We start from the raw sequence: 72,089 nt of genomic DNA, 5'->3' as shown, positions 1-72,089 counted from the left end.
GATGTACACTAAATTAGCCTGCATAGGGGATATGCAAATCAGATTTGATACATGGATGTATGTACATACTAGTGTTATGCCTGCTACGCAATAACCGCTGTAGAGATGTTATCTTGCGAGATATTAGCGATCTATCCTGCAATAAGTTGCTTGGCCCATACAAAGAACATGCAAGGACAATACTTAAGAAAACGCCTTGTGATTTCCACAGGTTTTGTTGCATAAATCCTTCTACGAGAAGGGTTACTACCAGCTAATATTTTCATAGTCTCCAAGTATCAGTTCTTAGTGGATCTGGTCTGAGCCCCCCGCCACTTTTTACACCAAAATTGTTGTCATCTTACGCAGAGCATTGCTATGGACAGCAGTTTGGCAACCCTGTTTTAAGCAGGTTGAACTTGGACGGTTTGAATAGAAATACTTTTTGTACGACGCATACTGCAAAACATATACATGTAGAAAATCTCCAGCTTGCAAAGGAATTGATTTATAATAAAATAGTTTGGACAGACCTTTCAAGCTTTACTTGTATATATATTTGCCTCAAATATTTGTCAACAGGATCTGATGGCCGGTGTGCCATTTTTATACATTGTTCTGCAAACACCTGTCAGATACAGTCTACCAGAATTCTTAGCGGGTTTATAGTCTTTCCATAAACACCAACACATCAGGCACCGGGCCAATGAGAATTAAAGAGAAAAAATACCCGTGATAGTACACTTAGATAAAACGACAGAGCTATCTCAGTTTTGCCTAGTAAAATAGAACTTCCTTGCACTCAACCTGCTCTAAACATATGGCAATGGTAAAGCAACTGAATGTACCCCAGTTGATTGCTTAAATGAAAGTTTTCACCTAAATCCACACTAATTGAGACGACGATCAATACATAGATTGCACTGTAGTCGTTTAAATACGTAAAACTTCTCAACTAGTCATTTACTTTTAATGGCGATAGAGTAACATTATCATCAGTACTAATAATAAGGAGATCTTTCATCTGTTGTAAATGTATAAATCTAGGGAGACATACGTATGCCAGCCGTTAATCAAACTAGATCAATAATTAATCTGCGGGTCAATAGTCGCTAGACCAATTCCCAAAACGACGTTTAACACAAACCACTAAAGAAATAAGAAAGTAAACAAAGTTCGAAATACGCAAAGTAAAGCAGTCAATAATAAAGTAGCAAGAATGTTCTAGGCGAATGAGTGAAATCAGTATTCAAATCATGTACCATGTTAGTATGTAAGTTCTCGATAATTCAAGACGATGAATATTAAGCCCCTTTGCCCACAGTGAAAAGACAGTGTAATGGCTTAAGTTTCCCTGGATACTACACAGTAATTCTCAGTTCGGGCTAATTCTGACGGCGCTATTTCACATGTGACCCTTTCCCCGATAATTCCGATACTTGGAGATCCCCCGACACCACCCAAAAAGGAGATTCCAGGACCACAATGCTAAGACACATTACCAAGGTAACCAGTGACTATAGCTGGTAAGCGTTCAAGCTAAAACTGACTATGTGTAATGAGAAGAAAACAGAAGTTATTGTTAATGGAAATCCAAGCAAACTCTTATTCTTACAATGAAATCCAAGTTATCATGTACAGGTTTACCAAGATCACCAACATTATGTCAACATACTGGATTTATGATAATAGATGGAAAACGGTCGCACATAGCGAAGCACCCATGTGGTGCAGTAAAAGTTTGATCCGAACAACATTGCCGCAAGATGTCGCAGAGTAACGGTATGTGTGCCGAAAGGGCACTACCGGGTGCGTGTTGGTGTGTACTCTCGAACTGGATCCGCGGGTTCATCCAAGGCGAACGTTCGGATGATCCCTCTTCTCCACGGCTAGATATTAACAACTCATCCTCCATGGTGGACAAACAGGATTATATAATTCATTTATTCTTGGTTGTATATCAATACTTCGTCGCTGGAGTCTTCGTGCATTCTGTCATGCCGGTAAACAATGCCCAGTTTTGCCTTTATTTACGGGTACCTGGTGATAAAAGGAAGAAAATATACGAGTGGAAAAACGCCAAAAACATGAGCGTGGGCTGGCCTGTGGATCCTCTCCTACTGTTACATGAACTGTTAAGCCGGATTTAGACACTGACTCGCGCCTTAAGTATTAATATACGCGTGGAAAGAGATCTCGGCGGTATATACAGAATCTTCAAGACTCGCGCCATGCATGGATAATCATTCAACGTTCATTCAGATTTGTTTACCTCCCCGTCAAATTCCTACAAGAGCTTGTCCCCGTTCATCAGGTTTTATGAGCAAATGAATTCATTCAACCATGTTTATCGTCGGATCTCTTGTTCTTGCCTAACGACCTTGCGTTTTGCTAAATCAAGTCCAGCGTATATTTTTATCACTCATATTGAATAATTAAAGGCTCGAAAGCTCTGTCATAGGCTTGAAGTTTCTGTCTGTTGTTTCCTGCCTGTCTATGATCATTGCAATCAGAGTAAACAAAGCATGAGGCCATAGCTCTTCGACAAACGCCGGGTGTGTTGGAATCCTCGCTGCTAAAGGCTCAGATATGGAGGAACACGTTGCAATTTGCTAATGCGTTCTCTTTTGTGTTCTTTTGTCTAATTCATGCGCAGTACAGTAAAGACCTATATATCCTCTACCTTCGCCTTGATTCTCTGGGACACAGAGTTGATTAAGGAAGCTAATCTACGGGAGTTAGCCTAAAATAACCAGCATTAACCTTTAGCCAGGGCAGGGGAGTTTCCAGCCGACGACCTATATTCTCGCTATTTACTTACGTTTCAGAGTTTCAGCCCCCGCGGATTGGACAAGAGTGAGTAGGCCAACCGTGGAACCTGTCCCGGCTAAAACCATCAGCGCTCAACATGCTCACCCCTGACTCGGGTTTAGTTTTTAAAGATTAAGGTATTTTCTCGAATGGCAGAGAAACGACGGTGAGAGAATAAGGCATAACCTTGTTCCACATATTTCCGCGTTTATTAGACCCAAAAGAAAATAGGGCAGGTCTGGCGAGCTGAAGACCGGAAGGGTTGTGAGCTAACCTCAACGCCTCTCCACTCCTACATCAAAACCATTAGCGTCATCCTAAAGCGGTCTCAGCCAACATTTATTTTTCAAGGCATTATGTCATTCAGCGCTTGCTGTATCGAAAGCATTATTCAAACGGCCTGTAAAGTGTCAGTCGGCGAATTTGTGGTCGAGGAATGCTAAGAACTTCTTCGTCCAGGTAATCTGCTCATAACAGCTACAGATAATATAATAGCACATAAATGATCAGAAGCAGCAAACTCCAAAAACGCCCATGACGTATTTTTTAAAGAAAACTTTATATATAAAGAAAACGTACTTTGTGTGAGTGACTAATTTCAAGTATCATAACATAGGTATATACATTTACAGTATATTTATATTATATATATTATTATACAGTATTATACAGTATATATTTATATTATATTTACAGTAATGCAATGTACACTAGATATAACGTTTCCTCCAAAAACGATATTCTGGCCTTCTTTACATGTTAACACACATTTAATGGTCAGCTTACACTTCTATTATTTGGATGCGTACAAGGCCATTTATTACACAATTCTGTTGTTTAATGTTTCTGATCTCAGGAGAAGGACATTTATGTGTAATCCTACAGATAACAGATAATAGTATTGTTGGTCTTTGTAGTTCGCTTAAAGATATTCAAAAGTACCTAGTAAAGATGACAGTAGACTTAATTGAACTAATTTGTATCTGTATTAAATCTATGCGTATTTTGATCGTATAGCATTAATATTTCACAGAGTTCATCTGCCGCATAAAATCAGGAAACAGATGAACGCTATAAGATTCGATTTATTGCCATACAAACATTGCGCGTTGAAAAGTGGCCCGTTATATTTTATCTCCGCAAGTGTCGAATGGCTTGGATAGTTTGGAATAAATTCACGCCGCGGTTCTCATATGCACGGAGTGACATGCTGGTCTAGCTACAGGGCCACCGTGGCGAAAGAATGATCCGAGCGACGACACAATGCAAGCCGTATGTATATTAGCGCCTGCAATCATTCCAGAACTCCACAATCAGGTTGATTTGGCCTTGACTTCTACAAACGCAGCATTCTGATTTTTATTAAAAAGCTAGAGAAATGAATCCCAAGTTTTCAGTATTCACTTTATGGGTACATTTATTTGCAAATTGCTCGCAATCCTTCCCTGAAATACATCTCGCTTGGTCAAGATTCCCCACATTATTAGCTGGAGGGAGCTCTGAAGGGAGACTGGACTGGAAATGTAGCACTATTGTAAGGTTTTGCACGCACCTAGTAGTTTTCTGGAACAAAGCATACCTTTTGCAGAATAAAACACCTGTAAAAATTTGTTTCGGGTGTATTAAACTTGTTTTATTTTTCATTCAAGGCCGTCAGGATTAAAGAGTGTAAAGGCAATCGAGTTCCGCACTTACACTTTACGCTCCTATACCGTAATCACTACCGAGGGAAGAATAAAGCTTTTTCCTTTAATATGGGGCTTAATCATAAACTTATCAACAGTGACAATGGATAATGCTGCTAACCTGCAGCTAGAACTATCCACTTTAAAATATGTATGTATGTGTGTATGTATGTATGTATGAATGAATGTATGTATGTATATAGGCATAAACATACTGATTATATGAGGATTCTTTAGCAACAAAACGACAAGCGTGTATTGACATATAAAAATCAATAAAATCAAAACAAAATAGGTTTAAAATGTTTGGAATAGAATTGTGTTAAGAAAGAAGAATCATCAAAACGAACGAAGAACGGAGTGAGGTTTAACGCTATGTTGGTAATATTTTAACCACGTCGTCGCGAAGAACAAAACATATGAGTGACCCACGCATGAAGGTGTCTATAAAGTACCGAATAGTATAGACTGTTGTGCGCTATTGCCACAGTTAACACCGGCCAAGCCTCTGTGCCTCCCGCCGTCCCGTGTTGCGCTGTGTGTATTGTTGGACACCTGGAACACAGCCGACTACGCCGTTACGTCACCTGTCTTCACTGATATTCACAGGCAGATCAATTACCTGTAGCATGTGTTACGTAATCAGGTGAGAATGTTAATGATCTGTTCTTGACACCTCTTCAGCCACATGTCCCACAACTCAGGTTTGTATTGAGATGCTGACAAAACATAACAAACACAAATTTTTATCCCCCCACACCGCACGCGAAAGCTGTTACCGGCACTTGTTGGTGAGACGTGACTGAGCAGCACGAATTTCGGGGGAGCGCGTGCTAACGGATTTAACGAACAATATTTGAGGTGAGATAAGAAACAAAAGTCTCTTCTCCAAAGCTGTTGATAGTCGCTGTATATTCAGTTAGATGCTATCGCTTAGCAAGGATCATCTCGCACTAAGCTGCAGCCAGATTCGCGAAACAAAAGCGATATATTTAAAGCGATTTCTTGTTGTTGGTTATGTCTTGCAAACCTTATCGATTTGAAAGCTTTGACACCTGAGCTCAGTTTCATCAGGGTTAACAGACAGATTGGCTCTGTGGTTAAGGTGGTGGCAATTTGTTTTGATTCTAACTTAGACGTATTTCTCCAACGTGACTTGGGTTGAATAAGGGCCAATCGACAGCTGGCAGACCAGATTGAAGAACCTCGGTGACAGATACGGTGGTTGTAGGAAAGGGATCGCCGCCAGATTTGAGCAGACGTGTTAATTCTTCCCGTCTTTATCTCCCTCCGCTTTAATCCGCAGATTTCTATTTCAGCAGAAAAATTATCTTCTCATTTACGGCTACTCTTATACATAAATCCCCACAAAAGTAGCACGTGTTTCGACAGTTACAAGATGAGATCCGTAACGGACGAAATTCCCGAAGATCTCCCGGTCATTCTTCATGTGGCGTAAAGCCACGGTTAATCCGTGACCTATATATTCAGATATGAAAACGAATCTTGGCACTGTCATTCGTGTCAAAAAATACATCAGGTTTTTGTTTTGGAATTTCATAAGTAAAAAAAAAAATAATGCACATTTCACCCAACTGATGAGCAGCCAAAATCGAGGCGTGGAAGGGCCAGATACGCCAAAAACAGGATCTGATGCCGCACTTTAGTAAAATAAACGGTTTGTGGCTAAAACCAATAAATGCAGGTCGATATATATACCAATACATGTATTTTGTTATTGACATGAGCTTTCAAGAGCGTCTTCTCCCAAAATCAGATATGTGTAGCTTACCTGTCAAGTCTGTTACCTAAGTTTTAAAGATTCCGTTTTTGCCGAGAAAAATAATTTAGAATGTGAAGAGGACTATATGTGTTATAATTTGATACACTGATTTGAAAACATCAAACTAATCAGCCATTTTTTGAAACCTATCTAAGCGACACAATTCGTCACTAAACATATAAAACAACTAATCTGATAGTATACACAGATTACACTGACAAAGTGCCCATGATACAATGCAAATTTGACACAAAACTATTAGTTCTTAACGTCACAGACTGCCCTTGCCTTTTTCGGTCGTTTCTTCAGGTTTCTTAATGTCATCATCAGTTATCCAAACATACAATTACTTACTTGCGTTGTCACCTGCCTTATTCTGTTGCTGTGGATAGCTACGTGTAGCTTACCTGTCAAGTAAGCTCAATAGCTTAATATTAAGCGGAGTTTGCCTAGCTATTTGATCAACTTTTATTTTATTAATTTCTTTTTTTGCATCGCGTGAAAATGACCAAACACTGAACTAACATTCTGGGATAACAAGGTCTATGGGAGTTCATTTCATGTGAGATCTGTTTGCATTTTTTGTGTGTGTTTGCATTTCTTTATATTTCAAGCATTCTTACACAGCACTTACACTAAGAAGTATTCTTTTGTTAGAATATTGATGAGTAAGCCATGAATGTACAAATATACAAAGGACACAAATTTTGTATTATTCATAAAGGTAATTTCTAAGTATTATTATTGATTTTATCTCTCTCTAAAAAACAAAAATACATATGCGAGAATATGTGGCAAACCCATATCTTTACTTTTAAAACCCTATGTAAGGTAGACTGACAAGAGGCCGAATTTCACCGGGTACGTGTGACCATGTGCCAGATATGACACTGTGGTCGCTACTCTGCAACCACTTTCACAAAGATGTCGCACTTGTATGATATCGCACAGATAGGACAATGGTAGGTTAACAGTGACGTACAAAATATCGTACAACAAATGTAAGATTAAAACTGTCGTACGCCGCTTTGTGAAAATGGTCCCTGGTCTTACTCTTTTGCTGTTGTCTTTTATATTATATCTGTCAATACAGAAACTGTATTTGGAGGAAGTGTCTCTATTGTTCGAGGGGCCTCCGTGGCTCAGTCGGTTAGCGCGCTAGCGCAGCGTAATGACCCAGGAGTCTCTCACCAATGCGGTCGCTGTCTGACAGCAACCTGCGGATGGTCGTGGGTTTCCCCCGGGCTGTGCCCGGTTTCCACCCACCATAATGCTGGCCGCCGTCGTATAAGTGAAATATTCTTGAATACGGCGTAAAACACCAATCAAATAAATAAATCTATTGTTCGAGATGAAGGGTAAGGGGGAATTTTTAGGTTAATTATATAGCGCTAGGATAAAATAACATAAAAAAATATAGCGAGATAATTTCTATTGCATATAATGAGTAGACGTGCATATGACCAGTATCAAGGTCGTTTAAGAATTAACAAGTGACCTTGAAATCACCTTGACAGAGAACACCGGTTGTAGTTTACTTAAAGCTAAATGTTGCATTTCAAGGTGTGACCACATGCTGGAACAAGTCATGAGAGGTGGGCAGGTTAATTTTTTCTATAGATAATGATTCTGTCAATAAAAACTCTTCTTTTCCAAATTCGTTATTATGATGAAATAGTTTTGTTGGGAAGATGCAGGTCATCTGTCGCTTGGCTATAAATGGAATATTGTCTACAACGTGGAGAATGTTGCATATAAGTGTTTCCTGGACAGTGGCCATTTCTCAAAGACTGACCGATCTTCATTACAAAGGCGAAGATATTTCGAGGTAAATATCCATGGAAAAGTGGCCGATCATTATCCATGTTGGACGGCCATTATCAGCAAATCCTGCTGTCCTCGACGTGCTGCAGTGAATCCCCCAAAACACGTGGTTAATCAGGAAAGTATTTTGTAGCAATTTGTGAAGCATTATTGAATGCTAACAAACTTTTGTTTTTATCATTCTTGACAACCGGAAAAAATGGCGGAGACAAATTCATCTTCTCGCCAAGGCTGTCATCTGTGCTATTTATGTCTGCTCTCTGTGTATGATCCTGGGCCGTGTCATATGCGTGGTATGAATTGTATAGCTCATTTTGGCTCTTGACGAAACCATGACCTTGTGCATTTACACATACTCTAACGTAATAGGAGGACTAGTGGCAATGAAACTTTCAATTCGAATTTACCAATCAGCCTGTGACATTGTTTAATCGCCGACGGAATCTTTATTTAAGGGTTGCATCACAGCAGAGCTTGGACTGTTTCTTGGCACCTGCTATGTAGACCAGCAGATAATAAGGCTTGTGGGAACATCTTTTGAACACATGAAGAGGTCAGTAGAACTAGCCTCAAGACCCAACTTTATCTTTATTTGCCGGCACGCACAATAAGATCTGACAAATGTTTGTTCTTCTATTTGCAATGCCGAACGGAACAAGAATTACACATTATAGAGTGCATTAAAGAACTTTTAAAACTGGAAAGATGCTAAAATAAGTTCCCCGAAATCAATGATCTGGGCAATTCATTTAAAGCACTGGAAATCAACTCATACAAATTTATTTATGTATTTATTTCATTTGTATTGAAAAGCATACTCAAGAATATTCCATTTATTTGAGGGCGGTCATGTTTACATGTACAGGAAATTGAAATGTCCGTTGTGCATCACAGCTTTTCGACAGATACAATTTGCTTTACAAACGTACTGGTATTTAAAATCTAAAATTTAATTTAACATGAAATAGGGAGACTTGGATTCGAGCCTATGATTCTAATGAGGCCAAAGTTTACGCCAATGAACTAATGATGGCTCCAAAATGACACAGTTCTGAAAGCTGAGATGAAGAAAACGTTAAGGTATAATAAGTGTTGACATGAAATAATTGACAAGAGGTCGCATTTCACCAGTTACCAGTTACCATTTTCTAACTATCACATTGTCATCGCCGCTCTGGTTTTACTCTCTATGCTGTAATCTTTACATCGTATTCTTGTATTAATCAGTCTTCCGCTTGTGGACATAAGACCTCGAGGTCTGTTCCCTTTGCATTATTTTTGTGTGACGTCAAATAAATTAAAGTTAATATCAACGTATTTTTTAAAATCCAATTCCTTTCAAGCCATGATGCTCGGGGCTTGTAAGCTTCTCTTTTTACGCATTTGCACGAGCAATTTTTAAAAAAACCTGAACGAGTTAAACTAACAAGAGGCCGGACATCACCGGCAGCTTGTGACCATTTGCTAAGAATCACACTATCGTCTCTGCTCTGGTTTATGCTCTCTCTATTCTCTCGTCCTTTATATTATATTTAACTTTCATTTACACAGTTTGACTTTTAATATACTCCATTCCAATAAGATATGGGCTATTTCTGACGGCACAAGTCAAAGAACGAATTTGGAATCAGCCGGGTTGAGTTGTGCGGAAGAGAATTATACAATTAAAACATCAAAATGTCTGAAAGTATTAACACGTCAAAAGAGAGTGTGTTATCATGTATTCAACTTTGATATCCAGTAACTGATTGGTTTGTTTAAGGAGTCTAGCATTCGTTAGCATCTGTTGACGAAAGCATGGATGGACTTGTCAGTTAAACCAGTGTATACTGATAACTCCCGCTCTAAGATCTTCTCAGATATCCCCCAATGCCTGAGATATCCTCCAAGCTCAAACTTGTACCTCCTTTTCCTTACTGCACTACTGTCCTACATGTCCATTCTCCTGGTCATTCCTGTGTCGTCTAATAGCTTCTTAATGAAGCCACCCTCCCCAGGATGTTTGGTGGATTTGAACTTCTCAACGAGATCTACGTTTCAACATATCAACCTTATGTAAATAACATGACGAAGCCGTTTCCAAAGAAGTTCTGCAATCATTGTAGTGAACTTGGAGTTTCATCAGATGTTATATTATTTCGAACGTGTCAAAATGACGTTATCATATTTGAAATGCTGTACAACGGAGCTACTGAGAAATGTTATGATTTCATACATATTTTGAATGATTATCGATGATTATAAGCTGGCGTGGTACACAATTTGGACACTGATTTCATTCATTCGCCTAGAACACTCTTTTTTTCTTTTCCTTTCCCGTATTTTTGTCCACGTTTAATGTATATTTTCTACTTATATGCCGAATTGAACATAGTTGTTGAAGACTGCTTTACACCAATAGTCTTGTGGATTACCAGCTGTATTACTTGTTGACATGTACCTATTCAAGTAAATACTACGTACGGAGCAGTGAGAGCTGAGCGAACGATAACGGTATAACTGCTAAGCAAGCTTTGTTTACTGTGAACAGAATTATAACGTTGCAATGTTTTAGAACAGAGTGAAAGAGCCAGTGTGGGCAATTTCCCATGTATCTTCTTGCGGATAAACAAGATGACGCAAAAAACCCAACTAACGACCCGACAAGTAAATGCTGTGTCTTATTTAGACTGCTTGTGATTACTCAATGTTCGTGACATCTGATAATAGTGTCAAACCTCGCAATTCTCATGTCTTCAATCCAAATGCTCATTTCTTATCACGCGGCGATCGTCTACATTCTCCCGTTTTAACTAAAGCCTTATTCACATTATTACAACGTGACCTCAACTTTTTTGTTCATTTGCTGCCTAGACAACTGTAAATTCGACAGAAGTGTGCTTTCAATTTTGTTCATTTGCTGCCTAGACAACTGTAAATTCGACAGAAGTGTGCTTTCAATTATGAGCCACGCGGGAATTACACCATGTGCAAGTTAAAAGTTTTGTGCACAAATTTCATCTGAAATCATTCAGTGAACGAGAATGAGGAAAAAATATATCCAATAACGATTTTTAACATATTGTTAATTATTTACACACGTTGTATAAAACCAAAATAGAAATATTTTTACCGATATGAACACAGTGCCTTTCAAATCAGATTGTGAAGTACAAGACAAAGAGCTTAATCATCTTTATGCAATAAAACCTGTGTTTGTGAGAAAGACAACAACATGTATCTATTCGTCGAAAACGACATTCGTATACCAACCGACCACCCATAAGGACGTTCCAGGTCAATAATCGCAAGGCCCATTCCCAAAACCATTCAACACAAATTACCAAAGAATTAAGGAAGTATATAAAGTACGAAAATAGGACGGAATCATACAAAGAGAAGCGGTCAACAGTTTTCAGTGATGTAGGAAAGACGCAAGCTATGTTCTTGGCGACTGAGTGAAATCAGTATTCAAATCGTGAACCATGCTAGAATATCACTTGTCGATAACAAAATATGTATCTCAGTTGCGCTTTGATTGCAACTGTTCATATATCCAACGAGGCGATCTAATTCAACAGGATGTATATACAGGCCCTAGCCCCGAGTTACGTGGAATTAGACACAGTATGGATCCGTCCTAATGCAGACAACTAATTTTGAGTAATTAGGCAAGAAATTGCTTCCTGCTCAACACCCTAATTCCCCCCCCCCCCTCAATCTAAAATTCAATTTGCCTTGTTTAGCAAACTTACTGTGTGCATTTTTTGCCAAGAATCTGAATGCAGGAGTATTTTAAGACCCGCTATAATTTTTTATTATTTGTTTGCTAATCATAAACGATCTAGAGGGGTTTCTGTATTCTGTACATGAAGCAAAAGATATGAGATTTCATCAAGGGGCTGTCTGACTTATTTCAAATTTAGTTCAAAATAACCTTTCTCTGACAATTTTATTACTACCTACTTTGAGATTCTCAACACCTTTGTCGAATCCTCTTCACGCCTTCTAACCGAAATGGTCATTATTTACCTGTTATTAGTAGAACACACGAAAAGAACTGTTTTCTGCAAAAAGATGAGGTCAGATTTTTCTAAGGTGTTATCGCCTACTGGACTCACTGACAACTTTCGGGCACAGCTGGGATAGATACAACTACTGTGGGAATGTGTGTCAGATCTGGACTGTGTTGACACGACTGCTTTTGTTGTTGGGTTAGACTTGGTCATTCCGCTAAAGGACAATTAAGGACATCGGGGTGTTGTATGGCTAGGGCTTACAGAGACTAACAAAAGCCATAGACGGGCTGGTATCCCCCAACTGGCTTATGACTCCCAAATGTTTCTGGCTAGCCTCTATGGGTCCTAAACTAAGAGGTTTGACCCTATACCTGGTGTTAACGACATTCAGAAGCATTTTGTCATCCCACACGTACCAACTTTGAAACCAAGAGCACTGGGTTCACAGAAGGTTGCCTGGGTACTTATGTTGTATTTGTCAGTGGGTGTCATTTGTTTCCTTGCAAAATAACTATGAACATGGCTTTGTAGTCATAGTTCGTTCTAATTCCGCCTATCGTGCAGGGCTGGATGTAAAACTTTTCGAGTTTAGTATACCATCATTATCCTTTTATGAATAGCTGCGATCAAATCTCAACTGAGACTATATTTTTTATTCCACCTGGAAATTAATTACTGACTACGAGTGTGAAATTTGAATTGGATGTGATTCCTACAACATTGAGTGTCTTCTCAGTACAGATGAAAACCGCTGAGTGCTTCTATCTTACTTTATCAGCTTTATTCACTATTTGCATATTATTAAGGAATGGGTCTTGCGATTATCGATTTGGAATGCTCTTGTAAGGCTGACGAATGGTATCCGATGACAAACATGACGGTTGGATTGTATACTTTCGTGCATTGCAAGTATCTTGACGGTTTCCATACTATATTTAGACCTTGCGCAAATGGAAAACAATTTAAGATACACTGTGAAAGTGGAGGATGAGTTTTGTCTTAGGGTATTCCCAATACTCTGAACAAAACGGATTCCTCTATATGTCTATTCTAGAGTGCAAGACAATACTTCAAGACAATCACATGTCAACGTTTTGTTTGCAATGTTACGATATCACAATATATTTGTTTGCCACAGTTTGTTATGTAAGTGGCTGTTTTTCCCATTGGGAGCGACCTATTGACCTATTTACGGGGATTATAAGTCAAAACTGTTTTTACAAGAATGTATAAACTGCCTCAACATTGTAGTTTATATATCAAAATGAATACTGCACACCCTATACTCAATATCAATGTGGTGAAACCCAAAATATTCAAAACTATAGACAAATTATTTTCAGTTTCAAAATTTATTTTCTGGTAGCTTTGAAATAATTTGATAGTACTGAAAACGTTATGCATTATTTCAGTACAACAAACCATTGTGGTTAGGCCTAATTTGTCTTTTTTAGGATGTATGTCCTTCCGTTGATACCGACGATTTGACATCAGTTACGTCAGGGTACAACATTCCCAACCGTCAAGACTGACTGAACTGGTCAGCAACTCCATATTTGCGGAGATGATGGCGTGTTCAAGCGATTGCCAAAGTGTTTGTAATCCTGGATGTGGTTGTAGGCTCCCTTGGGGTTGGGGACAGGAGGGTAAGTCAAGTTGCCTAAGGATGAACTCCGTGGTGGTCAGGCATTCCACAGAAACCCAAACAAACGTCGGAAACTCCATCTACACGACGCCATGGTGTCAGACTCGGTCAAATCATTAAAACAAATTTACCGAGTAGTTAGCAGCAGCTCGGCGCCTGCTACCGTGTCATCCAATCAGAAAGTTTGTTTGGATGGCACTGTTATCTAATTGGTGGACAGCAGATGGAATATACTGTTATACTCAGTGACCGGTGTTTCTGCGAGAAGCCTGTGGAATTACTAGGCACTTATTTTATGGCAGATCTTGAACTTGTACCTTGATGAGATTTTAAAACATTAAAGACTATTCGGTTTGATGCCAGATGACAGTAAGTAGAAGGATCACAAAAGACTTTGACAAGAGCCACTTAAGCATATCCTGTAGCCCAGGATTATTGACGACCACGAAAATGTAGGAGCCATAAGCGCATCGGCATACCTAGGTGTCCCATTACACTATTTGATCACTGGTCGATTATTGCAACCAGGAATTAATCTGATCGAAAAGAAATACATAAAACATAAACAGAATTCCTAAAGAAAATTAATTTCCTTCATCCGGTAGATTCGCACGTTTTCCTTGCTCTAGACAAACAGTTCTTTCTTTGGATCAAAGAAAACGGGATAGATGCGTTAAACGTTTACAAGCTCTTCGCCATTTTCTGAGATGTGGGATCAGTTCAAAACTTGACGAGGTGTATGGCGCTGATAAAGGAAGCGAGGTTTTGTTTTAGTATACAACAGAACCAACAACACTTTGATGTTGACATCCTCATAAACACAAGAATGTCGCTTCCTCAATCGACGCACAAGATGCGTGTTTCCTGGTTATTCGTAACCAAGTCGATAGGAGCAATGATCAAGACTTCTGTGTCTCTGGCTTCACAGATCTCCTCGGCTCTTAATCCGGGCGCTGTGGTTACCTTCTTCCTGTAGACCTATTCGACCATGGCAAGACAACAGACAGAAAGGTGATTCAAGAGTGGAAACTTTGTTTACGGGCCACAAAACGCATCGTGGCCGTATTTATCATCTTTAGTCCCCATCTTTAGCCCCCTTTGTATTTTCCACAGTTAAAAAAACAACCGTTGGCATCTATATGTTAACGTTTGTTGAAGGAAAACAGATGTCTGCACACTTCGTTTTGTCTAGTGTTACAACGGTTCGTTCACGTCTTTTGCTAATTAGCTCTAAAAATCCATTCTCAGATGGCAGATATCGCCAGGATGCTATTAATTAAATCATATCACGGCAACGGCACCGTTCTGCAAAGAATCATTGAAAAATCAAGCCATTCGATGTGCAACGTCATGTTTAAAGCATTTGTGCTTAGATACTTTTGGGAATAAACTCATATAAGTACTTAGACAGTCTATTTTTGACACCATAGTACAAACAATGGTTAATGGTTTCTGGTTACACAATCTAGTATTTGTTTAAGGTGATGGATTTGTGTTGAGTAAATAAACAAATTGATAACCATTGCCATCTAACCGTCTCCATTTCTATGGTGGATTTTATGTAACAGGTAAAATATTTAGTTAGCGGGAAGTTATCAGTAATACAAGCCCTACCGCCTCTGGTTGTATTTATGAAAGGCCTATAGGCAGAGAAGAGAACGACTCCTTGACATGAGATCTTGGTTTGCAATTGTTCAAAAATTGTTTGGATCATTTAGTTCAGTACAGTTCATCGCATTTATTGAACTTTATTACATACTGCGTAATTACGCAAGGTTTTACAGTTTACTGCTAAGATCATCTCTCCGGAGCGTTAATATGCCTGCTTTGCTGTCTGTGTACTCGTGCTTGAGGGTTAGGGATCGTTAGGGAACGGATGACCCGACGCTGATGACACATTAAATATCCAAACAGACACAGCTTTCTCAAGACAAACTTCAACTACCTACATCAATAAGTATCTAGGTGTAAAGAGGCGCCTGTCTCCGTCTTGGCAGTGGTGTGGGGAACACAGAAAATCAATGTGGAACTGTTTTACATCATATGACCCAAAGGAATTTTACATGGCGCGTATAGAGGTCACAGGATCGTTCCAGGAGTGGGGGTGGAAGGAATTTCATTTGAATTTGAGTACATCAAATTGACTAAAGAGCCCACATACAAGCAAAGAAAATGGTCTTGCGGACGAGGAATGTGATGTTCACAACTAAGTTTCCTCAACGAGCTTTAACCGATCCGAAGAAGTTTAGTAAATTGTTATGAACGATGCCGTTCGGTGCTTTATCTTAGCTAGTGCTAGACAATCGCTCTCATCCCGACGTTTACCCGTGCTCAGTGTTTCTTGGCAAGATATGGAAGCGAATAAACAGCGCTCCGATGCCAAATAAAAATTACACGTCGTTACAAGTCAGATATACTCAAATACACCCAAACGTCTCGCAAGTACAATTTAATCAAAACGAAAAAATGAGACAAACACGGGAAAACACAAACAACAATTGGACAAAAAATTGAACAAAACGGCAAACCGTTAAGTATAGATTCTCTTCTCACATAAATCTAAGGAATAAACATAGCTTTGAGCGTTCATCCCGCGAAAAGGTTTTAAACCAAAGGGGCTGATGAAATTGGCAGTGCTCATTACGTACTTCTGAATCAGCTCCCTGGAGACGCACTCCGAACTTAATCGTGCTGCCCGACCCCTGGTGGCTGCTTTGATGTATGTGTCGATGACGCGCCGGGTGGGAGTGCGAGAGAAACTAGAGTTTGAGCGGCCGGTGTCCGGAGCGTGGTGGACATACGGATTAGCAGCCGCTTCTCACTAGACAGTTATTCTCTAATCATCTGGACACTGGACGGTAAAACAATCCCCATACATTGCAGAACGATGAGCCAAATACTCGTAGGGTCACACGGTTCATTCATGTCCCGCCATCATACCAATGTTGTCACTTTCTGAACATCCAAGAGTTCCTTAATCCCCGTGACCTGATTATGTCCTGACACGGACACTGTACTCTTAAGTCCAAAGTCACTGACATCCTTTTGTCGACAAATGTGTGCCGCTAAAGGTCTGTGATAACAACAACATCATGGTGCGTATTACGCTCAAGAAGAATACAATGTATTTTGGTAATGCGCATGCGTGTTGGTCCAAACGTAACTATTTAATTTTAAGTTACCGTAAAGCTGTTTTTACGTTTTCACATCAGTGCAGAATACCACTAGATTCTCTACCACGGATTTACGTCCATTGAGTCAACGAAATATATTAACTGATGCTTTTATGTAGTGATCAAATTAACAGTAGATTTGTGTTGTTCTTGCATGCTCGATACATGAATATCTAGAATATGTACCTGAGTAGTCCAGTTGGTGAGCTGTCTGCCTGAACAGACCAAGCAAGAGCGTCAGAAGAAAGGGCAAAAATTCCCTTCTTAGCAACCTAAGTTTTCTCGACTACCATTAGCAGACTTGTGATGATCAGTTTTGAAGATAAAATTTTACTTCTGGGTGGACTGTGTTGGGAACATATTTCTAGCGTCTAACAGGCGAGGGATAAAACAAGTGTGTGTGAGTTATGTTTTTTTTTATCAAACGTCTCGTTTTGTGACAGGAAGTGAGAATACCGTCAAGTTTGGCGTGACAGCTCGATGAAACCCAAGTAGCTTTCTTCAAAACCAGCACTGTCGAGGCCGTGGATTTGGTGAGTTATCCACGGCAACGGTTGTATATGCTGATCATACGTTACACAATCTGCCATAACGTAAGATGATTCGCCAGTGTTTGCACAAGTCCATACAAGCAATCCTTTCATTTAGGCCGTGCACAAGTCAGATATATTGTTAGGAATTTGTAAAGATTAGCTTTTTAAGAAATGAAAACGTTGTCCCTACAGATCAATCGGTTTGACGACATTTGCAGATAGCTCTTCATGAAATCCGTCCAAAAGAACTGTGTGCATGGGACAACACAGTGTTATATAAAAGGGTATCACCGTTCACATTATCAATGGATTTCCAAACAATGCCTGTGTGTGCACAGCGATGGATCTTTCATTTCCGCTGCCAATAAGTCGTTGACATCCTACGGCAGATGTTTTACTTGCCATTAGCTAGATATAATGTGGACACCGTACGTTAAATACTTACCCCTACTGAAATCGCTGGTGGTCAATGATTTATGGCAAGTTTAACATGAAATTTTGGCATAAACTTTACATCTGGACCAGGACACATCGACCTCCACAAACCAAGTTCCCCACGCTTCTTGGAGAACATATGCTAGAATCGGGTTCAATCCCGAGTTGGGCAACTTTTTAAATTCTGAGGCATGGTGTTCAGCCATCGTAAGTTGGCATGGTGTCGTAGTTGGTGTCTTAAGCATGGTGTTTCAGTTAGATAGAACCACGATTCAAAGAGATGTTCTGTATGCTACATTCAAGCTTTCTCTAACATCGAATAAGATAAAGCCGGGTTGTTATACGTCAGCCTAAAGTGCAACATCCGTCTTGGTTGACGTCTGTTGACTTCTAATTTAGCAATGAATAAAAGACAAAGAGCGACGCTTTTTTTTGTTCATCATGCGGATAATGTGATATGGAGGGGGGGTGAAGGGGGGGGGGGTACAGGGCATCGAGCTTTAAGAACAGTTGTTGCCAATGTGGGTCACTTTGTCCTCAACAACGGCAAACAAAACTATCGGAGTTCTTTCAAAACGTGATAATATAGATGCATGCAGAATCGAAGTATTGAAATCTACGGCTGAAAATAATCCCAGAAATGTCATAATGGCAGCAGCCAGTGACGTAATGTAGGCTGATGAAAAAAGTAAATATTGGAAAAAGGTAATGTAATACGTCAGTGGGAGCGCATAGCAGCCTTTGTGAAATTGTTAGCAGAGGTTTTGGGGAGAAAATCACGATCAGAGCGTATCCGCACCAAGAGGCTGAGCATTCAACAGAGAAAGACGGTAGATTTTGGACGTGAACAGGGGAAATTGTTCTCATATCATGCCCGGATTTTCATGAATTTTCTGAATTTGTTGTTGTTCAATGAGAGGTCGATGGGTGCAATGGGCACACACCGACACGTGATGGACACTGTTTAACAGTTGTTATTTGTTGCGTAACATATAAAAAGGCTACGTTCATAAAATGAAACAACAATATGTTTCTTGTATCAGATAGGAAACGCTGCGATTTAAGAACCGGTGCTAATTTTTGGTTCACTACCAACACTACTTTTCCATGGAACTTCCTGTTGCAGAGAAAGATCTTCTGGCAATAAAGTCGATGTGGCCAGCAAAAGTTTGAAAGCAAGTCTCTGTAGAATCTAAAGCCGTGAAATACTTCATTTACCTTCTTCACAGATTATGCAAGATACGCAACAGCTCTCAGATGACCCTGTGTGTACCAAGCGGTGGACAGGAAGAGGACTAAACCAAGGCTTGAGAACTAAAATATCGAAAGCATTCCCTGATCACCAGGGGGCGTTCATTGACTAATCAGTGCGAGACAAAATGACGGAAAACCACGTAAGATGACCGCAGAATATGCAAAGAGCTGTGACTTTTTATAATTGGCTAAATCACCTTTCACCTATTTTTTTTGGCTTCTAAGGGCCTGGAAGGAACAAACTGTCTTTGTGGGTTTAATGAAAGATTAACTGGGTTTACTAGGAATCTGTCTTATGTCATGTATTTAGCCCCTCATTTCATATAAAAAACCGCCTTGGAGTGTGTTGTAAAAAACAACTGAAATGTGGATGGCATTTCCCCTTGCACACAACGTCGTTGTTGTTGTTGTATTCGTAGACCGCTATTAAACTGAGTAAAGTTATTAACATGTTTAGTCTTACAGTATGTATGGAATACTTCGTTCACATCCGCATCACCCATGTCAGAAGTGCCCATTCAAAAATATATATTATGTATCTATTTGATTAGTGTTCAACGCCGTACACTAATTTAAAAGAATTTCCACTTATATAAAAACTGTCAGGTTTATAGGTGGAAGAAAGCAGATTGCCTAGAGTACGTCTTCTGGCCTTGAAAGACATAGACTGCCAGTTCAGGTTTTCAAACGAGCACAGTTGTTAGAAATCAACAACAAACAAATGTTTTATGCTCTTGACATATTAACAGGTCTCGGAAGGACATTCTTTCCATCAACTGTGAATATAAAATTTGCACAAAGAATGCACAACTTTTAAGGAAGACTTGTGAAAATGTTTGTGTAAAACACATTTAAAAAAAGGAATCGGCATGAGGTAGACAGAAGATACAGAAGTGTTTGATTACGAACCAGCTCATCAGTAGTTCATCCCAGAAAATAACACCTCATTTAAACCACACAAGAAGCAGATATGAATCCCTGTGTTATAGCATGTGGGTTAAGCAAACGTAAGAGCACTATATTAAGACACTTTGCCTTTGTTGTAACACATTACGTGACCTTGGTATATTTGTGGCAAGTTGTGGCCGTCCTGCCTTTCTGCCAGCAGACTTTATTATTGTATTATTGCACTGTTTGCTTAACGGGCGACATAATGGGCACTTGAGAGCTTACATGATTACCCACAACGATGTGACATCAGCTGTCTACGAGGAGAGTTTTTATCTCCATCGTTTACAACACAGCGCTAGACTTCCTTTTCTGAAATATCCACGTAATCTCAGAGAACTGGAAAACACACAAAATCAGTTTCAAGGTCGCAATTTTTGCTATAATTTTTTAAGAAAAGTAATATCAGGACAGCTCTTCAAATTTTTTTAACACTCTGAGGATTAAGAATCACCTGTAGGGTGTCTTTATCGAACACAATGGTACACTTAATGTCATAAAAGTTTTTTGGCCTATTACTTTGAATTTCCAGCAGATTGGAGTGTAAAAATTATAACCAGTATAACAGAGATCACACAAGTCAGGTGTAAAGCGTTTATCAACTCCGGTAGATATGCTAGTTTAAGTGAGATCAGCAATATTTAATGAAAAATACATGACAAGCCCTTATATATTCATTGTTTTCTCTTAGACGATTGTCGTCAGACAAAACCGGAATGGTTGGATAAACCACCGATCTTTGGCAAGTTGCCGAATAGGCACACCATTTTGTTGTAAGACAAGCGGTCTTCAGCAAACGTTAGACCATAGCAGTGTTGTCGACCGATCATTCCTACAAGCTGTGAGAACGGTTGGAGTTCGCTGTCCAAGACCGGGTTTGAACCTGTGTCTAGTATGTCCGGGCAATTTAAAGACTATACCGCCATCAGATGGTCCGCTGACGTTGACGAGACTTTATTGCATCTGTATTGTTCTTCGTGTTTTCCTTCACCTATATGTAGCCTATACGCCTAACCGCTCTTATGTAGCGGAACTGTTGAATCTAGCATTGATCATCAATCAAACAAATAAATAAATATATAAAAATAAAAAAACACAACGCTAAATACAAAAACACGCCCATTTCTCTAGCAAAGGGCATACTAACATAGATATTACAGGCTTTTATAGTGCAATGAACCTAAATTATATAATTATTCATTACACTATTTCATCATTTGCCAGGTTGCAGACTGCCGTGATTCATTGCCTTGTGATTATTGAGTCCACGTCACAAGTTGAAATAAGTGTGTCACGGATGCTTCCGAAAATCGTTTTTTGTCACAGACAAAGTCAAGTAAACATAGCAATTGCTAGGATGGGATCTCGCGTAATCTGCTTTTTTATAATTGTATGTAATCAACCACTGTCAATCAAAGTATTATTTTAGCCAATGAGGATCCCATATGCGTTTTTAAGGGGGCATTTTAAGAGTCATATTGGGGAAAGTGGGGTAAATCTGGTTTTCGTCCCTCAATACGGTATTTCCACTGGAGTGGAAAGTTTTCTTAGCATTACTTTTCACTACGTCAAAGCTATGGTAATGAAAACAGGGGTTATTAAAGTTAGACCGAGGCACATTTGTCTGTGAAATTATGTATGGATCTCATAACGTGTGTATGTACTTCAATCTTCTTTACACTCCACTTCTCTACATTTAAATGAAAATATTTTATACATCACGCCATTTGTTTTCGTCATCATTGTATTGCCGTATTACGTGATTTATTTTCCAAAGTTGGCGAATCAAACATGAATCTTAATTACTGGCTTGAAACACCAGGCCATCTAAGTACTGTGCCCGAACATCTTGTCTCAGACAAAGTGTCCAGAACGGCTATGATCACCTGTAAGATGGGCTTAAGCCAAGAGACGCAGGTTGATGACAAGGGGGATTAAGAACTGCGGTCTGCCAGAGGGTGCTGTAAAGGCGGTAAAGCCGATGCGCTGTTTTGTCAACCGTCATGTCAACTTCGGTCTTCTCCCAAGCATCCCACACTTCTGAACCGGGTAAAATTAAAAGCTGGAGTATTGTAACCAGCGGACGAGCGGACCCGATCATTTCACAGGTCATTTGGAAGCCAAGCGTAGAGAGGACATGGAAGTCAGGTGAAAAAAAGACAATTAAGCCCCATTTCCTTTGATGAGTCACAGAGGCACAAAACAGGGGACAGTTCACAAGGGTTATCGCTTAGTTCAAGACGGTGTATATGATAACCTCAGATGAAAATTCTGTGAGGCGAATGTTATTGTATGTTAAGTGTGGTGATTATACAGAATTTAGAGTAATTTTAAGCCAGTGACGTCTCAGACATTGTAATTACTACCACTGAATGAACTTTAGGCCTAAATCCGGAACTGAGGTAAACTGTTAAGAGGTCGTATTTAACTGTTTACGTGTGCCCATTTGCCAGTTATCACACTGTTGTCGCCACTCTGGTTTTACTCCCCCTAAGTCGTTTGTTATATTTTAGCCACGATATGGCTACAATATCACCGAATAGGCACCAAACCATAATCATTCGTTCATTCATTTAAAACGAGGCTCACTACATGTTTGAACGCAGACGGTATAGATTTGTCGACTGTCTTCTTACTGTTGGTACATCTTTGATATCTTGTTTATATCAGAGGAGTCAGAAGATGCAAGAGATAATAAGAAAGAAACATAAAGAAATTTGGGGCAGGGGTCAGGAAACGAAATTACACTGTTCTTGATATTAATGTATCATTTCCTCATCAAAGCAAAGTTTTAGATAAAGTAGTAAGGTACATCACTTTTACTGAGAATAAATATTTTAATGAATGTTGGCTAGTAAAATCACATGACAACTGTAGCAATAGATAGGGAACTTATCAAGACGATCCAGTGGGCTACAGCGATATGTTTGGTACAAACAGCGAATAAAATCTTAAGGATAGCTGGGAACTATGCGATTGGGTTAATGTTCAGTGTTTTGTGGACATAAGATGGCCATTTTTAATGCGAAAAGCACAAGAAAACAAAAGACATGGCAAAGGGTATCTTCCAATCCCGAATTTCAGATTTGCCACAAAACTCCGCTGATAAGTCGATCTTTACCTCTTCTTTCGCCCTTAAGGGGAGAGTGAGTGAGTGAGTGCTTGGGGTTTAATGTCGTACTTAACAATTTTTCAGTCATATGACGACGAAGGAATCCTCAGAGTGCATGCAATGTGCCTCCTTGTTGCATTACGGATTTCGACCGCTCTTTTATTTAGTGCTGCTTCACTGAGACGCCTTACAGAAGGCAAGTAAGCCGCCCCGCCCGAGCCATTACACTGATACGGGTCAACCAGTCGTTGCACCATCTGCTTCATGCTGAACGCCAAGCGAGGAAGTCACAACTTCTACTTTTAAGGTCTTAGGTGAGACTTGACACAGGAAGCTTTACCAACTATCGGGGCCGGTCTTAAGTGGAGAGAGTTTACACAAAATGATTATTCAGTCAGATACTTCAGTGTTATACATGTTTCGGTATACGTCACCTACGGATGGTGGTTTTGGTTTCACTATCGTATGAGAGAAAAATCTGCACAAATATTCTACTCTAGAGTTATCCACGGCGGACAGGCCGTAAAGCGTTTAGAAGACAGGCGAACATAAAACAAGGAGGCGGGACTGATAACCCCAGATGTATCAATAGAACTACGTGTACATCACCATTCCCACCTTTGTAATAATCGAATACAAGCTGAACTTAAACGAATATTTTGACATTGTCAGTTTTGATACTCGCAAACAGCCAGAGGATGAAACTATTGTGGATTTAAACACATGAAAATTGTAATCTTGCTAGGAAGACTCTTGTAAGGTATGTGAACGCATGTAAGGGAATTACGTAAGATAATTATTGGGTGACGGGCATAGGGAAATGACTCATACAGCAAAGATGTATTCTATAAAAGTTGCATTCTCATGTTGTATTACAAAGCACCTATATACCACAAAACCTGACATGACGCGCCAATCGTTTAAGGGAGGTAAATCATGTTCGTCACTGACATCGTTCCTCATTATCACAGCCAGGATAGGCTATATTTTTGCCGGCGCTTGTCTGTCTGTCTGCCGGCCTGTCTGTCTGCAGCTTAACAGAAAAAATTACTTAGTGCACAGATTGGCTTTCGGTCAGCCATGAAGGTGTGGAGGAAACGCGGACCTCAATCTGGATAAACGCTTTGTCAAACATCGCAATCAGGTTTATATGTGGATAAAATCAAGCAGAAAAAAGTTAATTAAGTTGACCTAATTTCAACAAAGATTTTAATTCTCTCTGCTTTTACATGGGGTAGCGTGCTACAACATCGTTGACTGAAATCATGATGACACATGATCTAACCAGTGGTACATGGCGAAGTATGTACATAACATATGCAGGACCCTTAGGTATATTAAAATTCAAGAAAGGATATTTAACATTGTCAGAGTTTTCCTCTTGTTGTAATATGCCAATGTAAAAATCTATAAGCACAATGTTGTTGCAGGTCAGAAGTCTCAGCTTTCCAAGCTGATCAATTGCTACTATTTAACCATTTACATGAACACTTACAATAACACGCTAACTGAAGTAAATTGACCAGAGGCCGTATTTACGTGTGATCATTTTCCAATTATCACACTGTTATCACCGTCTTGGTTTCACTCTCTCTGCTATAAGTCTCTTAATATAATCATATACGTTATCAGGCGTTCAGATTAATATGCCATGTAGCAAGCCGTTCACGGTCTATCGAGGGCGAATATTCCGTGTATTTGTGAGCCAGGTGATGTATAAGTTGCTACGTTTAAGCTGTTCTATGAATTAAACTTTGATTGAGGTATTTTGACAAGAGGCTTAATTTCACCGATTACATTGGACCATTTACCCACTATCACTCTGTCATCGCTGCTCTTAATTCACTCCCCATGCTGTAGTATATTGCATTGTTTCAAATGTCACGTGCAGATAAATCGCTCGGAAATCGGGCTTGGACATGCGTGTTGATCAAAGATGAATCAGAAGGGGAACAACCTTAACTGTAAGAGTTAATGTCATGATTGTACTAAGTTCTCTCCCCTGCGTCCAACCATATCCTATATTTGTAATGTTGTTTGATTTATTTATTTCAAAGGTCCTATTGGCGGAAGAAACTATGCAGAGTGGATTCGAAATGAAGACTCAAAAACCAACAAAATTCGACAAATATCTGACAAGCCGTGATACGGTAATTTGCCACTGTTTAAGCATTTAGATGAACAGTTAAAATAAGAAATTTACTGAGTTAAAATTACGAAATAATCTATATTAATATGTATATTTATGTTGTCATTGTTTCTTTATACTGTATATACCTGTATATGCCAACGACTTTTTTTGAAGCACGAGTTAATATAAAACGCTTTTGTGTCTTGAGTTTTATGCCAAAATGTCTTTAAGTCGTTTCTTTGTTAATCTATAGTCTCATACAATGAACCACCACTAATCGTGTTTCTAGTCTGTTCCTGACCAGAACCACCAACTTTATCCCGTCGGACAACTGGCTCGCCAGGCACCAACGATTTGGTGACATTATGCTTTGATCTGACAACCAGACAGGACAAAAACGTAATGTTGATCAAAAGACAAGCACCGAGCGCTATGCCAAGAGCCATGGATGGTAAATGGAACCCATTTTGCACGTTAGCAGTACCCTCTACGTCCATGCACACGCGTTCAGTTCGCGAGTCTGGGTACACTTGGGCCTCTATGCAGATGTTATACAGGTAACCAGAAAGCAGACCTGACAAGACAGCAGAACGCTCCTCCGGATGGTATAGTCTCTCTCTGTCATCGTTTGAGTCAGCGCCCAATTCGTACGTCAGCCGGTAACCCAGGACGGTACCTGGACCCTGTACTGACCAATGAATAATGACTTCCTTATCAACGATGTCAGCGGTGAGATTGCGAAAAACTACAATGTAGTCCTCCTTACACAAAGTTACCTTGGACTGGAGCTCAGAGGTTGTTGTCGGGTTAGTTCCACATCCATTGACATCGTAGCACTGCAACAGGAAGAGTTCCTTATCAGGAGGCGAGTGGCAGCGGGCTTTGTCAATCTTAAGACTGATGGGTGTATTCCTCAACCAGGCCGCTGTACAGTCACAGCGCAGTGGATTATCCGACAGGTAGAGATTTCTAAATTTGGAACCAGACAACAGACTCCGTAAATCGGGAATTACAGCGACCTGATTAGAACGAAGATCAATGAATTGAAGAGAAGTCGCCGTCACAAATGTTTCCGATGATATGGTGTGCAGTTGATTGCCCGCTAGATAAAGGTAATTCAGTCTTAACACCGAGCTCTTGTTCACTGGAGTCAAAGCACCAAGACTCTTCAGCTGGTTATGACTCAGGTCCAGAACTAAAACGCCACCAAGGCAAGCTTCAGGGGAGATATGAAGAATAGCGTTTCGCGAAAGGTTTAGCGTGTGAACCTTCCGTAAAGCACATGTGTCGTGCGACTCGGTGAAATTAACTGGGGAACTTTCAGCACTGGTAAAATTATTATAAGACAGGTCCAAGAGATAAACCCGTTCTATATTTGTAACACTTACCGATGTGCTGATTCTGTTATTTCTCATTCTTATACTTACTGGAGCATTTGGTCCACTACCTATGGCTACAAACAGATTGTGAATGCCATTATTCTCAGCATAGATATTTATCATGGAACTATTGTAGACAATGACGCCAAGCTGGGTAAGGTCGTTGTTTGAGACATTGAACTTGACAACATTGTATTGACCGATGATTTCTACAGGAGTTTTGTCACCAAATCCCTTCAAGTTATTATTGGAAAGATCTGTTGTTGCGGGTAATCCGGTTCCATTAGTCGGGAAGATGCCTTTTAGAGAGCAGTTCCTTACGCGGAGCTCTTCCAGCTGTACGAAACGAGCCACGATATCTGCTGATAAGGGAGGTAACTTTGCGTGAGACATATGCAGAATACGTAGGCGTTGCAACACTGGTAATCTTTCAAATAAGTGTAAGATTGAGGGGACAGCCACGTGGTTGTTGTCCAAGTACAGACTATATAAAAAAGGGAACGACTCTTCAAACAAATCTTGCGGAATGTTCCGTATGTGGTTATTGCTCGCAAAGAGATGCTGTAACACTGATGAGTTTGTTAGAACTCCCTGTGGTATTTCCGTCAATTTGTTGTCGGTCAAGGTTAAAACTATGAGATCAGTTAAATTCCTGAATGCTCCTGACTGAAGAGTCGATAAGCTGTTGTTGTGCAAATAAATATAAGCGATCCTGGTCAGATGTCTAAAGGCATCAGCCATCACAAAATTCATAAGGTTGTCAGCAATGCTGGAAATTCTGTTGTTTTCTAAGTTTAAAGTCCTAAGTTTTGTGAGTGGTCGTAGTAGTTTAGGTTGAAGATACGTCAGCATGTTTGACGAAACGTCAAGATCGATAAGATTGGAACAACCTTCAAACAACTTCAGGGGTAAATCCGACAAAAGGTTGTGGCTGACTGAGAATCTCTGTAGTTTACCCAATCCGTTGAGTATTGTCTCCGGTAGAGATGATATCTGGTTACGGCCCAGAGAAATGGTTTCTATATCAGTGTTGCGCAGGAAGAGGGTATCTGGTAAAACCACGAGGGCATTGTTGTCCACATAGAGTCGTTGTAGATTGGTTAACTGGTCGAAAGTTCTTACGTGAAACCCTGAAATCTCATTTCCACGTATATCCAGAGATTTCAAAGAAATAAGACCTCGGAAAGGAAGACCCTCAAACTCAGCAATTTTGTTGTAGGAAATACTTAGATAGGTGAGTTGATGAAGTGGACCTAGTGCATCAGACTCGATCTTATCAATGCAGGTGCTTTCAAGGTTAAGAGTTTCCAGCAACGTGAGGTTTAAAAAGTCTTCATTTCGAATTGTACGTATTCTGCCGCCAGTCAATGTAAACGACGTCATTTTTTTCAGATTTGCGATCGCACATCTGGGCATGGTAGACAGCATGGCATTATTCAAAAGTGACAACTGAGTTAATGAGTTCTCTAGTCCATTAAAATCCCGGCACTCAAAATGAGACATCCCTGTCCCTGAAAAAGTCAGTGTCACAACAGGTAATTCTTTGAACGCACCTTTTGCAATAGAATCGATTCCATTTCCGGATATGCTTAAAGATTGAAAATACACATTCGTGGGCAGAAATTTCGCTACTTCCCCAGTTACAACGTTGTAACAGTTGATATAAGAGTTATTTCTTGGTTGGCAATTACAGCGTGGGTCAACGGGGCACTGACCACGTCCATTATCGAGCAGGATATTCGCCGAGACGAAGATGGTCAGCAGACCGTACGTAGGCTCTCTCATCCTGTGCCGGTACTGGTGTCGTCCTCTTCTTAGCTGCGATCTATAACATGCATAAGGTTTACATCTAAAGCTTACATCTTCTAGATCATAAGATATCTTATGTATAAGGCTTGCATCTTAACACCTCTGATAAACTGTAGACAGGGGTATGCCTCTGATGATGTTACTAAGAGTCGGACTAAAATTTACCCTTGGCATGTCTGAATATGGACAGTGCCGGGCTTTTTGTTACCTTTGTGGTGCTAACCTACATATTAGTTGAAATTTCCTGTTAGGTTATTTGATAAAAGGGTGGGATGTTTTCATTCAACTGTATCTACTCTATACATTGTACATTATCTGACATCGCCTTTTCTAAAGCTTCATTCAGCTGCAGAAAGTGCCGACTACTTTTTTTCCCTTCTGACTTCCCACTGTGAAATACACGACATATATTTAGATTCAAAAACTTAGACGTCGTTGCATACATGTACATTCGTATATAAATCCTGAACGTTACAGATCAGCAGTGCATTTCCAGGACAACGTTCAACGCAAACTAACGAAGAAAATATATATAATAAGAAATTACGGCGGAGTCCTGAAGGAGGGAGTAGTTAATTATAATTAAAGACCTATAGCACAGAGAGTACATCCAGAGCAGCAACGATAGTGTGATAGCTGGCAAATTGGTCACTCGTAGCCGTTGAAATACGACCGCTTGACAATTTACCTCAGTTTGGGTTTTGTTCTAAATGTTGTAAATGATTATTTAGTATCCAGTTATGTCCCCCCAAACCTCCCGCTAGCAGCATGGCTTAAACAGAATTAAGAAAAAAATGCATTGGTGTTAATTGCAAGATATTAGACGTTACTTATCTAGAGTCAATTCAAATGCTGTATTGTCATCATATTTAACATACAATAAGATTAAAACAATGCAAAGAAGCTATGAGCAAGGTTAGAGCAAGGCCCGATGTTGAATTCACTGATTTCACTAAAATATCGTCTCGAGAAATGACACTTATGAAAACTACAAAGCACTCGGAGAGCGCAAACTTCCCTCACAATAAAATGTACAAGTGCCCCACTAAAGACAAAGGGATGGCGACTCCGTGACATAGAATGATTTAATGCGTTTCAAGGGAATCTGATTATCCTAATGGACAGTTGTCATCTAATGATAGAATACATGTATATTGGAACCTGAAATGTGAGTATCCAACATACAATAATTAAAAACGTACCACATATCCCAATGGCTTTAAAAACTAAATTTACGTTTTTAGACGGGTAAAGCATTTTCAAGCATGTTTTCCACGGTGTGGCAAACATTACATAAATCTGAATCGTTTACCTTGAACCGCTTTAGATAGCCATTGACTTGGATAACAGACTGCAAAGGAATTATTTCTGTCAAATCCCCACAATTCCAACACAGTAAAATACTGGAAATTGTACAGCAATGGTAATGGGCTCTGGAAAGCTCGTACTGACCTCGGAATATTTCGTAACAAAGTCGACACTCATGAGTCAAGCTCGTGAATACATCGGTCTATACTCCAAAATAGTCGACATGTGCAGGAAACATCATTTCATCAAGACTTTACTCAGAAAATGTGTCCAGGTGGAAGATTTGGTATTTTCAAGGGAAATAACTCTATTTGGCATACCCAGAAAATGAAATCGATAGACTTATTTGACGTAATAGCGTGTATGCAAAACAGTGGCATGTCTGCGACGTGTAGAATAGTTTGCATAAAGGATAAATCATACACTGTGCAGAACATTTTAGCAAATATTACCTTGTGGTGTAAGTGGAATATTATTTTGTGGTATAAGGGGAATGTTCACTTGTGGTGTAAGTGGAATATTACCTAGTGGTGTAAGTGGAATATTATTTTGTGGTATAAGGGGAATGTTCACTTGTGGGGTAAGTGGAATATTACCTAGTGGTTTAAGTGGAATATTACCTAGTGGTATAAGTGGAATATTACCTAGTGGTATAAGTGGAATATTACCTTGTGGTATACGTGGAATATTACCTAGTGGTATAAGTGGAATATTACCTTGTGGTATAAGTGGAATATTAGCTTGCGGTATGAGTGGAATATTACCTAGCAGCATAAGTGGAATATTACCTAGTGGTATAAGTGGAATATTACCTAGTCGCATAAGTGGAATATTAGCTTGTGGTATGAGTAGAATATTACCTAGTGGTGTAAGTGGAATATTACCTAGTGGTGTAAGTGGAATATTGCCTAGTCGCATAAGTGGAATATTAGCTTGTGGCATGAGTGGAATATTACCTAGTGGTGTAAGTGGAATATTACCTAGTGGTATAAGTGGATTATTTCCTAGTGGTATAAGTGGAATATTGCCTAGTAGCATACATATAAGTGGAATATTACCTAGTAGCATACATATAAGTGGAATATTACCTAGTAGCATACATGTAAGTGGAATATTACCTATTGGCATACATACAAGTGGAATATTACCTATTGGCATACATGTAAGTGGAATATTACCTATTGGCAAACATGTAAGTGGAATATTACCTATTGGCATACATACAAGTGGAATATTACATAGTAGCATACATATAAGTGGAATATTACCTAGTAGCATACATGTAAGTGGAATATTACCTATTGGCATACATACAAGTGGAATATTACCTAGCAGCATACATACAAGTGGAATATTACCTAGAAGCATACATATAAGTGGAATATTACCTAGTAGCATACATGCAAGTGGAATATTACCTAGTGGCATACATTTAAATGGAATATTACCTAGTAGCATACATATAAGTGGAATATTACCTAGTAGCATACATATAAGTGGAATATTACCTAGTAGCATACATATAAGTGGAATATTACCTAGCAGCATACATATAAGTGGAATATTACCTAGTAGCATACATATAAGTGGAATATTACCTAGTAGCATACATGCAAGTGGAATATTACCTATTGGCATACATACAAGTGGAATATTACCTATTGGCATACATGTAAGTGGAATATTACCTAGTAGCAAACATGTAAGTGGAATATTACCTATTGGCATACATATAAGTGGAATATTACCTAGTAGCATACATATAAGTGGAATATTACCTAGTAGCATACATGTAAGTGGAATATTACCTAGTAGCATACATATAAGTGGAATATTACCTAGTAGCATACATATAAGTGGAATATTACCTAGTAGCATACATGCAAGTGGAATATTACCTAGTAGCATACATATAAGTGGAATATTACCTAGTGGCATACATATAAATGGAATATTACCTAGTAGCATATATATAAGTGGGATATTACCTAGTAGCATACATATAAGTGGAATATTACCTAGTAGCATACATATAAGTGGAATATTACCTAGTAGCATATATATAAGTGGAATATTACCTATTGGCATACATATAAATGGAATATTACCTAGTAGCATACATATAAGTGGAATATTACCTAGTGGCATACATATAAGTGGAATATTACCTAGTAGCATACATATAAGTGGAATATTACCTAGTAGCATACATATAAGTGGAATATTACCTAGTAGCATACATATAAGTGGAATATTACCTAGTAGCATACATATAAGTGGAATATTACCTAATAGCATACATATAAGTGGAATATTACCTAATAGCATACATATAAGTGGAATATTACCTAGTGGCATACATATAAGTGGAATATTACCTAGTAGCATACATATAAGTGGAATATTACCTAGTGGCATACATATAAGTGGAATATTACCTAGTAGCATACATATAAGTGGAATATTACCTAGTAGCATACATGTAAGTGGAATATTACCTAGTAGCATACATATAAGTGGAATATTACCTAGTGGCATCAGTGGTATTTTGTCTAGTAGCTTAGCTCAAGAATAATAATTAGCTTCTTGTTAAAATATTGTGAATGGTTCGATGAAAAACATAGATCTCTGGCTCATCAATATTCTACCTCTCTTCATAGTGTAGAAATTACAGGAAATTCGAGGATTAAACTAAGACAGATCAGTTCCTCAGGAGTACTACAGTGTGAAAACAATGTCCAACGCATGCAAAAAAAGTGTCTTTCTGTGACCATCTGGAGTCAACTTTATAATGTTAATATCCTGACGATCAGCGAGTATGGTACACCTAAAGAACTAGTCACGCCATAGGGGTATCACTCTATTAGTCCTAAGATTACAATGCTAAAACTAAGCACCAGACACACCATTATTACAGCCATTTCCCTTTTGATTTAATGTGAACACATATTAAATGTGATGACAGCACGCAATTTTTAAGTAATTCTAGACCAGTGAATAAATTGCAAATATCTTCAGTGCATTTGTTAACATTATTTTGCAGAAGTCACGGTGCTGGTGGGCGTATATGATGCTGCCTTAGAATAAAACCCTAACTCAGGTAAACTGACAAGAGGCTGTATTTCACCGGTTACGTGTTACCAACTATGTACCTGTCGTCACTGTTCTGCTTTTCCTGTCTATGGTGGGCCGGATAATTGAGCGCAAAATTCTCTCTCATAACTTTCTTTCCGTGTATGTATACTTTATTTGGAGTATTTTCCTTTGAAAGGTATTTTGGTTGACATATGAATGTCTTTTGATCTGTGAAAGGTTAAAAGGTTCAAAACTGAGGGGTACCTGGGTATAAATTAGTTTCTAAGACTAACATCCTGATGCAAGGTGCTACATTTGCCTTCAGGCATGTTTCAATACAAAGTAAATTGTAATGGCAAAAAAGAAGAAAACACTTGCTTATAAATTGCTCACCGAAAACATTTCGGGACACAATTTCTTACATAATGTCCTGTTTATTAAGATGGTTCTAAATTTATCCCACTATGTCCTTGATCGTACGTTATAGAATCTTGAGTGCTAACCAAACACTATACTCCAGTACCCTATTAGCACACTATTTACACAGTCTTGTTCTCTTTGATCAGAACAGTTGTATTACCACCTTTGAACTCTCATTGACTTAAGACTCAAGTACCGCCCCATAAACAAATATGTAAACTTGCATTACGATCCTGACCTTGGTGGCGACATCATTTTGTTAGTGTGAAAAGATCGTGTTTGATAATCCAGTACCTACTATTTCCAGTAGTTTGACATTTGAATATATAGAGGCCCAGAGACCCCTTTGATGATTGAGGCTTTCTCTGTTACTACATTAGTATTCCTGAACGACATCGGCTTGGTGACGTAGTGGAATTCATTAAACAGTTATATACATGACCGCTAAATAAATTCTTTTTGTACACTCAAAAAAAAATGAATAATACAGTGTCATATTCGACATAATATTCTGTTGGTCTAATAGAATGTGTATGTTGAATTAATAGAATGTGTTATGTTTGATAGAATAATCTGTTGCAATACCAGAAAACATTTTAGCATCACTCAAACAACAGACTTTCTGTTAATATTAACATGAATTTTTTGAGTGTAGCCAGACTCTGAAACACACGTTGGTGGATAATAGTCCGTGGGTGCGTTTGTTGACTGATAACACTTTACAACCCCGCAGTGAAGGCGTTTGTGAAGAACTATTGGACAGCAAACGGAGAATAAATATTGTGTGTGAATGGTCTTTCTCAGAAATATACCTGAACAGTTGTTTGCCATAGCAACTTATTAGGCTGGAACCTTGTATGCTATAATAGGATAGATCCTAATGCCTTGGTTGAGAGATGACTCTAGCATTTAACACCACTCTCTTGTTTCTTCATATAAGTACTTCCCATGAAGAGTCACTTCATATGCTTAATAATTTCACATTTAAATCCCATGAACCCTGTACTTGATTGCCCAAGTTCGGACTTAAAATCACCCAGTACGAGGCTCAAAATGAAAAGAACTAGGCGCTTCAAATTTCCCATAACCGAAAACGTGGGAGCAATATGCCCTCCAAAACAACACAAACAGAGCGATAACACGATCTGATCATGGACACCATGCACATTTGTCACACAGGGCAATACTGATGAACATCCGGGACTTGTGGGAATTTTGACCCTTTATGATAGATTACACCTCTTGATGTATGTGAACGAATATTGCAATATTATTGCATATACTGGAAAAATATATTTTGCTAAAGTATTACATTCGTCTGTGTACATTGTTCCTCTGCATATATATGAGTCAATATGGTATTGTGTTTATCCTCAATGTAACGGTAGTTTGTCATTTGAACACTATATATCACTCACTTACCTGCCGTTTGACCAGTCAGTAGGTATTTTCACGGTAGAATAATCACAAAAATAAATGAACATTTATACTATGTTTTGAGCAAAAATCAATGACCATATTTCCTGTAGTACGAAGTCAACCAAAGTGTACTCATACTACATGTATAATGTGAGCACAATAAATGATTATGAGTATTTTTACCGTTACAGTAGTATGAGCACAGACTGTGAGTACTTTTACCGTTACAGTAGTATGAGCACAGGCTGTGAGTACTTTTACCGTTACAGTAGTATGAGCACAGACTGTGAGTACTTTTACCGTTACAGTAGTTTGAGCACAGACTGTGAGTACTTTCACCGTTACAGTAGTATGAGCACAGACTGTGAGTATTTTTACCGTTACAGTAGTATGAGCACAGGCAGTGAGTATTTTTTTCCAACATTGAATGGAATGGAAAGAACAGAATGGGTACAATCCGTTAACCATTTTCCACTGTAGAATCAACACAATCTGTATGATTTTCACTTTAGGATGAGCAAGATCAATAATCATTTCAAATGTAGGATGAGCACAGTCAGTGAGCATTTTCACTGTAGAACGAGCACAATCAGTAAGCATTTTCAGTGTATAATTAGCACAAACCGTAAACAATTTTTACTGTAGAATGAGCACAAACGGCTAGCATTTTGATTGTAGAATGAACACAAGCAGTAAGCATTTTAACTGTAGAGTTAGCACAAACACTAAGCATTTTCACCGTAGAATGACCACAAATGGTAAGCATTTTCACTTTAGGATGAGCACAATCAGTAATCATTTTCACTCTAGAATGAGCTCAGTCAGAAAGCATTTTCACTGTAGAATTAGCACAAACAGTTAGCAATTTCACCGTGGGGTGAGCACAATCAGTAATCATTTTCACTCTAGCTTGAGCACAATCAGTAATCATTTTCACTGTAGAATGAGCACAGACCGTAAGCATTTTCACTGTATAATGAGCACAAACAGTAAGCATTTTCACTGTAGAATGAGCACAATTTATTTATTTATTTATTTCATTAGTGTTTTACTTATTTTATTTCACTTATACCACGGCAGCCAGCATAATGGTGGGTGGAAACCGCGCAGAGCCCGGGGGAAACCCACGACCAGAATGAGCATAAACGGAAAGCATTTTCACTGTAGAATGAGCACAGTCGGTAAGCATTTTCACTGTAGAGTGAGCACAATCAAAAAGCATTTTCACAGTAGGGTGAGTATAATTAATAAGCATTTTCAAAGTATGGTGAGCACAATCAGTAAGCATTTTCACAGTAGGGTGAGCACTATTAGTAAGTGGGGCCTCCGTGGCTCAGTCGGTTAGCGCGCTAGCGCAGCGTCATGACCCAGGAGCCTCTCACCAATCCGGTCGCTGTGAGTTCAAATCTAGCTAATGCTGGCTTCCTCTCCGGCCGTAAGTGGGAAGGTCTGCCACCAGCTTTGGATGGTCGTGGGTTTCTCCGGGCTGTGCCCGGTTTCCACCCACCATATTGCTGTCAGCCTTCGTATAAGTGAAATATTCTTGAGTACGGCGTAAACACCAACCAAAAAAAAAAAAAAACAAAAAAACAATCAGTAAGCATTTTCACAGTAGAGTGAGCACAATCAGTAATCATTTTTACTCTAGAATGAACACAAGCAGTAAGCATTTTCACTGTAACTTGAGCACAATTAGTATTCATTTTCACTCTAGAATGAGCACAAGCAGTAAGCATTTTCACTGTAGGGTCAGCACAATCAGTAAGCATTTTCATAATAGGGTGAGCACAATCAGTAAACATTTTCACTGTAGCTTGAGCACAATCAGTAAGCATTTTCACTGTACCTTGAGCACAATTAGTAATCATTTTCACTCTAGAATGAGCACAAGCATTTTCACTGTAGGGTGAGCTCAGTCAGTGAGCATTTTTCAATGTAGAAAGAGCACAGGGAATGAGAAGTTTATCTGTGAAATGAACATAACTACTCAATATTTATTTCCAGAAAAATTATTTCGCTATACCAAGAGGTCACAGTTAACGAACTGCTATCATATCAAGATCAAGAATTCAGTAGCTTGAAAGCCTTTATGCAATGACAAAAGAGAAACATGTCTACACGCAGACGTTGACTGTCTTCGGCACGAGAAGTCCCATAGCGGAAGTGCAACAAGGCGCCTCTCCATAATACCGGTGTTAAGACGCTCTTTCCCAAGCCGGATTAGCACCACGGGAAGCCATAGACTGTGTCACGTGGGGTTACACTGACCCCTCTGACATAATCTGCTTACCCCATTCTCCTCTAAAGAGAATATCTTCCAGATTTGTATAATGGTACGATGATCCACCCAACTTTGGCATCTATCCATCTCAACGCGCCTTATTTTTTTGTCTTTTCTTTCGTTTTTTATTTAAAATTTTGGAAAAATAATATCGTTTCGTCTCCGTCGCCGTTTGCACATCAATCGGAAAATACTCATGAAGACCTATTCCAATGGGCAATCCTATAAAGGCCTCTGAATTGGAAAGGGCAAAAAGCTTGTCCAGCAGATATCAAGTTTATGGTTTTAAATCGCAGCCATTCGCAAGCTAACTGATGAAACTCCTTGATTTACGACGGGAGCCGGAGTAGTAAAAACTGATTTAATTCCATTTTGAGATCAATGGATTAAACTGTTTTATATACTCACATATTTATAGAGATATTTGACTTTTATCAACATATACTATAAAACGGCAAGGGACGAAGTACCACGATGTAAAGATCGTGTACTTGAAAGATGTAATGATTACTTGAAAGATGTAATGATTACTTGACTTTTTCTCCTCTTTTGAGGATAAGGCCAAACCTGAAACTGAACTTTCGTCTCCTACATGGTGTAAGATAACAGCTAATCCAGTAAGTCTTTTCCGGCTAGGAAAATAACGGGATTATAAATAACAAAGATTTTTGGTAAAGAAACGAGCAGTCCCTTTCCATGTCTAAGACGCCAGGAGCTCTTGATGTACAAAAGATGTGTTAGGAAGTTATAAATATCCAAGGCGTATGACGGGCGTCTGAGAAAGCAGTGGGGGAAGATGAACAGACATCCTGGTGCGGGTGACGTGGGTGAGGTGTGCGTATGGTATGTGTGGGGGATGACCTGAGATATGAAGGATAAATCCGCATAAACTGAAATTCAAACAAAGCAGGCTTTCAGTAGAGAAATGAAGGCAGACACAAGTAATTTTCCCCAAAGGCCGGTGCTAACGTGCGGGAAAAAAGCCGCTCTGTGACGGACTATGACTTGAGATGACACGTGAGAATCTTTTATAGCGCCCTTTTATGTCGGTTGATCGACGACTGACAAAACTGTTTGCTCGCTTCACATTAAAAATGTTTGAAATATCTGTGGCCAAAAAATCTAAAATAGTCTCAAAGTGTCGTGATGAAAAACCTCAATCCTTTAAGCAAGTAGACGATATATGTCACAATACACTGGCGAAAAACGCCGCGACGACAGGACAACGCGTGAGACTGAGAAAACAGACCGTAAACCCGCGTGTGGGAGAGGCGACAATATCGGGGCTGGGGAGGGGGAAAGAGGGTACACGTGATTGTTTACAGATTATTATCTGTGCATCAAACAAAGCAGAAGGTCTCAACACGTAGAAAACAATTTTATAAGCAGCTGTTATGATGTTAATACACTTACGGGATGTATTATATATTTATACTTATATTATGAATATAATAACCTGACGTTAAAAACCAAACATACGTACATATAATCACCTTAAATGTCTAAAAATACATGTTTTAAAAATATTAGATGTATAGAGAGGAGGTTGAGAACAGAATAAGTTGAAAGTAAGTGTTATACAACCATACGAACACTATACTTTTGACTACCGCAACTGGGATACATGTTTTGATTACAGACAACTTAGCACAGGTACTGACAAACGGTTGACTGCTTCTCTGTATGCATGTATATATATATATATATATATATATATATATATATATATATATATATATATATATATATATATATATATATATATAAAATCTCACGATATATATATATATATATATATATGCAAAGTACAGTGTTCGTATGGTTGTATAACACACACACACATATATATATATATATATATATATATATATATATATATATATATATATATATATATATATATATATATATATGTGTGTGTGTGTGTGTGTGTGTGTGAGTGTATGTACACTTGTGGTTTAACGTCGAACTAAACAAGTTTTCAGTCATATGACGACCAGGAGCAGTTAGGTGCGTGTACATATACTGTATCTATATTCTTGTGGCAGGTCCAGGCAGTCAAAATGTTGGCGTCACTGAAATATCCTGCAGAAGGCACCAGGCATGACACCCCAGTCAGTCACATTATACTAACACTGGGCCAACCCAGTTCTAACCTTTACCATTTATTTTATTTTCAGGGTTTTTGGCATGATCCGACCAGGGTTTCATCCCAGGTCTCCCGATTTCGAGCCAGACACTCTAACCATTAGGTCACCGAAGCGGCCTATCTTTGTATTAATTCGCCTTAGTTTCGTACTTTATATACCTTCTTAGTTCTTTAGTGGTTTGGTGTTGAATGTTATTTTGTGGAATGACCTTGCGATTATTGACGGGGAACGTCCACTTTGGTTGACGACTTGTTTCTGAATGAATATCTGTTTTGATGCCTAGATTTGCACTCTGTTGTCAAAGAAATTTTGATGCATAGTGACCATAATCATACAACACGTTTTCAACGAATTTTGTTTTAAAAATCATGGCCATAGATACTCAAATAATACAGAAATCAAGTTCATGGTTAATGTAAACAAACATAGTCAAATGTAAAGAAGTGCGGCTTGTTCTCAAAAACTTGAAGCAATGATTACCTCATCGTCTAAAGTACAAATGACATTGCACTTGATGCACTTGTGGTGATAGACCTTCGTGAGAGTTTAATCTTAGATATATTCTTTTGAGAGTCTCTGAAGTTTCCGGGCGGATTGTACGCGATTTGGGTGTTGGAGTAGGAGAACGACTTGCACTCGCTACATCAAATTGACGCTCGTCTGAAGATTGCCGAAACGCTATCTTACGTGAACAGCTGGCCTTAATCTATTCTGCTAGGGATTTGTAACCAGCTTTTCACCTTCTGAACATTTGCTTGTATAAACAAGATACAAGTCGTGCATTTACTGTAGCCGCCATGTTGACGAGCGATGCCCTGTGTGATGACCCTGGAGACTGCAAATGAAACTTCTGCAACCCACTATTGGGCGCCTCTGTAATGCTGCAATTAAAGGTGTCCGGTTTGAAGTTGGATCCCAAAGACAATACCCCATGTTGTCTGAAGCGCTTAAAAGGCATTCACTTCGGCGTTGTAAATTAAATAAACACATGGATAATCGCAGACAAAATTAGACGATGAAGATGACTCCACTTGGCAAAGTTGCTGCCAAACAGAGTTAGCATTATTCTACCTGGACTAAGTTCAATTTTATGTACTTTATAAGTATGGATAGTTAATTCGTTCGATTATTTGAAATCGCTGATACATCCGCTAAAATGAAAAGTTGCAGATATCAATAAATATTTAGTCTTCTATTCCGCTTTTCTATTAAATGTCATTTTGTTGCCAACCCTCTTAGAGAGAAGCTGTTGATCTTGGGACAATGTTATTGATAATGTTACTGTGATGTAGGCGTGGCGTCATTTTCTCTTTGTAATAAAGCTACTCATCTTGAGACAAAATTATTCTTCTGTAGGCTTGACGTTGTTTCATATTTGTAATATAGCTATTCATTTTGAGACGATGTTATTCTGTTGTAGGCCTGACGTCCATTCCTCATGGTAATTAAGCTATTTCTCTTGACACGATGTTATTCTTATGTAGGAATGACGTCATTTCCTCTTTGTAATAAAGCTATTCATCTTGAAATGATGTTATTCTAATGTAGGTTTGACGTTGTTTCCTTTTTGTAGTAAGTTATTCATCTTGAGACCGTGTTATTCTGATGTAGCCATACTCTGTTTCCTCTTTGAATAAAGCTGTTCATCTTGAGATGATGTTACTCTGATGTAGGCATGGCGTTGTTTCCTTTTTATAGTAAGTTATTCATCATGAGGAGGTGTTATTCTGATGTAACCATACTCTGTTTCCTCTTTGAATAAAGCTGTTCATCTTGAGATTATGTTACTCTGATGTAGACTTAACGTTGTTTCGTTTTGATAATAAACCTATTCATCTTGAAATGATGTTATTCTGATGTAGGCATGGCGTTGTTTCCTCTTTGTAAGAACTATTGTCATTTTGATGTAGACATGACGTCATTTCTTTTTCGTAGGAAGCTTTATTATGATGTAGGCATGACGTCATTTCCTGTTTACAGGAAAATGTTCTTCCTGAATTAGTGTTATTATGATGTAGGCATGGCCTTGTTTTCTATATGTAAGAGGCTATTCATCTTGAAACCATAATATTTTCTCTCGTTTCCTCTTAAAATACAAGCCGTTCCTGCTAAAACGACGTTATTTTTCCTAATGGGACCTTTCCGTGCATTATCTCAAGCGGTGTTCGTTCTCCTGGCATCAAGCGTATGTGAACTTCAGTCTTGTCAAGAACGAATTTTTGAGGTTCAACGCAAGAACCTCATCGATCTTCTCTTTTACATGATTCTATGACAGTAACTGTTGTCATTTCAGCTTTTCCGATTGCTTTAAACGGGATTTATGTTTAATCTTTTTGGATTTGGTTTAAGATACGTAATCCAGGAAACAAACCTGATAGTGCTAGAACAGCACATAGCTTCCTTTCTGTCATCCAGCAACCTACGGATGGTCATGAGTTTACCTCTGACTTTGATATTATTGACCTGGATCGTCCATCTTGGTTGACGGTTGTTATATGAATGTCTGTTTCGACACACAGATGGCCACCGTCGTATAAGTCAAACATTCCTGAGTAAGGCGTAACACTCAAATAAATAAATAATTTAAGAAAATTTTTTTATAATCGTGATTGATCGAGCCTAGTGGCAACATGTAAACCTACTTTGCTCCATTCGTTTGAACGTAACACTGGGAATTCATTTTAATACGATTTTTTATTCACATTTTTTCTCTAAATGTCGAAAACAAATCAGTCAGCTGTTGTTCGGAAACCACATATGTCAGTAATAGTTTTGAACTCTGTTACCTTAATTTACTCAGTAACCGTGAGCACGACTTGTTATTTGCGATGTAACTCAGCATTCCGTCCGCAGACACTGCAGACGGTTACACAAATGACACTTGCAACAAGATAAATTTTGACAAGAGCATATCGACTGCAGCCTCTTTGGAGAACCTTTCTGCCCCACTTTTGCGCTTTGGGTGTAACCAGTCAAAAATATGGAATTGTATTTACCAGCTTGTGTTGATCTTATACGTAAGTCCTGTTTAAACGTTGTTTAAGAGTTGCTTGAACCTGCTGATGGGCTCTCAAAACGTGTCACCCTTTGTCTCTTTACAGAAGATGTTTGTCAGAGACGTGACAAAGGACTTACCAAACTGCTGTTGTTAATCGCTGTGTGTTCTTGATAGAATGAAATCCGCCGAGATCAGGCTCTGTCAACAGTTTCGCGCATGCTCTAACTGGGTCCTCTTGGAAACAGATGTTTACTTTCAAAATGTAAAACTCGTAATAAGAGATAATCTTCACGTATACTAGTTACGAGGGGAAACTGCTTTGTGAAAACGTTGTTCTTAACTTTAGGGCCTTGAACGGCGACATTGACAGGGATATAAGTTTAGCACAGAAAACATTTCACAAACTATGAAGCGGTAATACTCGTTGTTGCAAGAATTTTCTCGGTTATGACAGAGATGTGTTGTTGCTAAAGCCCCGTCGAGGCGTGTCATGCATGTGATGCAGATACGGGCCCCAGGAGGGCTGTTTGCCACAGTCGTTTGAACAAGTAGCCCATCCGAAGCTAAAAACAACCCGGGACGCGACAGCGGATGAACAAATAGCCGCGATCTCATACCGCCAACTGAGGCAAACACTGCCAACAACTGCCAGTGTATTGGGTATGCCAATACGGACAGCCGTAGACTCTAGAGTAAATTCACTTTTAATGACTCAGGATTTTATAAGATGTGACGAGGCGAATAGCTGGCGAAGAGAGTTCAGGAACAATGGCAGTGGCCGGATCGCAGCGGGCCTGATCAGGAGAGGACACTGGGCCAACAAATCCGACAGTCTTCCCGTGTCCCCATCCAGCCTGCTTCTGTCTGTGATATATACCTCTCCCGTGCTAGCTGTTCTTCTCTCATCCGGGGTCCATCTGCTTTTCTCACTACAGAGGGAGGCCTCGTTAACTTACCTGGATTTCATCGCCCTTAGCTCGCATCTCAACAACCCTCCATGCATCTAGACTGTGCCACTTTAGGATCATGAGGAAGCCTAGAATTTTACCTTTAGCTTTATGGACAATACTGATTCTTGTGACTTTATTATCCATGACCAATGCGTACCGATCACATGCCTCTCCTAAGCCCCCTTGTAAATCATTAGAACTACACTGGGTTAGGCATGCTTCAAATTGCTCTGTATATTACTGCTGTGGATTTGGTATACCTTATAAAATGCAGCCTTGTCCAGAGGGGCAAGTTTGGTCAAATATGGCCACCAATTGTGTTCCGATGGGTTCTAGATGGAATGACTGTCCGCGGGTATCGGGCAATGCCAAACCATCTACAGCCGCTCCACCTACAACCCGACGCTTCTGGACTTCGCGACCTCAGAGGCCATCTACCAATAGACGCCCTAAAACGACTAGAAAACCATGGACGACTACACGAAGAACACCTCGGAGAACAACCAAACGGAGAACTATCACGACAACAACAACACCATCAACAGCCACTACCACTACTACGACTACGAGAAGACCAACTACCAGGACGTCTTCCACGTTTGTCCCAACCCACGGGTTCACATCAGAGTCAGCGGCGGGGGAGTGGACCAGGTTTCATAATAGAACGACTGGTCCTCCCTCTACCTCATCCTTTACGAATGGCGTGGCATCCACGATACCAGAGAAAGAGGATAAAGCCACATCTTCTTTCATTGGAGGTAAGTTTGTTCTGTCAGCACTGTTTATCATAAATCTTCGTGCAAATAAAAAGTCAGGTGGTCAGGTGTGTTTGGTTCATTGAAGTGATACAAGTATAGTTTCATGTGCTACGCGTAATTCGCTACTTATTAAGCATTTACATGAAGAGTTAGAACAAAACCGTAACGGAGATACATAGACAAGCGGCCGTATATCACCGGCTACGTGTTACCAGTTGGCAAGTTTCACAGTAGTAACTGCTCTGGTTTTACAAACTGTGCTGTAAGCTTATTTATAATATCATAAAGAATTATTGCCTTTTTTACCTTTTAAACAATTAAAAGAAATCTGGTTGGTTTCTATTTGTGTGTGAAAGTCAGTAATCTTAATCTTTTTAATCATATACGAAAACTAATATCTTGGCACGACATGTCTGCTGCCAAGCTGTAGGATCTCAGATTTTGTCCTGCATCTTAGCTGCGTTTTGTGACGCAGACAATTGAGAAGCTGGTGGCAGATTTGAAAGTACACAGAAACATTTCATGTTGCAATGGGAACCAATTCTACATTTAACACACGTCATCATCCACAGTAACACGGTTGTTTGTGTTTGTAATTACAACTCTGTGTGCTGGGATAACTGCTATTCATAGGGTACTGCTGCCCTATTACCTTTGTCTATTAGGGAACACAGTGACATGGATCGTTTATCCGGTATACACCAAAGAGTTAAAGAGCTTGGTTCTTTGACTTTTCCAACTCTTATTCTCTTTCTCAGCATCAGGGAGTCGAATTCTTGGCCAAACATTGAATAGGCAATACACGGCCCTTAAGACCGATGATTTTGTTCCATAAGCCTGTGTACGCAGTGACGCGTCTGGGAATGAGGTAATACAGCCATGGCCGTATACTCTAATGCCATGTAAAAGCAATGGATCATCTTTAATAGTCCGTTCAGACCATCCGTAGGTCGAAGTCAAGGCCAAGTAGGGCTGCGTCGTCCTTCGGCTTGGAATGCCCCATTTACGACTTTCGAGGACGATAATTAGAGGGCAAGGGGGAAGGAATTAACTTTATCTGATTTGGAAAACCTCTATGGACAACTGTATTTACCGTCACAGATATGGGAGAGTCAAAGGAATGTCTTGTCACTAAATCTGTTTGTGTTAAACCATTCGAACAAACCATTGATAGCCCTCAATTGACTCGAATGAGGAACTCATGGCAAAGGTCATCTCCGATGTGGGCCTAGCCCATATGAAAAATGCAGAGTGTAACGAAGAGGAAATATGTCACTCCTTCTAGATACACGCCAGCAAAGAGGAATCTCCAAACATACCTTATTGAATTTCCTTTCATCTCTACATATATGCCAATGATCTTGTTCCTTGATATAACCCCAGGACAATTCCCACATATCAGAAACGAAAGCGTACTGAAAATAACCCATATGAGACAAAGAAGTCCTGCCAAACATCCCACTCCAGATTGTCCGAAATCAATACATTTGGAAGTAAAATAACGACAAAAACAATGTAGTTATTTTATTTGCATTGACTTTTCATTATTCGTTTAAAATAAATTTTTTGCTCGAATTTAAACTGCTCGATAAAGTTGTTCTCTTGGAACAGTCCCCTCACACTGGATGCACTGTTTTACTTGCGCTGCACGTACTTTCGCTAATTCTTGTTAGATCTTGTGTACGGATTGTCTTAAATTTGCAAAGGCTTAATTTCCAATTAACAACACTTGGTTTACATGAAGTGAGTTTTAAGAACAATCTTGACAAGATGTACAGCCAACTCTCAACAGATCTTCACTCAGCGACAGTAAATTTGCAATTCCGATTGTCCCTCTCGTTCAAAGTACTTGACGTTTACACGCAATGTGCGCCACCCATTGCTTTCTAAAGAGCTTTACAAATCGACGCCAAGCGGAATGTTTTCCTAGCTACGAGGATCCCTAATTTTGCCTTCATTGTCATTGGAGCCGCCATGTCCAGGACACAGACAATTGGGGGAGTAGATGACAGATTTGTAGGTACACATAAGGATATTTCTTTAACAGGGGCTGTCTGAAGTCTACATCATATCACTTTGGACGATCTGTCGAGCTCAAACACGGTTGAGCAAGATTTTGTCAGCCCACACCGCCCCTTCTTTCTGATTTTATCCACGTCAGCATCTCGATCATTTTGAAAAACCGCAACAGATAAAATCGCCTTACTGAAACCTGTTCTGAAAAAGCGGCTGTCCCAGAAGTATACTCCTCTATAAGCCATTGCTTATAACTATCCCATATCAGGCCTGTATTAAAACGATCTTGACGGAAATTCTGGGCTTTGTGGGATTCGTTGTATTTTTGCCCACCGGGACTAAATATAGATTTACGCATTGAGACTGTGAGCTGTGAATATAGAGAGCATCCGTGAGCATCGCCTGTTTTCTTGTCAATGAGAGGGGAAGAGATGCACTATAGCGACTGTTCCTAGTTAGCTCCGTGCACGCAGTAAATTGAAGGGGTACGATTTGCAGGAAGGAGCTTCGAGGCAATCGATGAGGAGGCCCAGGTGGTGATCTGTTTGTCCTTGGGGTCTACACCCTGCCTAGCGTTCACACTTCGTTGGCTGCTACTCAGTGGCTGCACTTCCTCCTCGTTCATCTGAACACAAAACCTGCGATTTATCCGGACGTCCTGTATGGTCGTCCAATAACGTATGCCTCTGTCTCTCAACATGGATAGATATACGACACGCACAACGCTGATTCCTCCAATGTCCTGTGGGGAGGTCCAACGGTTCTCGTGCCAACAAACGAACAGGGACAACAACAGGTTAATCGTAGCATTCTCAGATCACACCATGCATTTTCTGGGCTGTGTCGTTGCATCCTATCGCAGCAAGGCGTTTCGTGAGGTATTTACACCAAACAACCGGTAGGCCGGCATAAGCCTTGTACACAGTTCCTTGCAGTACAGAGTTAATATGTTTCCACCTTAGATCTTAAAACTCTAAACAGGTGACCTATTGCTGCTCGCTGACATTCGTGGGTCAATTGCTTAGAAGGGTGGACTCCGGAAGAGGTAATACCTCCAATTGACATTTTTGCCCACTTCTCTGCCTTTGCAGAATGAACGAATAGTTTAGTTTGACGGATAAAATAGGTTAAATATCTAGTATAAATATATACCCCGCAAACTTCGCGTAGCTGTCCGGCTGTTGACTGATAATTGATTCGAACAACATTGTCACCAGAACTCACCGAAGACAGCAGAGATAATAAGAGCTAATAACCTATTCTTACCAGAGCCAGAACGTTGTGAAATTTTGAGAAAATTTTTCCAACTTGAATGGTAAAAAATAGAATATCTATAGCAAAATTCATGCTTCGCACGTTGGATTTTACATCGCACGCAATATTATGGATATTTGAAGTTATTTTCGCAGGTATGAGTCATTCGTCTTTTCTTCATGGACAATAAAGCCAGAGCAACGACGACAGAGTGAATCTTGCATTCGTGTTGAGTTAAATTTTCACGTTGGATATATGATCAGTTAAAATCAGCTGAGATACATATTCTGATTATTGATAACTTAGTAATTAGTAAAACTAGTAATTTACACAATTTCATTCATTCATTCATTTGCCTAGAACAATCCTTGTGTCTTTGGAAACTCTTTGGACTTATATGCAAGATTTCGTCTGACTGTTGCATTTTACATACTTCCTTTTACTCTTGAATGGTTTGTGTTGAATATTCTGTGAGAAATTCATCTTGCGATTATAAGCCTGGAAAGACTATTTCGAGTGGACGGCTGGTATACGAATGTCTGTTTTGACACCCACATTCTCAATTAACCTCAGATAGGGCTTTATTTGACCTGTTCATATAAAAATTTAAGTATTAACAACGTAATCGCCATTACAATTTATCACATACCAGTTTACTCAAAACCAATCCTTTGTGCTCTAAATTTCTCCAGTATTACGATTTCGATAATGATCACCGATTGACCTTGAATCTTTTATTCTTACATGCATGTCCCAGACAAATATTTATGTTCCACTCTTGTCCCTCTTTTTTCCAGTATGTAACGTCAAACTGGACATATGAATGTTAATGAAATAAAGTAAAACATGGTAACAGATATAAAGTTGTTCATCTATGCGTCGAAGCAGACAGTCGTATATCAGCTATCAACCATGATGGACTTTCCATGTCTATAATAACGCCAGCTTCCAAAATGACGTAATTGTGATAGTATATGTAGAAAACTTATGCATCTGAAACAAGTCTTATGTAAGTGTAATTCTGATTACTAAAGCTAATGAAAACTTATGGTTACAAGAGTTGCTGAAGTTCAGAAACTACACTAAAGCAAACAAGAATGCAAATAATTTGTTTTTCACAATTCAAACATGCATTATGGTTGACGAAAAATATAAATGATACATGCATGTTCCGACGCCTAGATTTACGAGAAAAGTTACGACAAATTGCTTTACTAAGTTTTGTGTCCTGTTGTACACATCCAGTTTAGCCTAATTCACTTGACCTCACGAGCCAAAAAATTCTGAGAATAGTTCCCTGTATTAAGCTGTTATTAATAGGCTACATGTTAAAGACATATCTTGCCGTTAAAGACATATGTCTTTAACATGTAGCCTATTTATAACAGTTTAATACGGGGAACTATTCTCAGAACTTTTTGGCTTGTGAGGTCAAGTGAATTAGGCTATATTGGATCCCGTTATATAGGCGGACAGCGACCTACATGTGGACGATCCATACTGTTGAGAAAGATGCTTGTGGCATCTTAGTACCTTCGTCACTCAGATTTGTACTTTGTCATCTCAGTGACTGGTCCGATGATAATTGTTTAATATTATTTAAACAGGTGTTGGCTAGCTCGTTGTCTTAAGCGTCTTTATCACTGCAACAAGTCAGTTAAGGATACCAGTGAGGTATTATTTCTCATTGCTCGATAGTTTACATGAATTGTGGTTCTTTTGATTCCTCCGCCTGTTAACATGACCTCAGTCGTACAGATGACAAATTCTTGAGAACTACGTTAAACACCAATCAAATAAACAAGTAAACATCGTCAGCTGGCGACCAAAATGGAAAGGACATCGGATTAAAAAGGCGCTACCGAAAAGTTTGGGCTCGAATTCTTCCAACTGAAAAAAATGTTCGTTGGTTATACCCCGGTCAATCCTGTTGTGCTGTACAGGGCTGGGAGCAAACTACCTGTATCCCATGAAAAGCCGACAGGCTAGCTACACTGCCCATGCAATCCATCACAACACAGTGGTGCTTGAGAATGAGGAAGCCGGTGGACATGTGTGAAGAGCAACCGCCTCTGTAGACCTTGTCCAGCAGATCTGCTTGTGTACACATCGCCTTAGTCTTTGTTTACTCGATTTCACGACAGGGTTTATGCGTGTTATCCATTGGTGTCGGCTGAAAAAAAGGCCAAAGATGCTACTGTGTTAATCCAGGCAACCCCACCACATACTGTCCGCAAATATTCTCCTCCCCCACTCCTCGGACCACAGGCCTAAACTTTTAGCCGACCATTCCACGGGCACGCATACCTTTCTCCCATGACACTCTTGTGTGGTGTAGCTCTTTACACATTTTGCATGAATAACTGTGGTGCTTAACGGTGCTTTCAACTGCATTTTAAAAGTACTTGTGGGCATTTATGAGCCATAACGACATTGCTCTACATCTCGTGATGCTTACCTTGCTCGATGTAATTAACTAAAGATCAAATAAATGATGCATAATAAAGAATGCATTAAATCCATGACCACCCGTAGGCTGCTGCCAGATCTTCCCATTTACGACTAGTGAAGAAGCCGGCATAAGCTGGACTTGAACTAATAGCGGCTGTGCTGGCGTGCTAGCCCCTTCGGCTGTTTATTACATCAACATGATACTGTTATGATCTGTTTCAATCAAAGCGTAATTGAGAAACCCATATTTGTATTCTTCCTGGAAATTATTCATGGACTACGAGTTTGTAATATGAATTGGATGCCATGACTAGAATTCCCTGACTAGAATTCTAAGAAATCTGCAGACTGCTTCACTTTGGCATGTTTCCAGTCTTACTAACTATTTACATGTTCTTTCTCAGATATTCCTTTGGGAACTTTTGTCATGAGCATGTAATAAGCACGATAAGTTCCAATGTGGAATGGATCCTCTACAACCTCATTAGCAGTACTCCTCGCCTCTGACCATGGCTGTGTTTTCCATAGAAAACTCTTAGGAACCCTACAGACCCATGGGCCAAAGGCAGGGAGATTCCCCCTAGCTGTCGTAATCACAGATTGCTGTAAAAAAAAAAAAAAGCAAAGCACGTGTTGGATCTTCGTGTTTCCAATTCGTAATGATTGACGTTGTGTTCATACATTTCTGCTCAATACAAGGGTGCCTTGTGTGAGGCAAATGCAGTACATGCCGCCTGAGAAGTGTTCAGGCCTGAACTCAAAGGAACAACCCAGTTTTTTTTTATTATTCTGCTCTGGTCGTGACCTAGTTACCTCAGCCAGGTCTCGTTCCAGTCATGTGCTAGCTATTTGTCTGCAGTCTCTTTTTGCAATGTTTTGCCGCACAATCTTGGAAGCCAATAAACCTTTCACGTGGACAGCGAGTATGAATGATGCGAGATTAATTCTCCCTCGGCAGTACATGTTGATTTGTGATCATGTCCTCACAACACCTTTCTGTAAAGAGGTTTAAGCATTTGGGTCAATGGCCACGGAGTACAGCGAAGAAAGCAAACATCGTGCCAAGAGGCTCTCTAGCTCCCGTTTGTCCGCTTTGTTGTCTCAAAGAAGAATTTTATCAAGTATTATAATCATACTGGCATTTTTTGTAGACAGTTTCCCCGACTATGGTCTATCATGCATGTACAAACTAGTTTCTAAGTGCAACTACAACGAGGACAAAAATGTTCTTTTCAAGGGCAATAAAATAGTAATGTTTCACGTTCAGAATTTTGAAATACCTCCGAATAAAACACTTGAAGATTATGAACGTTTTCGGGGATGTGCAAACAGATTTTTCTATGTGACTTTCAAGTATATCAATAAACACGATCCGCCCTGGAGAATTGATATAAGATATATGTATACATATATGAAATATTTTTCCCTTCGTGAAGCATTCCCGTAACGGAATAGAGTTCATCACTTTAGCGAATGTTGAAAAGCTACTCGGGCATGCATTGTCTACAATTGCGTTGATGTCAATCTACACATCTTAAGGCTTTACCGAACTTGCGTGATAATAAGAGCATCACTTCTTTTACACATACTTGGCAAAATGACCAGTTGGAATGTCGAGGTCCTATTCGGCTTCAGGTTTCAAGGCTGTAATATTGGTCAACTCTCCCAATCAGCATTCTACACTCATATCTTTGTTTCTTATTCCACATCTATTACATAATTTTAAAACACTTAAAACTGAATACGAACCAATTTTGTTATTATATGTATAAAAAATAGGATCGTAATTATGTGTGCATAAATAAGTGGGCGTGCCATATGGTCAGCCCAATGTTAGACGTCCGTGTTGCATGGTGTGGGTTTATTGTAGTGCCGATTTCCTGTGGTGAATTTGAAAGACACTCTAGTATACGGGAGCCAGTAAATATTTCCCGAGGTAAAATATTTCCTGTGATTAAGGATATTTGTATAAGGGCACCCTTCCTTTTAAAACAGATTCACCATTAGACAGCTGTAACATTACCGATTTGGTGCCAAGTTATCATCATTTATATTCGTTTAAAACAGCCAAATAATCCGCTTACTAAATCGTTGAAATAATCTTGAACCTTGATTATATTACATACCAATGTTGTATATAAATATTCAACTTTCCATTGCTGAGTGAGTGAGTGTTTAGGGTTTATTTTCATTGGTTCATACTGAAATATTTGGAGTATGATATTTGGAGTAAGAACATATAATATTAAACGCATAAATATAGTTTTGGTGTGTGTGGCTTAATGGCATATAGTAACTGTGTTGAAAGGCCTTGGTCAAAGTTTACAAAGAAAAATACACAGTAAATGTCGCAGTGGCAAGTCCAACACGGAGAAACGATGTTATTAGTAAGGTAAATAACATACCATGTTAAATTCCAACGTAGCCCTTAGAACTAACATTGGATCCACTGGCCATAACACTGTTTCTGATTGCGTCATTTTGTATGAATCCAGCGGAGAACCACAGCCTTATCTAGGTTATATTAAGATCAATATTCCATGTTGTTTTTTGCTGTATTTGGATAGGTGCACCAGTGTATCGTCACAGAATGCTTGGCCGTCGTGTCATTATTCAGTTTTCATTTTTAAATATCATTTGACATCAGTGCCATCCCTCAGCATAGCACGAATTGCACAGATTTCCATGCGTGGTGTGTTCCCAATTCTTCCCCCGCCAATGGCTACAGCCCAGGTTTGAGCGTTTGGTGTGACAGCGTTTTGTCGGCTAGACAAGTACAAATTTCATGAAGCACTTCAGTAGTAAATTTGCGATGACCGACAACCCTTGATTCCTGAATGACTCTTAGACTCACAAATAATTGAATAATACAACCGTTTGATACGTAGTGCGTAGTACGAGTGCTGACTTGTTTGTCAGTGTTTTTCTCTCTCACAGCCTTTAAGGAAGCGAACCAATATTGTGTTTGAAGTATGTGAGACCTATTAATAGAGTAAGAAAGAACGGGCCATTTTGCCGTCCGAAACCGCAAGGGGTTTCTCGTATGTGTGGCTCAGATCACAAACAGCAATGGTGTGTTGGGTGCTCGCGGTCAGTGCAAAGTCAAGTGGGCGCCTTTACCTCAAACAATACAGGACTGGCCGTCATTAACATGTATAGAGGCATTATGTAACACCGATCCAAACCAGACCTTAATGTCACCAGTGTAAAGGAACTAACGTAGACATAAGCGCACGAAGGCCTTCAGAGCAATATTTCTTTGCAACATTCCTACAGTCAGTTTTGATTCAAGTCAAAATGTGAAATTTGTTTAACTTTTATTGTTGTTTAACTTTTATTGTTGGTGAATTAATTCAGGAGATCTTAACCTCAAGTCCACAGAGCCAGTTTTTGTTCAAATCAAAATGCGAATTTTGTTAAACTCTTATTGAAGGATTTGAGGAATTAAAATTGGGAATGTGAGCATCAAGTCCGACCTTCATATACCAGTTGTAAACCAAAAATAACGCTCCAAGTCGATAGTTGCAAGACCTATTTCCAAAAACAGCCAAAACACACCAGTTGCAAAAGAATGTGTAAAAAATAATACTTAAATAGTAAATAAGTCAATAGTTTTCAGTTATGCAGGGAAGACAGTCAGTATTATAGGCATGCCATCTAATTCAAATCTCAAACTCGTAGTCAGCGAATGCTGTTTTCAGATAAATGATCTCAGTTTGAACTTCTTGGGTGGTACACTACGCCACATTTTGAACATGGTTTTCGATGGTCCAAACAGATTCCATATGCATCAAAACTCTTTCCTCCTGGTCCACCATAGGCAGCGAACATTTCAACTGCCAGAAGTCTGACAATGTTCGGGAAGGGTAAAGTTGTATCAGACGACTTTACGATTATTAAACGTAATGCTGTGTGATATGTTTCGCACATGATACAAATATTTCTACATTTCAAGGGAACTATCGAGACAAGCTTCGTATATGCATTTCACATTTTATGCATTATAATGGGCAGTGAGAAAAAAAGTATGCAAGGATGAAGATAAGAGGCCTATTCCAACGCTTAACATGTTACCGCTAAAGCCATGAGATCCCAGGCCCCATTATAATTAGGACCATGAGACACCAGGCACCCTTATGATCATAAATCACAACTTAGACCCTGTGCCTTATGAAATGCCAGATGGTAAAACTTGAAATTTACAACATAAAACATGCTGGTTAATCTTTAGTTGTTATAGGGCATATATATTGTACTCATGGCTGTCTTAACATGTGCTTTAATTACAAATGTCTTGAAATAAAAATGATCAGGAAATCTTATTAAAAGAATATCGTCGTTAATTGTCTCGGTATTTACTAAAACAGGTCACCGTCACATTAACGTCAGAAGAAAGTTCTTTCTTTAGTTCTACTATTTATAAAGGTTACCACTCATGGGATGTTACATTTTTTATTGAATTACTTGAATTTCTCATTAATAACATCTATGTGAAATTCGGAGATACCATGTACCAACAGAACATAGGTATTCAAATGGGTACCAGTTTTGGCGGACCTATACCTGTTTTCATATGAGTACGACTATATGCAGAAATTACTTAAAAGTAATATCTTTAAAGCTCGATGCTTTTTATTTACCAAGCAGTATACTGATGATCTACTGGCGTTAAATAACCTCCATATTGCTGAAACGGTGAAGGAAATCCATCCGCCTTCATTGGATTTAAAGGATACAACAGATATTCCCGATGATACATTTAATTTGGATCTATATCTGTACAAAGACGAACAATGTCTTCTTTCACGCCGCTTTTACGACAAAAGGGACAATTTCAATTTTGATATTGTAAATCATCCTTATTTGGACAGCAATATACCAAAGGGTCATGCATATGGCGTATACATATCTCGCCTTGTAGCATTTGTCAGATCTTGCATAAATTGTGATGACGTTAATACTCCATCAAACGGCTTCATTCTAAGTTTCTCAAATTTTACAATGGGTATAACACTCTCGTTGGCAGGTATGGACAGAATCGTCCAGAATCTCTGGCGATCTGCATTGTGATCAACCACACAGACGGCGCTGTTATCCTTATGTACATATCTATCGCGTGCATGGTATTTAACAACATAGATGGCGTTGGTTGCCCAGCGTAACCGTCCATCTTGTAGACAGCTTTATACAGACCAGCATGTCATGTGTAACATCATAGATGGCGCCTCTTGTAGTATGAGATCTTTACATATTAACGGGAAAGACGTAATCGTCCATTACTTTTGAATCACAATCTGTTCGCTTAAGGTCTGTAACGCTCGTCATTTTCGGAATGTATCTAATACCGTTTAACCTGGGGCTAGGGGCCGTAAAGGTAGCCATGCTCATTACATGTGCATGATGCCTTTATGAACAGTTGCAATCAAAGCGCGACTGAGATACTTGTTTACTAGGAATTTGAATCTCTGGCGATCTGCATTGTGATCTACAACAGACGGCGCTGTTATCCTTATGTACATATCTATCGCGTGCATGGTATTCATCAACACAGATGGCGCTGGTTGCCGGGTGTAACAGTCTACCTTGTAGACAGCTTTTATACAGACCAGCATGTCATGTGTAACATCATAGATGGCGCCTCTTGTAGTATGACACCTTTGCATATTAACGAGAAAGACGTAATCGTCCATTACTTTTGAATCACAATCTGTTCGCTTAAGGTCTGTAACGCTCGTCATTTTCGACCTGTATCTAATACCGCTTAACCTTTGGCTAGGGGCCGTGAAGGCGTCATTATATCTGCATAATGCCTTTATGAACATTTGCAATCAAAGCGCGAATGGGATACCTTGTTTAATAGTTATTTGACCTGGAACTCATTCATGGACATATGTGATATGGAATTCATGCCTGAAATATCAACTGTCTGCCGGCATCATTGAAAACTGATGACCGCTTCTCTCTTGTGTGTTACCGGATTTATTTCCTATTTCTATAATTTCTTACATACCTTTGTCTTTGGGAGCTAGTGTTAAACGTTGTTTTGGAAATGGATCTTGCGATTATAGAATTGGAACGCCCTATACGGACTACGGATTGTATACGAATGTCGGACATAACGCTTATATTTTTATATATGCTACTGAAAGACATGGCCATTGGCAGGTAAAGCCTGTCAAAACAGAAATGATGAAAGTGACTGTCTCTTAACGCTGATAGTCTTGAAACTTTGTCAAAGTTACATGAAAAAAAGATATGGCTGGCATAAATAGTCTCAGAAGGGAACATATGAGTTTAAGGTGCTTGGGGACGTGTAAGTTACTACGATTTATGCATTTACATGAACAGTCAGAATAAAACCCTGACAGGTAAATTGACAAGAGGCCGTCTTTCACCGGTTACGTGTGACCATTTGCAAGCTATCACACTGTCGTCGCTGCTCTTGTTTCACTCTCTATGCTGTACGTCTTCAATTATATTACTTCTCTTTGGTTAAAAGCGCAAACACAGCTGATGGTTCCCCGTGTTTCCATTTTTGTTATGTTAGTCAATTACCCTACAAGAGCATGTTCTTAAACGCCAATGTAAGAAAGAGTTTCTATGTTCGATTTGACACACAATGCTGACAAGAGCAGAAGGGCATGTTGTTTTCCTAACTACATATAAAGTCTTTATTTGACATTATGTTATATATGATGGTATGCTCCTGGTCTATACCCCCCTGAAGACAACACATGTTTTTTCCAAAAGGAGTCAGAGGGTAAAGGTCATCTAAACATTGGTCTGTATAAATACGCATGTTGAATTGTTCGAATTGACTTCTCATCTTACGCACACATATAGGCTTGATGAGACACCTGGGAGAATTCTCAAATATCACACAAGCAACGCTGTTTGTTAATTAAACGTGATCTCGAACAGCAACTGGAGAGTCTTAGAAGAAGAAAAGGATGGAATGATATACAGAAATCGGTAAACTGTGCCCTACTACAGAAATCGTTGCTGTTATTTGCGTGTTGAAAAACAGAAACTTCGGTGAAATGACACTTGTCTTGATCAGAAAGATTACAAGATTCCTAGCCTTATCGATTCTTATCTGGGAATTATTTTAATATTTTACAGATATAACTTGATTTTCCTAAAAGCATAGAAATGCGATTATGCACTGCTGGAATAATGTGGGAGACAGGTAACGTTAAGCTTTGATGGGCTTTTTATGCCATGTAGAACCAAAACATAAAACAAAACGTAGACAGTTTGGGATACGCACAACTTTTAAGTTGAGTTACATGGATACCCTTCTTCAAAACTGTCTGTACCCCTTGTATATCAATCATCGATATTGTATCCCTAGGCTTTTGGTGCTAACGTAGATAACACATGTGAAGGGATGGATATTTCCTTAAATTTTAAATAGTCTGTGGTCAGGTACAAGTCGATTCTAACAAATTTCAGCAGGGACAATTATGTGTACCATGTTTATATCATCTTTGTACCTACATTTTTAACATGTACGAAATTATGTACCTTTGATGAACAATTTGATTACATCTTGAGCTACACAAACACGTGTACAAAGCGGTACACGTTTGCTTTTTGAGAGTGCAGGTGGATACAATTAACTAATCTGCGTAGAGGGATACACTTAATTATTACAATATTACAGTTCATGGAGAGGGATACACTTGACTGTTGCACTAATATAGTTTATGGAGAGGGATACACTTAAGTGTTACACTATTTCTAGTTATAGCAGAGGGATACATTTAACTGTTACACTATTATAGTTTATGGACAGGGATACACTTAACTGTTGCACTATTGTAGTTTATAAAGTTTATGGTTAAAATACCCTTAACTATTATACTATAGTCTGTAAAGGGGACAACGTCGGTGTACCTTGACCTTGGGGGGATTTGACCTGAAGCTTTCTTCCAAACTGCGGGAATGCTTAAGACTGGCAAGGGAAAATAATTTGGCAGGTTGCTAAAACAGAAGATGAGCCCTAATCCTTAGGGTTACCAATGACTTGTTGTTAACTCCCTGCCTAGGAATGTCCGCAAGCAATGAACGCTGAACACGGGATTCAACCGCTGCGGTGTTCTCAGAAATCTGCCGATAATCTTCCCCACGAATTAGTCCACGTTTTTTGGGATCATTTATTTACAATTGCACTAACCCTGCGATGAAATATGAGATGCCAGAGCAAACATTCCACTGACCTTCGCATTATTAACATGTTTTATCTAATCCTGCAAGGCATGTCTGGCCAACAGGTGTCTATGATTCGAATGTATGGCAGCTGTAACTAAAGATATAGCGGTGTGGCTATAATTGTGTAAACCATATGATTAATGAAAACAGAAATCCTGTCTGACGAAGGAAAGCGTAAACTGTCCGGGAAGTTGCAGAGCTATGTGGGCGATAGGGAAATCGAAAATGGTTTCCAGCTACTGAGATGCCTGTTGCTACGAGAGGAATAACGTGGTGGGAGTATATTCTTCCATCCTTGTGTTTAACCTACTTGATTAATCAAAACAAAAATCATCTGATGGAAGAAAGCATAAACTCTGGGAGAGTTGCGGGCGTTAGGGAAATTGGCTGCGGTTTCCAGCCCTCTTGCCTCACGTGTTCCACCACCTTACTCAGCTCACACAAGCTCTAGAATAGCCGTAAACATTTTAAAATGCTTAGGTTAATCAGCAAATATTATTTGTTGACATCTCAGGGGATTAATGTGGTTTCGCTCCGGCCGTTCTGCGGATGTTCGAGTTTAGCCGTGCTTTTATAAATGTGATTTTCAAATATTAATTCTCGGGTAAAATACGTGGACATGACATCTTACACATGCGCACTTAATACCACGCACTATGGTGGCTAACCCGAGCAAATCCGGAAGAGAAGAAGGAAAAAACGCGAGTATATATGCAGGGTTAGACGGAGAGTCTGATTTCAGTGGAACTAAGCTTGTAATCTCGTATCCTCGTGTGCAATTGACTGCCGCTGCTGTTTTTGCAACTTGTTTACTATTAAAATACCCGTCTTGCTGACAGTTGTATGATGATACCTATTGGATGTTTTTCTACAGCAGATTTTAGGTCAATCTCAGCCTCATTTGTAATTTTACAATCCAACACATCCGATATACCACCACCCCTTCTTCATTCCAGGTGAAAGCAATTGTGACGTCATGACATCACAGAAAGATTCTGCATTTTTACCAATGCATGGGACATCCGGTTGAGCTATTTGCAACAAAACTGCTTCTGATTAGTCGATTGCGTGTTTTTGATTGACAGTTCAGAAAGGTCTATTTAAGCGTCCAGTCTGACATTGATAAACAACTCTTAAACCATTCAGGGTTTCGATAATCTCAAGACCCATTTCCAGAAGCAATTAAAAACATTATTCCCCAAGGAAACATGTTAGAAATATTTCAGTAAATAACTGGAATCATGTTAAAGAGAAGCTCGTAATATGCAAATATCGAAACTTAAATGACCGCGCATTACAGTTTTTATATTTGTCGGGCAATTACTAGAAAAACAATTGATACGCCACCTTCTGGAAATGATGTGTGGGCAAAATATTTGGAGCTCTTTGACTTCTGCATGTAGTATCTGCTTGCATGTCAAAGGAAAACTTAATGCCAATATACATTTGATGTCTCCTATTTAAGTCGGAAACCCCTGTCTGAAAGCAGTGTTATAACTGATATCATCAATTACTTCACTGATATAGAAGAAAGATTTATCTTTGAACGGTGGTTGTATCGGTCCAAACTGTAGTAATATTAGGCTACGTAGTGTGATGTGTACCCTACGTTCCACATTGTATTGATGAATATTTGCAGGAATAAATATTGACGAGTGTGTTTATCAAACGTCAGCAAGTTAGCTGTTGACGACAACGTTGAATTTTATAATTGGGAGAATGTTGTGATATACAAACTGAATTGAAACACAAATGTTAGACTTATCCTGAGTGCTTTCAATGCCTTATGTTGAAATGACCTAAACTGGATCCCTAAATGTCATTTATAACATAGTATGTATAAAAAAAAATATATCGTTTTTGTTTTATAAGTCATAAAAGGACCCATGCACTTGATCAAAAGCCAGGAGTAAACGGCTCAAAACAGTCTGATCAAAGCATTTTTACGTTGACAAAATTGCTTTAGTCTGCACAATATAAGACGATTAAAATCATAACTCGATAACCTTATATTATATATGCCAACCACATAAAAAAAACAAACGGGTTCATTTGGCTCCATGAAAGCACACCATTCTGAGTAAATCTAGACCTCTGCCATTTTTTGCGACTGTCATCACTGCATGTGTTTTTGTTGCTAGGCAACGTATAGGTATGTATATGTGTGCATGTAGGTATACTTGGGGTTTAGCGTCGTACTTAACAATTTTTAGTCATATGAAGAAGAGGAATCATTGGGCGTGTGTACATATACTATGTCTTCTTGTGGCAGGGCGAGTCCGTGCCGCCAAAGTGCCGCCGCCACCGAAAATATCATGCTGAAGACCCCCAGACATGACACCTCACCCAGTTATCCTGACACTGGGTCAACCAGCCCTGTTTCCTTGCTCTAACCTCGCAGTGCTGAGCGCCTAGCGATGCAGCAACAAGTACCATTTTTAAAGTTTTTGCTGTGTCCCGACCAAGGACGTATAAATTTACGCATTTACATGAACAGTTAGATTAAAACTCCAAATTGCCAACTATCACTCTACAGTAACTGCTCTACCTCTACTCTCGTTGCTGTAATCTTATACGTTGATAGAAATATTAAATTCGAACAATCGAGTTGATATAGTTTTAGATCAGAACATTCATCCTTGTTATAGAAAACAAAACATTTTGTTGAAGAGCATTATTATAGTAACTGACTTCATTAAAAAAACTGCCTAATGACCAAGGCGTATAATTAACTACAACGAGAATTAATATAATTGAAGGCGTGCAGCATAGAGAGTAAAACCAGAACAGCGACGACAATGTGATAGCTAGCAAATGGTCACACGTAACCGGTGAAATAAGGCCTCTTGTCATTTTACCTCAGTCAAGGTTTTATCATAACTATTCATGTAAATGCATAAATAGTAGCAATCAAAGAATTTTTTATATGTGTGATAATGTATTTCTTGTAATGTTACATGTTGTGAACGTCTCTGTTACATAAGCCAAGGAATGATACCAGTATTTTTCATAGCGATTTGAGCCATTAATGTCTACAATGCTATAAATAAGTATTTTGTATGTGCCCAGTTGTGCAATTAAGTGGATGTGTGTTTACACAATGTTACGGATGTGTGTTTTTGTGTTTACATAAAATTCAGGCCATCGTTCTGTTTTATAGCAATTTTTAACCCCGCTTAATTTGGGTTATGGTGGTATAAGTATTGTGTATTAACGTGATTGGTGTTTTACGCCGTACTTAAAAATATTTTACTTATAAGACGGGGGCCAGCATTGTAGTGGGAGGAAACCGGAGAGATCCGGTTAAAGCCCACAGGTTTTAGAAAGTTGCAATAAAAGGACAATCTGATACACCTGGATGTTCTCAACATTTAACATTGGAAATCTGATCTTGATTAGTTGTCTGGAATCTAGCTAGGTTTTGTCCGGAGCCAAAGGAAACTGATCAATGCCAGTTAATGACACAGAGCAGTGTCACGGCTCGGTGAGTAAGAGTGAGTGCTTGGGGTTTTCAGCGAGTGAGAAGCGCGACCCCAAAGCACAAGGTGATTGTTCAATCCCAGACTTCGACAGGAAGAATTTGTGAATTTCATTGCTCCTTCTGTTCATGGAGCCCTGGTGAAAAGGAGGCGTCGACTGTACTCATGTGACGATTTACGCATTCTAACGATCATAGAAGACGACTGGTTTTCCACTAATGTGGTGTGCAATCTTACGTCAAACGTAGGCAAGTTCGTCAGTAATTTGCCAAGAGGTTGACGGTTTACTCTGGGCACATCGGTATCCTCTAGCTATTTAAAACACCATCATATAAGTGAAAAATTTGTGAGTATGCCGTCAATCAGTCAATCAATCAATCAGTCATTCTCCTTTTCATGTATATGACCAGATCTGTGTGCTTTGTACGTATGTTTGCGTGTGGGACTTTGCGATGAGGCTGTGTCTGAAATGCCCTGCGATTATTGATCTTAGACGTCAATATCTACACTATAATGATGTCGGTTGTGACGATTGGAATGGTCATGTGAAAAACCATGTTTATAACCAAATTACCACAAGTAGTCACTGTCGTAACATGACCCAAATAATGAGAAAAGCCACGCTGATAACAAATATGTCACAAGTAAACAAAGACATGACATGACCCGAATAATGCGGAAAGACATGTTTATAACCAAACTGCCCCAACTAGTCTATGCTACGACGACTCAAATAATGCGAAAAGCCAAATTCATGACTACGTAAATCATGTTTGTATTCAAAATGCCACAATTAGTCACTTCCATGCCATGAGCCAAATAATGCAAAAAGCCATAATTATAACAAAAAGGCCACAAGTTTGTATGCATATGTATTTTGGCAAAGTCTTAAAGGTCCCAATACTACTGATTTAGCTGGCCGCCTGTCCGTATATATTTTTTTACTTTATTGGATTTTTAAAAACTAAACCTATTGTTGTCTATGTTTCAGCTAATGTGGAGTGCGGTGTTGCTATCTCTCACCTGATCGTTGGGGGTTTGCCGTCTGTTGAGGGCCGCTGGCCCTGGATGGTTTCCCTCAGGCTGACCTGGGCTAAAAGGCATGTGTGTGGAGGAACTTTACTACATCCTCGCTGGGTTGCCACTGCAGCTCACTGTGTGTTTGGGTAAGGGGATCTTTGACAACAGAGTAGGAATGGAGTAAAATGAAGTAAGATTCTAAACTAAAACTGTGGAGAAATATGTCCTCGTTTTGAAATTGAACGGACTCATTTTGTCACTCAGAGTTTAGTTTTTAAAACCCGATTAGTCAGTATGTAAGATTTTAAGCATCGTCGTAAATGAAGAAAATCTATACGTTTAATTTTTTAAAATGAAGCAGACTCGACTGTGAAGTAAAATAATTTAGCTCTTGAAACCAAATTATAACTCTATTAATGAATAAGGTATTATTTTCTCATGATTTCCATTTGCCCTATTAATCGAATTGATTCCCAAATTTGTTTGGTCTGTATGTATAGGAAATTTAGCAATGCATAAACACAACTTCACATTTTCTGTCTGACGTCCAGTATTTTGAATACTTCTCAGGACACGTTTTGAAAAAGTAGAAAACTGGAGAGCAGTTTTGGGAGAATTTCATTTGAAGGAAACAACTGGTCGAGAAATTCATCGGAAAATTGACATGATTGTTCGGGTGAGTAATCGTTGTTTGTTGTGGATTTCGGAGAATACAAGGGGCATTGGACGTTTTTACATTGAAAGTTTTATTCAAAGACAATTCCTTAGGCTCAAATAATTGCTGTCAATTGTACGTTTAAATTGCCACCTTAGCGAACAGATTAGAAAACATTTATTGTATTTAAATAGTATTACGTCAGCTGTGAAATGTTCCCAGTATTCTTTAATCCAGTTAGACAGGATTTCGGTAAGTGATCTAAATAAAGCGATATAATATATAAAGCCGCCCCTTTCTTAAAGACTTTACTGCATAGCTTCAAACACAAGAATTAATTAACCAAAGGTCATTAAAAGGGCATAAAGCAAAACAGCCATGTAATTTTGCAACGTTTAAGCATGAAAACATGGATATTCGTTATTATGTGTACTGCAGTGAAACGGTAGACAGTGGATCACAAGAAAAGGTATGGTGTACAGCTTAATTTTGTGCAGCACCGTCTGTGGTTAAGACTGTCTACAGTTTAAGCGTCCAGATACACGTGTGAACCCTCCTCTTGTGCCTACCTGTTGTGTTTTTCTTTTGTTACGGGATCTAAAAATCGTAGACATTTTCATGGTTGTGCAAAACATGGTTCGTCGGAAATTTAAGTCACATCCGTTGGCGAGAAGGTGCGTTGGTGAGATTCTCGAACTCTTATAAAAAATCACCTAGAGCGTTCAGGACATAACAAAATAGGCAAAATAGGAAAGGCCTGTATCCAGTGTGCTTTGCTAATTTACATTCCTAAAGCAGCTTGCGTCAGCATTGGAAACGCACTCCTTTAGCTTTGGGGTATCGATTATCTAGTTAGAAAGTGCCAAATATATATGTATGCAAGGTAAGCCAGGGATGAAGCATACCGGCAATCGCGATGTGCGTGCCCTATGTGTTTCTTTTTAAAAAATCTCCCAAAATACGAAAGAAAACGTATCCATCAGTCTATCACAAATCTGAACTAGTTAGGATGTAATTTAAAATTTGGGCACAGGATATTGCATTACAGTTCTAACCCATGTTAAAAACTAGACTGTAGTCAACATATATTGGAACTTTTGTTTTGATGCTGCCTCGGTGTTGAGTGTGATAAAATGAACTTTTTTTTAAGGTGTGTTGCTTGTTGTTGTGGATCTAGATTAATAATAATTAGGGTGTAATTGGTTATGGTAAAGAGTTAAAGATACTAAAACGATCCGCCTGATATGTGCACTATATACTAAAGAATGAGCTTTCAAACATTGAGGAGCTTTTTTTTTAATATCCAGGGCTGTTATAATTCAAAACACATGCCGCTTGAATACAGATTTTGGCCATGCTCTAGAGCTTCTAAATTAAAACTACCCAACATGTGTAAAGATTTTGGAGCACAATGTATAAGTAGAACGCCTTTTGACAATGCATTGTATGCCAATTTGTCTTAAACATTGAGATTGTCACCATATGGTAGAAATGTAGCCTTCGTCGGGTTAAGTTAAAATCATTTATTTCACACGAAAACCATATACGTGTATAACATTTTCGATCGCAGTGTAGGGTACCGTTCTCCTAAATCATATCTACATAATTTTATAGACGGACTATAAAACGATTAACCATGTGTAAGGGTTTGGATCAAAATGTTTTTGGCCTTGCTTTGATGGCAGTTCTGTTTTATAGGTAAACCAATCAACATGTGTAAAGCTTTAAGACCACTATGTAGTACAATAAAACCAGTCAGCACGTATAGATGATTTGCGTCAGTTCATTATTGAAATCAAACATCACATTAAGGTTACATATCATGTTAATAAATTTCGAATTTCTCTTATAGCACCCAGACTTTGTGAACGGACTGAACTACCCTAATGACATCGCCCTGATGCGTCTGGACCGCCCCGTTGACGTGACAGGGTCCTCGGTCCGCCAAGCCTGCACTCCCAGCATCGACATGGAATTCAACCCTACCGACGACTGCTTTATCATGGGATGGGGAGAAACAAGAGGTATGGAAGATGCCGATATTCTCACAATTAGACACAGCAAGACTTTAATCGCATGGTACCGTGTGATAATTACTCAGTGCAGTGTGACAACTGCAGTACACTGTGTGATAGGTGTGTTTTACTGTGTGATAGGTGTGTTGTACTGTGTGATAACTGTGTTGTACTGTGTGATAACAGTGTTGTACTTTGTGATAAGTATGTTGTGTTATGTGTAATGTGACAACTACTGTGGTGTGTAATAGATGAGCAGTATTTTGTGAAAACTGCAGTACTATAACTGCACTGTACTGTATGGTAATTGTAGTGCACTGTATGACAGCTGTACTGTACTGTTTGATAACTCTACCCTACTGCGTGGTAATTGTAGTGCACTGTATGACAACTGTACTGTATTGTATGATAACTGTACTGTTCTGTGTTGTAATTGTAGTGCACTGTATGACAACTGCACTGCACTGTATGATAACTGTACTGTACTGTGTGGTAACTCCACTGTACTATATGATAACTGTACTGTAGTGTGTGGTAACTCTACTATACCGTGTGGTAATTGTAGTGCACCGAATGACAACTGTACAGTGTGGTAGGTGTAGTGCGCTGTATGACAACTGTACTGCACTGTATGATAACTGTACTGTACTATATGATAACTGTACTGTACAGTGTGGTAACTGAACTGTACTGTGATAACAGTGATTCATTATGATACCTCTGTTGTGTGATATCTGAGCTGCAGTGTGTGATATCTATGCTGTTTCGTGTGATAGTTGAGCTTTACTGTGCAATGACTGCAATGCACTGTGTGATAACTGTGTTTTACTGTGTAATGACCGTATTCTGTGATAAATCTGCACAACACTGAGCAGAAGGCGAACAGTGCTATGCGCTTTCTACAAAGCACATTCCTTTTCAAAACTGTAACACTGCCTTGACTGATGATGCATACGCGTTTTCTTTTAGAGGACAATGATAACTGCGATGCACTTACCTTTTCATAGACTAGGGTTCATTCTGGAGTGTTATGATGTTTCTCAACGTTACCTGTAGCCTTGAATGACAACAAAAAGTACACTGAAAATGCAACATTTTTCAGGATTAATCGTTAAGCCCTACAGACTTCATACTTGTCAATTTTGGCGGCGAAAGTTTGAACGTGGATGCTACAAAGAGCTTTGTAAAGGTTTTTGAAAGCCGTCCACAAGAGTTGTGTGTGTTTGTAGTATTACGAAACTCTAATGAACAGAAAGTCTTTGAATTCAATATCTATTAAGCACCAGGGGGTTTGAATCATTGTTAGTTTTACCGCAAGGGAAGATTTATCATTGGATACATGTGCCAGACGAAGTATTATGAGAACTGTTGCTTTATGTTTCTTGCAAACTGAGAACAAAGTCTTCGGAAATAGAATTTACCATCAGTACTCATTACAAATGTAGGAGAGAAAGCGTCCTCTACAATGTGTGTTCAAATAATACAAATTAGTTTCATTGTAGGACTTGAAGTGACCCATTTAATGGAGGACTTAAAGTTGATTGATTTATTTGCCGTCTGTGATAGACGCAGCAAAACTCGCTGCAATATAGAACTCCGGTTTATAAACCCGCAAGATTTACATGGTGTAACTGTTGAGAGAAATGTTTAGCAGAAAGTTTTGTCATTGAGACAACAGAGGCTGCTGTAGACTCTCGGGCTGCTGTGAACGGTTTTGCCAGGCGGTTCTTTTGACAGCTAAGACATTTTACATATAATTATCGAGTTATTCTACATAAGCGACTGCTAAGTTGACACAACCCAAAACGTGATTCACGAACAAGTAATTGCTGCTATTCGCCATCCTGTGTGCACATGTATATATCAACTGTCCAGGTTAAAATGTGGATGTTTGAAAAAAAAATTTATAGAGAAACCAAGAAAAGAAAAAAACAAACACTTACAAAAAATTTGGATAAATGTTCGTTGTAGAATTATCATAGATTATTTCTCTTTTTTCATCCTCGTTTTTATTTTTTCGGAATTTTTTATTTGTTCAGTTTTAATCTGGTTGTTTCAGAGTACACGGAACAAACTATTCTCCAAGAGCTTGAAGTACAAGTGAGAACCAGAACGGAATGTCGAATGCGGTGGGGAAGGCGGAGAATTCTTAACTCTCATATATGCGTCGGAAATGGAGAAAATGGCGCGTGCAATGTGAGTATCCAGATCCCCACTGGGCATGCTCCGCTCTTTTACCTTCAAATATCTAAAAAAAACATGAGGAGAAATCAAAAATCTTCAAAACCGGTCAGGTGAAGGTCAAGTGAAGAAACAGGAGAACATATAAAAAAAATTAAAAACAATTTTTCAGTCCGACTTTTTTTTTCAGAAGAGCTTGGTTGTTGCATAGCGAACGCGATCAATACGTATGATTTCCTGTTCCTTTCGATAGCCCAGCAAATGGCTGTTGTTGTGAATTAATGAGAGAGAGAGAGCAATACAGATCGACATAGGAACGATATTACCAATATACCAAAAAGCTGCTATCCATACATAATGTCAGTGCCATTTTGGATTTATTTGAATTGCGAACGATTTTTTTTTCACCAAAATTGTGCGACGAATGACGTTTATATACCCTTGGAGCATTTCTCATCTAGGCCTATATTGATATCCATAACGGATCCGTTTGCCCACAAAGTGATGAGGCTTAACGTAAATAAGAGCGTCAGGAACGGGGCATCGGCTGTAGAGGCTTTTTTGTGAGTAGGGCCCTGAAGAGATTTGACATCTGTTTCAGTTTTTGCCGATCAGCGTTTAGAATAACAGAAATGTTCTTCTGCATTAAGTCTGCATGGCATGAAAGCTGCGCGAATGTTAAATCCGCAAATTATTCGTGTGTGATAAAGACCAAACCGCCGCATGGGTTAACTTCTCCTCAATAATGGCGACTCGGGTCCAAGCTGAACTGACCGGGGTTCTTTTACAAAGCTAAAACGGTTCCAAATGAACACAAATGTGAAAGATTCGTTCAATGGGACTGCAACTGAACTTCTCTCCGTTGATAGGCTCGAGTCTGCTTCACTCGCCATCGCCCAGAAAAATATAGATTACGACACTGAATGTACACCTTCATTGCGTTGACAAACACCGTATTTGGGACAACAATTAAATTTTTGCGAAGAGCAGCCGAACGTGACTCGAATAACACAGTTTGCATGCTCTCCGACGACTTCTGTTACCGGTTACTTCTGTGCTAATTGTGACTTTGTAATTTTCGAACTCAGGACGACAGTCCGTCAGCTTTAAGAAAACTGTTGTGATATTTATTCCTTTTATTTTATGATGTTTGCCAGATTATGATCTTAATATAAATTAAACATTTAATGTACTGTCCTGTTATATCTGTAACTTAGACACACGGACAAAGCACCTTTTAAGAGCTTCCAGACAATAAGTCTGGATATCATCAATAAACCACAAAAAGAATTTAATAGTGTGTTTTACATGCTAAATCCTGGCCCTAGATGGTACAGAGGTGTAAAGTTGTGGCTATACAGATAGCGTGTTACGGTATACGGAGTTTTGGGGACAATCGGAATATAACTCATCCCGCTGGAAAAGTATTTCATTCGCTCTAATCGGCAAATACATTTACTGGGGATCCCACTGGGGATTGCTGTTTTTTGTTTCAGCTAAAAACAACAAAGCATATATAGCTGCAAAAATTAAAAACCATTTAATATGATATCCCTAAACCGAATGGCATAGTCCTTATGGATAAGGGTGGGGGATTTGCTACAGGAATTTTGTGGTGCATTCTCACTTGATCGCTGATGGCGTGTACAAATCTGTCACTGTGATCTTTTCGAGAGTTTTATTTCATGCCACTAGTATTAATTAGTTCTTCTATCTTTGGTGTGGTAATCATGTTTTGGTAATCCACCTTTATTTGCATGGAATTTAGTTCTTCAATTACGTTAGATTATATTTGTAAACAACACAACAAATATCAGCTCAACTTTTTAAAGACTTCAGCACATTAGTTCTGTAAATACGGTCGTGTGTCCAGTTTCAACGATAAATCAATTCTTTATCCATTACTTCATTAAATCTAAAAGACGCCATATACAGAAGGTATATGAGGAAAATGGGATAACGGGTTTCGATTGAAGCGACCCATTAACTTATTTGTTCATGAACGTAATTAGAGTCAAGTTTGTGGTAAGTTCATCTTGGACTAAACTTTGATTCCCTTTAGATTATGTACACCCAGTGATTGAAGGTTAATTTAACGTTCAACACATTTTGGAATATCCAGCTGTTGTGTATGAGAGGTTGAGGTTCATGCCCTACAGGTCTATTGTAGTTTTTGGCATCAGGGGAAGACACCACAGAGCAGCTGTGACTTAGGTCAAAGTTTGAAACTAAGGTTTAGAGGTTTTTCTTTGGACGGTAAGAATTAAAGTTGTGGACAGCTAATGCATGTTGTGTTAAGGCCAGTATAACACAGTTAAAAGAGATTTCAACAGTTTGATTTCCATTAAGAATCTATTCGTGGAATCCATTCATGACAACTAGTGTGTAATGGTCTGTGGCCCTCATTTAAGCCGTATCGACTTTTGGTGGGAAGAAAGGTGTTAATTATTTTACTGAGCTGAGATTTCTCCTGCAAACTTGCTCTTTTTTGCCATAATTTACATGTCGATATCAAAGTTTGGATGACATACAGATCGATTGTAAATTATGGAGTTTTCTTCATCCACGTCGTTTTGTAATTTAAAGGGAATACATGTAATTATTGGTTTGGTGTTTTACGTCGTATTCAAATATATTGCAACTATATTGAAGGCGTATGGGTGGAGGAAACCGTGCGAAACCTGAAGGAAATGCTTCCACCTAGCAAAATGTCTGACAAAGGTGCTTAATTCTACATATGGGTCGTATAATATGGGAAAACCAATAATGGATATGCTTGGAAGATTTGTTCCAAATTATATGGACAATTAATTACACACGGACTGTAGTTTCCTCATAGTTTATGAACCAAGACAATAATTACCTGAGTGTGATCAAACCATACATCTATTATGTAGTATATATATATATAGTAGGTTGAAGCTAGTGAAATCGCATAGCTATGTAAACAAACAAGACTTAAGATTCCTTTGTTGTTGTTGGTTTAATTCTTCCGTCTATGTTTCAGGGTGACTCGGGTGGTCCACTTGTCTGTCAGAGAGGTGGGTATTACTACCTTGTGGGTATCACCTCCTGGGGCGTCAGCGGGTGCCAAACCTCAGGTTACCCCAGCGTTTACTCCAATGTCGCTTACTTCTCCGAGTGGATATCCGACAAAATAGCTGCATATTCTGACGACTAACTCTAGTCATTACTCAGCATAAAAGTTGCTCGAATAACAGAGAAAGCAAGGTCAAGACGAGGTCAAAGGTCAGACGGCTTCGTCGCACAATGGACTGAGAGTTTGCTTGCATCTATAACGCACTGGAGTGGGGCAGATACAGAAGCTAGCGACAAAACACCATCGGAATTTGATGACTTTTAATAGCGACTGACTACCGGAGACAAATTTTAAGACTCTGTTTCGACCAGAAGGCACTCCGACAGAAGAAACTTCCGCCACACTTCAATGTACTAATTCCTTCACTACAGAAATGGATTAAGATTAACCCGGGCATAAAATTTCACCCTGCGTAACTTCTCCCGTAAATTTGCTTACAAACTGACTGAAGGACAAATATTCGCCGGGAATAACCATAAACTCAATGGCGGAGCAATAAGTCGCAGACACATAGACAGCACTGTAATGTACCAGTAAACGCCGTCGCTCAGATCCACTTTCACAAAGCCATCTAAGAACTCATATTCGCTTCACCATGCTAGTGCTTCGCAGGTGAACATTTAAGGAATCCTATTCACAGAAGCCACATTTTGATTCGCAAGACAACAAGGTTAGAAAATAGTTTTTGAAATCATTTATCGATACCTAAAAGCGTTTAGATCGTTTAGTGGCATACATTTTGCGACAAAAACTTCTAGCCTCTCTTTCGACTACTTTGACGTATTTCTAATGAAGCGTAGAGCTATTATTCGAGTGGCTGTTGGTGAAATCTGCCCTCAAGAGTGAGTGCATGTAGTGTGTATCGAGGGAAATAAAAATCGTGGGGGTTGTGTCTGTGATAAACCCTGCGAAACAGCCCGTGTTTAATGCGCAAAAAGATGGTAGCTACTGAATTAAAAGCCATACAACCTGATGTAAATCGGTATGAGGAATTTCTCTTATATAGTTACATGTTATTTTAGTGGACAGATCCGTGCTTTTAGAATTATTTTCTTTAAACAAACTGTTCAACATTTCTGACCATTCAATCCTGGATGCTGGTGGCAAATACAGATTGTGCTAGACTCGATGCCATCTTGTTTAGATTTTCCATATGTTTTTGAATGTAGGTAAATAACTTTGACAAAATACAATGTTTTCATTTGCTGAAGAACGTTAAAAGTCATTAGGTAATATCTTGCCCACATTCTTAGATGTACTGTCTGGAATTTTGACGTCATCCGTCAAAAGAATTACTCTTTTGTCTACAGCCATGTAAAATGTTAGAGTGGCCTCAAACTAAGCAGCCCTCTTTAAAATAACCATTTAAAGGGCATCCAAAGCTATTTCCCCATGTCCATTCCGACACATCAGACTCGCGTCAGAGTATGGAACTGTTTTTGTATCTTCTTTGTCGCTGTTTTACTTTCTCACTGAGGTGCCTTTGTGCACGTCATTTTCCTGGCTGTCGTTGTTCAAGGAGCGACCGTATACTGCTGGTCGGAAGATAAACGTCTATGTGTTTTTCTAAGCCGATGTGATATCAGCAACTTTACCCCGTGTATATACTGTACAATAATAAATATATATGATGTATGATGTTTCTAAGGGAAACTGGGTGATAAAAATAAAGACACCAAGCGACATATTTCCTGTTATGTGTTCATATTACTTGACCGTTAAACCCTCTTTTGATTATATTTTTTTAAGTCTTCGCTGGATTCGTCGACTAAACTAAACGCTCAAATCCAGCTCTGTCTGGTTCTCATATGGCCTTATGCCCGGAGCTTTCCACCTTAGAGGAGCA

The 72,089-nt window shown here is 39.1% G+C and overlaps 2 protein-coding genes across 2 annotated transcripts; one reads left to right on the top strand and one right to left on the bottom strand.

Annotated features, from left to right (window-relative positions):
• Positions 1 to 25,553: 25,553 nt before the first annotated feature.
• LOC135473287 (protein artichoke-like) lies at positions 25,554 to 28,475 on the bottom strand. Its single transcript, XM_064753134.1, has one exon. The coding sequence runs from the start codon at positions 28,473 to 28,475 to the stop codon at positions 25,554 to 25,556; it is 2,922 nt and encodes a 973-aa protein (XP_064609204.1).
• A 14,397-nt stretch (positions 28,476 to 42,872) lies between these two features.
• Positions 42,873 to 71,886, top strand: LOC135473810 (transmembrane protease serine 9-like). Its single transcript, XM_064753716.1, has 6 exons — positions 42,873 to 43,858; positions 62,264 to 62,438; positions 62,863 to 62,968; positions 64,800 to 64,971; positions 67,022 to 67,158; positions 70,151 to 71,886. The coding sequence occupies exons 1-6, from the start codon at positions 43,177 to 43,179 to the stop codon at positions 70,322 to 70,324; spliced, it is 1,446 nt and encodes a 481-aa protein (XP_064609786.1). The 5' UTR covers positions 42,873 to 43,176; the 3' UTR covers positions 70,325 to 71,886.
• The last annotated feature ends 203 nt before the right edge of the window (positions 71,887 to 72,089 follow it).

Source organism: Liolophura sinensis, chromosome 8, assembly GCF_032854445.1.
Source record: "Liolophura sinensis isolate JHLJ2023 chromosome 8, CUHK_Ljap_v2, whole genome shotgun sequence".
In the NCBI taxonomy this organism is placed as follows: Eukaryota; Metazoa; Mollusca; class Polyplacophora; order Chitonida; family Chitonidae; genus Liolophura; species Liolophura sinensis.
The sequence above is the reverse complement of the archived record's forward strand: the minus strand, read 5'-3'. Positions and strand labels throughout refer to the sequence as shown.

What these genes read in the sequence shown, in the direction of transcription:
- LOC135473287 (XM_064753134.1), bottom strand. Translation starts at nt 28,475, where the DNA reads ATGAGAGAGCCTACGTACGGTCTGCTGACCATCTTCGTCTCGGCGAAT.
- LOC135473810 (XM_064753716.1), top strand. Translation starts at nt 43,177, where the DNA reads ATGAGGAAGCCTAGAATTTTACCTTTAGCTTTATGGACAATACTGATT. An exon ending in CACATCTTCTTTCATTGGAG is followed by an intron (nt 43,859 to 62,263) that starts GTAAGTTTGTTC and finishes TCTATGTTTCAG; the next exon opens with CTAATGTGGAGTGCGGTGTT. An exon ending in AAATTGACATGATTGTTCGG is followed by an intron (nt 62,969 to 64,799) that starts GTGAGTAATCGT and finishes TTTCTCTTATAG; the next exon opens with CACCCAGACTTTGTGAACGG.